Genomic DNA, 72,089 nt, shown 5'->3' with positions numbered 1-72,089 from the left:
TTCTATTTGTTGCAGACCGTGAACAAGCCAGACGAAAAAGAAAAAATGTGTAAGTTATCTCATCACTAAGTTGAATTGTCTCATTATCTCATCACTAAGTTGAATTGTCTCATTATCTCATCACTAAGTTGAATTGTCTCATTATCTCATCACTAAGTTGAATTGTTTCATTATCTCATCACTAAGTTGAATTGTCTCATTATCTCATCACTAAGTTGAATTGGCTCGTTGCGACCAATACTAAGTTGAATTGGCTCGTTGCGACCAACACTAAGTTGAATCTCAGAATATCACTGTCACAATCCAGGTCAATGCAACCCAGGTCAATGGTTCGGCTTGAATGATGTGTGTTGTGTGTTTCCAGCTCGACAGCCCTTTAGGTCACATGTTTAGTACGTACCAGGTCAACATCAGGCAGTCCTGTGACCTGTGTGGTTTCTACATCTGGGTTATGGAGAAGGCCTACATGTGCAGCGGTGAGTAGCTAGCTATCTGTTGTTCACCATTAAACATAGAATTAGAATATAGAAGAGAACATTTAAACGAGAATTAGAATATAGAAGAGAACATTAGAACTGAGAATTAGAATATAGAAGAGAACATTAGAACTGAGAATTAGAATATAGAAGAGAACATTTGAACATATGATTAGAATATAGAAGACAACATTAGAACTGAGAATTAGAATATAGAAGAGAACATTTGAACATATGATTAGAATATAGAAGACAACATTAGAACTGAGAATTAGAATATAGAAGAGAACATTTGAACATATGATTAGAATATAGAAGAGAACATTTGAACATATGATTAGAATATAGAAGAGAACATTTGAACATATGATTAGAATATAGAAGAGAACATTTGAACATATGATTAGAATATAGAAGAGAACGTTAGAACTGAGAATTAGAATATAGAAGACAACATTAGAACTGAGAATTAGAATATAGAAGAGAACATTTGAACATATGATTAGAATATAGAAGAGAACATTTGAACATATGATTAGAATATAGAAGAGAACGTTAGAACTGAGAATTAGAATATAGAAGAGAACATTAGAACTGAGAATTAGAATATAGAAGAGAACATTTGAACATATGATTAGAATATAGAAGAGAACGTTAGAACTGAGAATTAGAATATAGAAGAGAACATTTGAACATATGATTAGAATATAGAAGAGAACATATGAACATGTAATTAGAATATAGAAGACAACATTAGAACTGAGAATTAGAATATAGAAGAGAACATATGAACATATGATTAGAATATAGAAGAGAACATATGAACATATGATTAGAATATAGAAGAGAACATATGAACATATGATTAGAATATAGAAGACAACATTTGAACATGTAATTAGAATATAGAAGACAACATTAGAACTGAGAATTAGAATATAGAAGACAACATTAGAACTGAGAATTAGAATATAGAAGAGAACATTAGAACTGAGAATTAGAATATAGAAGAGAACATTTGAACATGTAATTAGAATATAGAAGAGAACATATGAACATATGATTAGAATATAGAAGAGAACATATGAACATATGATTAGAATATAGAAGAGAACATATGAACATATGATTAGAATATAGAAGACAACATTAGAACTGAGAATTAGAATATAGAAGAGAACATATGAACATATGATTAGAATATAGAAGACAACATTAGAACTGAGAATTAGAATATAGAAGACAACATTAGAACTGAGAATTAGAATATAGAAGATAACATTTGAACAGAGAATTAGAATATAGAAGAGAACATTTGAACAGAATTTAGACGAGATTTTATCATTGTGTTATTTTCTCCTCTCTTCTTTTGTTTAGCTTGCAAATTGATATGTCACAAGAAATGCCTTTCCAAAATCATCACTGACTGCTCAACTCGATGTGCCAGGCTGGTGAGCAGTTTGTCAAGTAATGTTTGTCAAGTTCACCAAGTTAAGTCTGACAAATAAAATGTTATTAGTCACATGCGCCGAATACAACAGGTGTAGGTAGACCTTACAATGAAATGCTTACTTACGAGTCCCTAACCAACAATACAGTTTAAAAGAATACGGATAAATATAAGAAATACCAGTAACAAGTAATTAAAGAGCAGCAGTAAAATAACAATAGCGAGACTATATACAGGGGGGGGTCAATGGGCAGGGGCACAGGTTAGTTGAGGTAATATGTACATGTGAGACGGGGGGGGGGGGGGGGGGGGGGGGGGGGGGGGGGGGGGGGTTTGCAATGCAAATAGTCTGGGTAGCCATTTGATTAGGTGTTCAGGAGTCTTATGGCTTGGGGGTAAAAGCTGTTTAGAAGCCTCTTGGACCTAGACTTGACGCTCCGGTACCGCTTGCCGTGTGGTAGCAGAGAAAACTGTTTATGACTAGGGTGGCTGGAGTCTTTGACAATTGCTAGGGCCTTCCTCTGACACCGCCTAGTATAGAGATCCTGGATGACAGGAAGCTTGGCCCCAGTGATGTACTGGGCCGTTCGCACTACCCACTGTAGTGCATTGCGGTCGGTGCAGTTGTCATACCAGGCAGTGATGCAACCAGTTAGGATGCTCTCGATGGTGCAGTTGTAGAACCTTTTGAGGATCTGAGGCCCCATGCTAAGTCTTTTCAGTCTCCTGAGGGGGAATAGGTTTTGTTGTACCCTCTTCACGACTGTCTTGGTGTGCTTGGACCATATTAGTTTGTTGGTGATGTGGGCACCAAGGAACTTGAAGCTCTCAACCTGCAGCCCCGTCGATGAGAATGGGGGTGCACTTGGTCCTCTTTTTCCTGTAGTCCACAATCATCTCCTTTGTCTTGATCACGTTGAGGGAGAGGTTGTTGTCCTGGCACCACACAGCCAGGTCTCTGACCTTCTCCCTATAGGCTGTCTGATCGTTGTCGGTGATCAGGCCTAACGCTGTTGTGTCATCGGCAAACTTAATGATGGTGTTGGAGTCATGGCTGGCCGTGCAGTCATGAAGGAACAAGGAGTACAGGAGGAGACTGAGCACGCACCCCTAAGGGGTCCCTGTGTTTAGGATCAGCATAGCGGATGTGTTGTTAACTACTCTTACCACCCGGGGGTGGTCTGTCAGGAAGTCCAGGATCCAGTTACAGAGGAAGATGTTTAGTCCCAGGGTCCTTAGCTTATTGATGAGCTTTGAGAGCACTATGGTGTTGAATGCTGAGCTGTAGTCAATGAATAGCATTCTCACATAGGTGTTCCTTTTGTCCTGGTGAGAAAGTGCAGTGTGGAGTGCAGTAGAGATTGCATCATCTGTGGATCTGTTGGGGTGGTATGCAAATTGGAGAGGGTCGAGGGTTTCTGGGATAATGGTGTTGATGTGAGCTATGACCAGCCTTTCAAAGCACTTCATTGCTACAGACGTGAGTGTGTCAGTAGTAATTTAGGCCGGTTACCTTAGTGTTCTTGGGCACAGGCATTATGGTGGTCTGCTTAAAACATGTTGATATTACAGACTTGGACAGGGAGAGGTTGATAATGTCAGTGAAGACACTTGCCAGTTGCTCAGTGCATGCTCACAGTACACGTCCTGGTAATCTGTCTGGCCCTGCGGCCTTGTGAATGTTGACCAGTTTAAAGGTCTTACTCACTTCGGCTGCAGAGAGCGTGATCACAGTCTTCCCGGAACAGCTCGTGCTCTCAAGCATGTTTCAGTGTTATTTGCCTCGAAGCGCATAGCATAGAAATTATTTAGCTCATCTGGTATGCTCGTGTCACTGGGCAGCTCTCGGCTGTGCTTCCCATTGTAGTCTGTAATGGTTTGCAAGCCCTGCCACATCCGACGAGCATCAGAGCCGGTGTAGTAGGATTCAATCTCAGTCCTGTATTGACGCTTTGCCTGTTTGATGGTTCGTCGAAGGGCATAGCAGGATTTCTTATAAGCTTCCCGGATTAGAGTCACGCTCCTTGAAAGCGGCAGCTCTACCCTTTAGCTCAGTGCGAATGTTGCCTGTAATCCATGGCTTCTGGTTGGGATATGTACGTACGGTCACTGTGGGGACGACGTCATCAATGCACTTATTGATGAAGCCAATGACTGGTGTGGTGTGCTCCTCAATGCCATCGGAGAAATCCCTGAACATATTCCAGTCTGTGCTGCAAAACAGTCCTGTAGCTTAGCATCTGCTTCATCTGAACACTTCTTTATAGACAGAGTCACTGGTGCTTCCTGCTTTCATTTTTGGTTGTAAGCAGGAATCAGGAGGATAGAATTATGGTCAGATTTGCCAAATGGAGGGCGAGGGAGAGCTTTAAGCGTCTCTGTGTGTGGAGTGAAGGTGGTCCAGAGTTGTTTTCCTTCCAATGGCACATTTAACATGCTGATTAGAAATTTGGTAAAACAGATTTAAGTTTCCCTGCATTAAAGTCTCTGGCTACTAGGAGCGCCGCCTCTGGGTGAGCGTTTTCTTGTTTGCTTATAGCGGAATACAGCTCATTCAATGCTGTCTTAGTGTCAGCCTCTGACTGTGGTGGTATGTAAACAGCTATGAAAAATACAAATAACTCTCTAGGTAGATAGTGTGGTCTACAGCTTATCATGAGACACTCTACCTCCGGTGAGCAATAGCTTGAGACTTCCTTAGATATCGTGCACCAGCTGTTATTTACAAAAATACATTGTCCGCATCTTATCAGACGCTGCTGTTCTATCCTGCCGGAGCAGCGTATAACCAGCCAGCTGTATGTTGATAGTGTCGTCGTTCAACCACGACTCCGTGAAGCATAAGATATTACAGTTTTGAATGTCCCGTTGGCAGTTTAATCTTGCGTGTAGGTCATCTATTTTATTCTCCATAGATTGTACGTTTGCTAGCAGAGTGGAAGGAAGTGAGGGTTTATTCGATTGCCTACGAATTCTCAGAAGGCAGCCCGCCCTCTAGACCCTTTTTCTCCACCTCCTCTTCACGCAAATCACGGGGATCTGGGCCTGTTCCCGAGAAAGCAGTATATTGTTCACGTCGGGCTCGTCAGACTCGTTAAAAGGAAAAAAAGGATTCTGCCAGTCCGTGTTGAGTATTCACAGTCCTGATGTCCAGAAGTCACTTTTGGTCACGAGAGACTAGCGGCAACATTATGTACAAAATAAGTTAAAAAAAATAAAAATAAACTAACAAAAAACACAATCTGTTGGGGACACGTAAATGTCTGCATTCTTTTCCGGCTCCATTTTTAACAAGTAAAGTTAAGTTAGTGAAGTAAAGTTTGTCAAGACTATTGATTAATCCTGTGTGTTAGGACGATGGAGAACCTGGCTGTCTGCACTTTGGGGTGCAGGTGTGTGTACTGACCAATAAGACCTACCCGATCCCCATGGTACTTCTGATGATGCTGGAGCATGTTGAGATGAATGGCCTGTACACAGAGGGCCTCTACCGTAAATCTGGTTCTGCCTCGCACGCCAGGGAATTACACCAACTGCTGGAGATAAGTAAGTTTATTTTTCCAGAAAACATTATTTTCCTATTGAATGTATTATATGAGAACCATCTGCCTAGACACTGGTGTCAGAACAGAGGACCTACCAGCTGCTATGAACAACATAGAACTATGTCATGACATCATCCGGCGCATTGCAAGTACCGGTAGGAACTACCGTAAAAAATATTTTGACTACCGTAAAATTAAGTGCAATCTCTTTTTTTGTTTGTTTTGTCAGACCCTGAGACGGCGACTCTGGAGAACTACTCCATCCACACGGTGACTGGCCTGGTGAAACGCTGGTTCAGAGAGCTGCCTGACCCCCTCCTGACGTACCGCCTCTACAAGGACTTCCTGCACGCCGTTGGTGAGTCTGTCTCATGCGTCCTGTTCAGAATGTCACAGCGTAGCAAAAATGTTTAAAAACCTATGTTTTGCATGTACAGAGTTGACAGTGAAATCCATTTAAAATACTTGCGTGCTTCATTTAGCCTGCCCACTTGGCTACAATTGACCCAATGGTATAGTCCCAAAAGTGCAAACTCTGCAGACCCCCGCCCACCCTGCACATCAGGCAGTCAAGCTAAATCAAGCAAACCTCAAGTACTTGAAATAACTACTGTATATTTGACATTGTGACATTTCATGTGCAGAGTTGCCAGAGCAATCTGAGCGGCTTCGTGCGGTCTACCAGAAACTGGACGAGCTTCCCTCCGCTAACTTCCAAACACTGGAGAGATTGGTCTTTCACCTGGTCAGGTAGGTTATACCCCCCTTTCACCTGGTCAGGTAGGTTATACCCCCCTTTCACCTGGTCAGGTAGGTTATACCCCCCTTTCACCTGGTCAGGTAGGTTATATAACCCCCCTTTTACCTGGTCAGGTAGGTTATACCCCCCTTTCACCTGGTCAGGTAGGTTATATAACCCCCCTTTTACCTGGTCAGGTATGTTATACCCCCCTTTCACCTGGTCAGGTAGGTTATAAACCCCCATTTTCACCTGGTCAGGTAGGTTATATAACTCCCTTTCATCTGGTCAGGTAGGTTATATACCCCCTTTCATCTGGTCAGGTAGATTATATAACCCCCCTTTTCACCTGTTCAGGTAGGTTATATAACCCCCCTTTCATCTGGTCAGGTAGGTTATAAACCCCCCTTTCATCTGGTCAGGTAGGTTATAAACCCCCTTTTCACCTGTTCAGATAGGTTATAACCCCCTTTCATCTGGTCAGGTAGGTTATAAACCCCCCTTTCATCTGGTCAGGTAGGTTATAAACCCCCCTTTCATCTGGTCAGGTAGGTTATAAACCCCCTTTTCACCTGTTCAGATAGGTTATAACCCCCTTTCATCTGGTCAGGTAGGTTATAAACCCCCCTTTCATCTGGTCAGGTAGGTTATAAACCCCCCTTTCACCTGTTCAGATAGGTTATATAACCCCCCTTTTCACCTGTTCAGATAGGTTATAAACCCCCCTTTCATCTGGTCAGGTAGGTTATAAACCCCCCTTTCACCTGTTCAGGTAGGTTATAAACCCCCCTTTCATCTGGTCAGGTAGGTTATAAACCCCCCTTTCACCTGTTCAGGTAGGTTATATAACCCCCCTTTCATCTGGTCAGGTAGGTTATAACCCCCCTTTCATCTGGTCAGGTAGGTTATAAACCCCCCTTTCATCTGGTCAGGTAGGTTATAAACCCCCCTTTCACCTGTTCAGGTAGGTTATAAACCCCCTTTCATCTGGTCAGGTAGGTTATATAACCCCCCTTTCATCTGGTCAGGTAGGTTATAACCCCCCTTTCATCTGGTCAGGTAGGTTATAAACCCCCCTTTCATCTGGTCAGGTAGGTTATAAACCCCCCTTTCACCTGTTCAGGTAGGTTATAAACCCCCTTTCATCTGGTCAGTTAGGTTATATAACCCCCCTTTCATCTGGTCAGGTAGGTTATATAACCCCCCTTTCATCTGGTCAGATAGGTTATAAACCCCCCTTTCATCTGGTCAGGTAGGTTATAAACCCCCCTTTCACCTGTTCAGGTAGGTTATAAACCCCCCTTTCATCTGGTCAGGTAGGTTATAAACCCCCCTTTCACCTGTTCAGGTAGGTTATAAACCCCCTTTCATCTGGTCAGGTAGGTTATATAACCCCCCTTTCATCTGGTCAGGTAGGTTATAAACCCCCCTTTCATCTGGTCAGGTAGGTTATATAACCCCCCTTTCATCTGGTCAGGTAGGTTATATAACCCCCTTTCATCTGGTCAGGTAGGTTATAAACCCCCCTTTCACCTGTTCAGGTAGGTTATAAACCCCCTTTCATCTGGTCAGGTAGGTTATAACCCCCCTTTCATCTGGTCAGGTAGGTTATAAACCCCCCTTTCATCTGGTCAGGTAGGTTATATAACCCCCCTTTCATCTGGTCAGGTAGGTTATAAACCCCCCTTTCACCTGTTCAGATAGGTTATAACCCCCTTTCTGTTTTTCACTCTTTTACACATATGTGTATTCATGTTGACTGATGTTTGTAAATCACCATCTATCGTACAAAGGCTTTCCCACTAGGCTTGAACTTAGGTCCCTGAGTTTTCCCTAACCACGTGACCTGACCAGGGAAAACTCTGGGGCCCCAGCTTTTGCCACAGGTCATTTATAACCATGTTGTGTATTAGGACGATAATAGACGTGCTGTGTCAGATCTTGATGGAGTTTTTTTTATTTTTTTACTTCCTCCAGAGTGGCAAAGGAGGAACAACACAACAGGATGTCAGCAAACTCCCTGGCCATAGTGTTTGCCCCCTGCATCCTGCGATCCCAAGACACCACTGACCCCTTCCTAGTCATGAAGGACGTCTCCAAGACAACCACGTGAGTCTACATAGGGAAAAGTTTACATACGCACATCCAATGTCTTTGAGAAGGTATTAGATATCACAAAAATAAGTTCAGCAAACGTTAAGAGAGACTACACAATGGCATACAGTATATGCTATTTCCCAGTTTAGGGTTAAATGTATGTACATACAATATCTCTCAAGGTAGGAAGCAGTCAGTCCTTAGTAAGCATTCTGTGATTAATTTTTGTTGTCAGAAGCCCTAACCCCTGACGTTTGCTCTCTCCCCCAGGTGTGTGGAGATCCTGATCTCCGAACAGTTCAGACGGTACACTGAGAAGATGAAGGATATCACCGAGCTGGAATACGCTGAGGCCTTGGCCGTCAACCAGCTCAAACTCAAGAGACGGAACACTGTAAGGACAGTGAGCTTACACCGTACTCCATACTGTTGTCACGAAGTTGGAAGCACAGAATCGTCTATAATGTAGTTCTTCCACACCGATCTTTACAAACCATTTCTGTATGGACCTCGCTTTGTGCATGGGGGCATTGTCATGCTGAAACAGGAAAGGGCCTTTCTCCAAACTGTTGCCACAAAGATGGAAGCACAGAATGGTCTATAATATCACTGTATGCTGTAGTGTTAAGATTTCCCTTGACTGGAACTAAGGGGCCTAGCCCGAACCATTAAAAACAGCCCCAGACCATTATTCCTCCTCCACCAAACTTGACAGTTAGTATTATACATTGGGGCAGGTAGCGTCCTCCTGGCATCCGCCAAACCCAGATTCGTCTGTCGCACTGCCAGATGGTGAAGCGTGATTCATCACTCCAGAGAACGCGTTTCACTGCTCCAGCGTTCCAATGGCGGCGAGCTTTACACCCCTCCAGCCGATGTTTGGCATTAAGCATGATGATCTTAGGCTTGTGTGCGGCTGCTCGGCCATGGAAGCCTATTTCGGGAAGCTTCCGACGAACAGTTCTTGTGCTGATGTTACTTCCAGAGGCAAATGGAACTCTGTAGTGAGCACCCAGTGGTCCCATTCTGTGAGCTTGTTGCGGCCTACCACTTTGCAGCTGAGCCGTTGTTGCTTCTAAACATTTCCACTTCACAATAACAGCACTTACAATTGACCGGGGCAGCTCTAGCAGGGCAGAAATTTGAAGAACTGACTTGTTGGAAAGGTGGCATCCTATGACAGTGCCACGTTGATGCCATGTCACTAAGCTCTTCAGTAAGGCCATTAAATGTATGTACATACAATATCTCTCAAGGTAGGAAGCAGTCAGTCCTTAGTAAGCATTCTGTGATTATTTTTTGCCAATGTTTTTCTGAGGAGATTGTATGGCTGTGTTCGATTTTACACGCCTGTCAGCAACGGATGTAGCTGAAATAGCCAAATACACTGATTTGAAAGGGTGTCCACATACATTCGGTAATGTAGTGTATCTATTCTGATCACCCTTTAATGCTCTACTGTGAATATAAACTTGATATACTGTGAATATCTGTGAATATCTGTGAATACGGATATGGATCACTGTGGGAAGTTCCGTCATTCCCTGGGAATGCCAGGTTCCCTAAAGCGGTTTGTGTTCCTGTCTCTGGTGTATTGACTCATCTCTACTGTACATCTACAGATCTCAGAGAAACCTTCATCGGAGCTGGACGCCCCTCACATGGACAACCTTGACCCGTTGGATATAGACATGGAATCAGAGAGGAACCTCATCGAAAGGATAAAATCCATCAAGCAGGAGAAGTGAGTGACGAGATGGAGACTCCTCTCGTTCTCTGTTGTCGGGGGGCAACGTGTCGTCTCGAACCTAGAACAACACATCTAACTGAACTAATCAGATGTGTAAAAGAGAAACACTGTCTCAGTTGGTACTGTAGAAGCTGTTTAGTTCTGTATGTTTCATGGTGTTAATGTGTTTGTAACGTGCTGGACTCTGTGAAATTATATGACTGTTATAGTTAGTATGTTACAGCTGACACCACGATACCATACAGCTGGGCTTAGTGTTTTGTCAAACCGTTCCTGGAAGGGTGTGTATGTGTTTTTCAGGGAGGAGCTGGCGTGCAGGTTGCCAGAGCTGGAACAGGAGAACTCCGACAACGACAACCTGGACTCTGAGTCATCAATCAGCTCAGAGAGCCTGGACTCAGAAGGTCAGTAGAGGGGTATGGTAGGCCTACACCATCCTGCTAGATGCAGGGGTGGACAACGCCAGTCCTCTGGGGCCTGATTGGTGTCTCCATTCATAGCAAACACAGCTGATTAATCAAATTGCGTTCTAAACTGAAGATCATGATTAGTTGATTAGTGGAGTCAGGTGTGTTAGGTGTCACAGTTTTGCCCCAGCTATCAGGCCCATGAGGACTGGAATTGTCCACCCCCGTTAGAGGATAGTGGGGAGCCTGGAGACTGAGAAGGTCCGTAGAGAGGTTGGGTAGGCCATAACCATCCTCTGCCTTCTTGCACTTCAACTCTTTTCAACTGTTTGTTTTCGCTAAGGCTTTATATTACAGCCCACTGTTACAGCCTATTCTTTATATTACAGCCCACTGTTACAGCCTATTCTTTATATTACAGCCCACTGTTACAGCTTATTCTTTATGTTACAGCCTATTCTTTATTTTACAGCCCATATAGAAACTTAGAAATGACTTATGAAAACAATAACTTAATAAGTGCGTTGTGATGGTACTACTATAAGATTCTTAAACCGGGCTGTAAAATAAAGTCTTGTTTTTCTTTTACTGGGACATTGGTTGACACAGTATTTGAATTATTTTTACCGATCTCCTGCTAGCCAACTCCTGGCTATATTACGGGAGAGATTTGAAGAAAGAAGTGGTGTATTCCCTGTTAAAGTGGGTCATAACCAGGTGAATGATTTACTGACAGCCTTACCAGTAACTTCGGTATTTCTGTGTTTTTTTGCGTAACCAGGCAACAGTAACTACGTTATTTCTGGGTTTTGTGTAACCACGCAACAGTAACTATGTTACATCTGGTTTTTGTGTAACCAGGTAACAGTAACTATGGTATTTCTTGGTGTCTTATTTCTGACTGAAGAACCTTTTTTTATTATTATCAGGAGCAGGCCGACTGTATCAGCCTGTTGTACGAGCCTGGTCCCAGATCGGTATGCGTGTGGTGTAGCTCAGTTGGTAGAGCATGGTGCTTGCAAGAGCCAGTATAGTGGATTTGATTCCCGGGACCACCTAAATGTCTAATATTATATTAACTCCTCTGATTCTCATTGTCATTCCCAGCACCTACAGATCTGGGACCAGCTGCTATTAGATTAATTCAGAGTGTCTCTACCAGGCCCTATTTTAACTAGCCAGCAGGTCCCAGATCAGTATGTGGTTTAGCCAACGCCTCTTAATAATCCAGACTTTCTCCACCAGGCAGAATGAACCTGTTGTGGAGGAGCCCGAGGCAGGAGTGCCCTCCTAAGCCACCTGACCTGGCGCAGAGAACTACTACAGCCACTGACCAGGCTAGATGGATAGAACCCCCAGCCCACAACAAAACTAGGAGCAGGAACTTCTCAGAGCTGGACATCCCTTTCATAGATGATGAAGAAGACTAGCCTGGGTGCCAGTCTGTTTTTGCTCCAAATGGAATTATCATGCCAAACATGGCTGCACAATGACAGCAATGGAGTTGGAAAGAGCACTAAACAGATCTGGGACCAGGCTAGAGGACATCTAGGATGGGGCCATATTGTCCTCCGACAGGTGGCGTCTTTAATACACGATGCTAATCCTTCGACTGATAGCATTGGAGCTGTGTTATGGCAACAAGAACCAAGCACATGATGTATATTTTCCTACATCCATTAGGGTGTGTGTGCGTGTGTGTGTGTGTGTGTGTGTGTGTGTGTGTGTGATGATCAAAGCTCAAATCAAATCTAATTTTGTTTGTCACATGCGCCGAAAACAACAGATGTCGACCTTACCTTAAAATGCTTAGTTTTTAAAAGGTAAGAAAAATGTGCTAACTTAATCTAGGGAAAATAGTAACACAATAACGGGGCTGTATACAAGGGGTACCTATACCAAGTCAATGTGAAGGGGTACGGGTTAGTCTAGGTAACCAAGGTAATATTTACAGGACCAGTCAAACGTTTGGACACACCTACTCATTCAAGAGTTTTTCTTCATTTGTACTATTTTCTACATTGTATTCTTCAAAGTAGCCACCCTTTGCCTTGATGGACAGCTTTGCACACTCTTGGCAACAGTCTTGAAGGAGTTCCCACATATGCTGAGCACTTGTTGGCTGCTTTTCCTTCACTCTGTGGTCCAACTCATCCCAAACCATCTCAATTGGGTTGAGGTCAGGTGATTGTGGAGGCAAGGTCATCTGATGCAGCACTCCGTCACACTCCTTGGTCAAATAGTGTGTTTTGGGTCATTGTCCTGTTGAAAAACAAATGATAGTCCCACTAAGCGTAAACCATATAATGACGTATCGCTGTGGTAGCCATGCTGGTTAAGTGTGCCTTGAATTCTAAATAAATCACTGACAGTGTAACCATCAAAGCACCCCCCCACTATCACACCACCTCCTCCGTGCTTCACAGTGGGAACCACTCATGAGGAGATCATCCGTTCACCTACTCTGCATCTCACAAAGACACGGCAGTTGGAACCAAAAATCTACAATTTGGACTCATCAGACCCAAGGACAGATTTCCACTGGTCAAATCAAATCAGTTTGTCACATGTGCCGAATACAACAGTGAAATGCTTACATTTAATGTCTAATGTCCATTGCTCGTGTTTCTTGGCCCAAGCTTGTCTCTTCTTATTATTGGTGTCGTTTAGTAGTGATTTCTTTATAGCAATTTGACCAAGAAGGCCTGATTCACGCAGTCTCCTCTGAACAGTTGATGTTGAGATGTGTATGTTACTTGAACTCTGTGAAGCATTTATTTGGGCTGCAATCTGAGGTGCAGTTAACTCTAATGAACTTGTCCTTTGCAGCAGAGGTAACTCTGGGTCTTTATTTCCTGTGGTGGTCCTCATGAGAACCAGTTTCATCATAGAGCTTGATGGTTTTTGCAACGGCACTTGAAAAGTTCTTGAAATTTTCAAGAATGACTGGCCTTCATGTCTTAAAATAATGATGGACTGTCATTTCTCTTTGCATATTTGAGCTGTTCTTGCCATAATATGGACTTGGTCTTTTACCAAATAGGGCTATCTTCTGTATACCACCCCTATCTTGTCACAACACAACTGATTGGCTCAAATGCATTAAAGAAGGAAAGAAATTCCACAAATGAACTTTTAACAAGGCACACCTGTTAATTGAAATGCATTCCAGGTGACTATCTCGTGAAGGTGGTTGAGAGAATGCCAAGAACGTGCAAAGCTGTCATCAAGGAAAAGGGTGGCTAATTTGAAGAATCTCAAATATAAAATATATTTTGATTTGTTTAACACTTTTTTGGGGGTTACTACATGATGCCATGTGTTATTTCATAGTTTTGATGTCTTCACTATTATTGTACAACATAGAAAATAGTAAGAAAGACCCTTGAATGAGTAGGTGTGTCCAAATGTTTGACTGGTACTGTACATGTAGGTAGGGGTAAAAGTGACTATGCATAGATAATAAACAGAGTAGCAGCAGCGTGTGTGAAGCGTGTGAATGTATGTATGTGTGTGTATTGGAGTTTTTGTGTAGTGTGTGTGGCTAGAGTCCAGTGAGGGTACATCGAGCCTGTGCAAGAAAGTCAGTACAATTTTTTTTGAATAACTAAGAGATGGCCACCCGGAATATGTCAATTGTCCGGGTGGCCATTTGATTAACTGTTCAGCAGTCTAATGGCTTGGGGGTAGAAGCTCTCAAGGAGCCTTTTGGTCCTAGACTTGGCGCTACGGTACCGCTTGCCATGCGGTAGCAGAGAGAACAGTCTGTCACTTTGATTTTTACATTTTAGTCATTTAGCAGATGCTCTTATTCAGAGCGACTTACAGTAGTGAGCGCATACATTTTTATATTTGTTCGTACTGGGCCACTGTGGGAATCGCACCCACAACCCTGGCAAGTGCCGTGCTCTACCAACTGATCTTCCTTTTGACACGGCCTGGTATAGAGATCCTGGATGGCAGGAAGCTCGGTCCCAGTGATGCACTGGGCCATACACACTGGTTATGCAACCAGTCAGAATGCTCTCGATGGTGCAGCTGTAGAACCTTTTGAGAATCTAAGGACCCATGCCAAATCTTTTCAGCCTCCTGAGGGGGGAATAGGTGTTGTCGTGCCCTCTTCACGACAGTCTTGGTGTGTTTGAACCATGATAGGTCCTTAGTGACATGAACACTAGGGAACATGAAGCTCTCGTTCTGCTCCACTACATCTCAGTCTATGTGAAGGGGGGTGCTTGGCCCTCCTCCTCCTGTAGTCCACGATGCTGCTGTTGACGTTGAGAGCCTCTTAAGAAAGCAGCTGTGGTTTTCTAATGATGTCATAATGGAATTACACAAGACACAGTGCAGTCTGTTGTACCAATGCACCTTTGATTTTAACCATGTACAATCTCATGTTATTGTAAAGCCAAGTATTTTGGATATTTCACCTGTGGACAGTAGTATAACGAGGACCAAATCATTTTAATCCATAATACAGGTTCCTTGTTTGCAATGGACTACTTCTATGCCACCTAGTTTGGTACGTTGTGAAATAAATGTCCTATTTTATTGATAATTAACCTCAAATGAAAACAATTGTTTTAAGGTTATCAGCATATTTGTGTTTTTCTGTTTTCTTTGAAATTGAGATGGATATTTTCACCTTGGTCCCCCTTTTTTTAACAATATATTTATTGACATATTTTCACATTTTCACCCCACCCCCCTCCCCCCAAAAAACATGACAATTAAAGGTTGACTCATCTAAATGATATAGACACGAGCAGCACTGAAGAGATTGCGATGAGCGAGACATTGCTCTTAAGACAGAATCTGCATGAGTTTGCTTCACAGAGTTACAATGTGAAGCGTACAGGATCAAAACAGCGGAGAAGTTTAACCTCACTTCAATGCTCTTAGTTGTTGCGTAACTTGACCGGCAATGCTATTTACTTTGAGCATCTACTTCATATATCTGAGTCTACCTTTTAAGATAATGCACCTTCTCTCTCCCTCATCATAGATTTAAATGACTGCCTGCTCACATCTGTCATGTTGTATATTACTTTTATCATGTCTGTGTATTATGAATGGGGTAATTCCCAAATTATACTGAGCAAAAATGTAAACGCAACAATTTCTAAGATTTTACTGAGTTATAAGAAAATCAAGTCAATTGAAATAAATAAATTAGGCCCTAATGTATGGATTTCACATGCCTGGGCAGTGGTGCAGCCATGGGTGGGCACAGGCCCACCCACTGTGGAGCCAGATCCAGCCAATCAGAATGAGTTTTTCCCACACAAAAGGGCTTTATGACAGACAGAAATACTCCTCGGGCACAACAAAAAATATAAACGCAACATGTAAAGTGTTGGTGCCATGTTTCATGAGCTGAAACTTAAAGATCCCAGAAATTTTCCATATGCACAAAAAGCTTATTTCTCTCCAATTTTGTTTACATCCTTGTTAGTGAGCATTTCTCCTTTGCCAAGATAATCCATCCACCTGGCAGGTGTGGCATATCCAGAAGCTGATTAAACAGCATGATTATTACACAGGTGCACCTTGTGCTGGGGACAATAAAAGGCCCCTGAAATGTGCAGTTTTGTAACATGACACAATGCCACAGATGTCTCAAGTTTTGAGGGAGTGTCCAATTGGCATACTGACTGCAGGAATGTCAGCCAGAGCTGTTACCAGAGGATTTAATGTTAATTTCTCTACCATAAACCGCATACAAGGTCATTTTAGAGAATTTGGCAGTACGTCCAACCGGCCTCACAACCAGTCCACGTGTATGGAGTCTGTGGGTGAGCGGTTTGCTGATGTCAACATTGTGAACATGGTGGCGGTGGGGTTATGGTATGGGCAGGCATAAGCTACAGACAACAATGATGGCAATTTGAATGCATAAAAATACCATATTGAGATCCTGAGGCCCACTTTTGTTAAGGTATCTGTGACCAACAGATGCATCTGTATTCCCAGTCATGTGAAATCCATAGATTAGGGCCTAATGAATGTATTTCAACTGACTGATTTCCTCCGGCTGTAACACCGTAAACTCAATGCAATTGTTGCATGTTGGGTTTTCACTTACGTATTTGATGAACATGTCTCTGTGCCAAACAACCAATACACGAAGACGAGGTGAAAAGGTAACTGTAGACTACTTGTTTTTTTTATGCCGCCTCCAATTAATTATAATATCAGAGCATGTGTTACTGTACTGTTCGAAATGATGTTCCTCTGTTCTGGCAAAACTTACAGATGATGTCGACAAAATACATTTTGTGATCGATAGTACAAACTTTTTTACTGAACCTATCAAATCCAGAGGTTCCTCTTCCGCCTCCTTAGCGCCTGCCAATCAGGGCTAAGTCTCGTACCGGAGGGGCGGTTTGTTTTTTTTACACAGGAAGATGGATCAAAATGAGGTGGGGAAATGTGCATTGGGTAATCACTTGCTATGTAGCCAGAGAAGGCGAAGTCAAATATTGATCATTTTCCAGAGCTTATTACTGAAGTTACCCCTCTGACATCAAGAATGGACATAAGTTAACAATGACGGGAGAAAAGAAGAAGAAAAAGCGGCTGAACCGCAGCGTTCTTCTGGCTAAGAAAATTATTATAAAAGATGGAGGCAGTGTGAGTAACGTTAGCTAACATATTTTGCTATTTTTCTTCGTTAGCCTAATGGCTATGTACATTGACATGTTTTGCATGATTTTATTTTGCTTGTTTTATCAAGTTTAGCTACCAGTTGTTTCCGGGCTGGGCAGTTTAACATGTCAGCTCACTAGTGTCATGTCAAACTAGCAGCTGTTGGCTAAGCTAATGTTTGCTAGGTGGTACAAGTTGTAACGTTACTGTTAAAGGTAACAAGACCACCGCGAGTTAGCAAGTCAGCTGTTAGCTTTGAGCCACGCTTCATCCGAGTTTGTTTGGTGTTGTGTTTGACGTAAGATGTTTTTTTTTTTAGATTCAAATTGTCTCGTGTGTGTGATCGCTAGTCACACTACTGTAGTATTCAAACAAAGCAAATCGAACACGTTTAACTCGTGTCAGTTGTTTGTAATGGTGTAGAAAACATTAGGAACACCTTGCAAATATTGAGTTGCACCCCCTTTTACCCTCAGAACAGCCTCAATTAGTCGGGGCATGGACTACAAGGTGTCAACAGCGTTCCACGGGGATGCTGGCCCATAGTTGACAAGGTTTGCCGGGTGTCCTTTGGGTGGTGGACCATTGATGCACAAGGGAAACTGTTGGGGGGGGCAGCAGCAGCGTTGCTGTTCTTGACACACAAACCGGTGTGCCTGGCAGCTAAGTTCAAAGGCACTTACATATTTTGTGTTGCCCATTCACCCTCTGAATGATACACAATCCATGTCTCAAGGCTTAAAAGTAATGATTTAACCCGTCTCTCCCTTAATCTACACTGATTTGAAGTGGATTCAATAAGGGATCATAGCTTTCACCTGGTCAGTCTGTCGTTGAAGGAGCAGGTGTTCCTAATGTTTGTACACTGAAAGTAGATTAAACATTAGATCGCTAATGCTGTGTATTGGCCAATGAGAGGCTTTGACGCAATAGGTCGGCCATATTGGCTCTCCCCAGAAGGAGTAGTCCTCCATCGGAATGAATGGAATTATATTGTATCTCAATTCATTTTTTTGAACTACTTCACCATCGGTTCAGTTATTTAAATTGCATTCGGTATTATTTTTTTCTCTGCACTCATTGCGCAGTTTCTCTGAAGCTAAATCCGATCAAGACCAAACTGCAATGTTGTAGGGTGTTGAATTTTCCATTCATATTTTTGTATCTTTTATGTTTAGCTCGCATAATATAATTTAAAACTATGCATTAAGGTGTCTGTAATATAATAAACATCGCAACAACAACAAAAAAATCATAAAATGCAATTCTATAGCTTCCAAAATAGTTCTTACAGTGGTGGGGGAGAGCCAAGATGGAGGCACGGTGGATTCAACACAATGGTGGGGTAGTATGAAGATGGATGTACAGTAGCATCAAAACGAGTCCTGCTAGTCATCTATGTTTACTATTTTCTACATTCTATAATAAAATAGTGAAGACCTCAACTATGAAATAAAACATATGGAATCATGTAGTAACCAAAAAGTGTTTAACAAATAAATCTTATTTGAGATTATTCAAAGTAGCCACCCTTTGCCTTGATGACAGCTTTGTACACTCTTGGCATTCTCTCAACCAGCTTCACAAGGAAGTCACCTGGAATGCATTTCAATTAAAAGGTCTGCCGTGTTAAGGTTCATTTCTGGAATTTCTTTCCTCAACGTGTTTGAGGCAATCACTTGTGTTACAAGGTAGGGGTGGTATACAGAAGACAACCCTGTTTGGTAAAAGACCAAGTCCGTATTATGGCATAAACAGCTCAAATAAGCAAAGAGAAACGACAGTCCATCATTACTGTAAGACAAGAAGGTCAGTCAATGTGGGAAATTTCAATAACTTTAAAAGTTTCTTCAAGTGCAGTCGCAAAAACCATCAAGCGCTATGATGAAACTGGCTCACATGAGGACTGCCACAGGAAAGGAAGACCCAGAGTTACCTCTGCTGCAGAGGATAAGTTCATTAGAGTTACCAGCCTCAGAAATTGCAGCCCAAATAAATGCTTAGTTCAAGTTAGACATCTCAAATTGCTTCAAAGAAACCACTACTAAAGGACACTAAGAGGAGGAAGAGACTTGCTTGGGCCAAGAATCACGAACAATGGGCATTAGACCGGTGGAAATCTGTCCTTTTAGTCTGAGTCCAAATTGGAGATTTTAGGTTCCAACCACCCTGTCTTTGTGAGATGCAGAGTAGGTGAATGGATGATCTCTACATGTGTGGTTCCCACTGACACATGGAGGTGTGGGAGTGCTTTGCTGGTGACACTATCAGTGATTTTAGAATTCAAAAAGCACCCTTAACCAGCATGGATACTACAGCGTTCTGCAGCAATACGCCGTCCCATTTGGTTTGCGCTTAGTGGGACTATCATTTGTTTTTCAACAGGATGACCCAACACACTTCCAGGCTGTGTAAGGGCTATTTGACCAAGACTGAGAGTGATTTAGTGCTGTGTCAGATGACCTTGCCTCCACAATCACCCGACCTCAACCCAATTGAGATGGTTTGGGATGAGTTGAACCGCAGAGTGCAGAAAAGGCAGCTAACAAGTGCTCAGCATATGTGGGAACTCCTTCAAGACTGTTGGAAAAGCATTCTTCACGAAGCTGGTTGAGAGACTGCCAAGAGTGTGCAAAGCTGTCACCAAGGCAAATGGTGGCTACTTTGTAGACTCTCAAATATAACATATATTTTGATTTTAACACTTTTTTGGTTACTACATGATTCCATATGTGTTATTTCATAGTTTTAATGTCTTCTATTATTCTACAATGTAGAAAATAGTACAAATAAAGAAAAACCCTTTAAGAAGGTGTTCTACAACCTTTGACCGGTAGTGTGTGTGTGTGTGTGTGTGTGTATATATATATATATATATATATATATATATATATATATATATATATATATATATATATATATATATATATATATATATATATATATATATATTTATTTATTTTATTTTAAATACCATACTTCCATATACAAACAACAACATACAGCCGGACACAAACATCGACAACATCACCCCTGCCCTGACCCACCGGCTCACACCCCCATCTCCACCGCCCCTATCACTCTCCTCCACATGGACTCAAACTGCACCAGGGGGCTGGTGGCACCGTAATTGGGGAAGAAGGGATCGTATTAATGTCTGGAATGGAATAAATTGAATGGTATTGAACTATTGACTGATACTGTGTGTATGTATATGTGTGATGCTCCGATATTACATTTTTGGCCGAATTTAAAATATCCAATATTTTCCTTAAAAACCAACACCGATTTGCTAAAAATGTTGGTGGTCTTTTTAAGCATTCTAATACAGTCAAGTAGATAACACACACACGGACGCAGCGGTCTAAGGCACTGCATCTCAGTGCAAGAGGCGTCACTACAGTCCCTGGTTCGATTCCAGGCTGTATTGCATTCGGCCCGTGATTGGGAGTCCCATAGGGCGGCACACAATTGGCCCAGCTTCGTCAGGGTTTGGCTTGGGTAGGACGTCATTGTAAATAAGAATTTGTTCTTAACTGACTTGCCTAGTTAAATAAAGGTTACACACACACACACACACCACACTGACAAAGTTATTTTGTTGGCATTTACTTATGTCCCCATTACCAGTAAAACATCAACCTATTTCTTTCACTTACTTGCTGTGCTTTTTCGATGTTGCATTCTCAACCAGGATTTCACATACTATGGAATGCCGTTTGGGTCTTTTTTCGTGTCAAATAACTTATTTGACACATAAAATAGTGTTGGATCAATCAGGATCCGAATATGACTGCACGTCACCTAATATTTTAACCCTTTGATGATAGAATTCTTTCTTATTTTTTTACCTAGTTTTACGCATTGATTACACACTCACTCGTATTTCATGTCACAGCGATTCTTCGATACGTATGCTACGATGCTTGTAAAGGTGTTGGTCATAAATAAAAAGCTAGCTAGCTAGCTCATGGATGGACAATGTTCTTCCCCAAAAACATAGTAAAACGACAGTTTTACAGTAGCTAGCTAACTATATAGCTAGGTGTCATATAAATGATGGTTATTTTATAAGACAGTTCTTATTGCTGTTCTGTGAATGGAGGCACGGTTGTACGAGATCTTCAGTTTCTTGGCAATTTCTCGCATGGAATAGCCTTCATTTCTCACAACAAGAATAGAGTGACGAGTTTCAGAAGAAAGTCCTTTTGCTTCTGGCCATTTTGAGCCTGTAATCGAATGCTGATGCTCCACAAAGATACTCAACTAGTCTAAAGGGGGCCAGTTTTATTGCTTCTTAATTAGAGCAACAGTTTTCAGCTGTGCTAACATAATTGTAAAAGGGTTTTCTAATGATCAATTAGCCTTTTTAAAATGATCAACTTGGATTAGCTAACACAACGTGCCATTGGAACCCAGGGGTGATGGTTGCTGATAATGGGCTGTTAGAGGAATTCTAAATTCTTATATGTTTTGTAGCCAAAAACCAAATTCACACTCTCTCTATTTCATAATAAGTTGTAAATTTATCATTTGCATGAAATAGCAAGAGACTTGTCTTTAAAAACAAGTTCAGCATTTATTCTTGATTACTGATCCAAAATACAAAGAACATTAAATTTTAAATAGAATATCAAAATGACGTCATCAGTTCTCACACTTTCTCCGATCCACACAATAGCGCAGTGTCTTCAGGTCTGGAGATTGTCTTCTACTCCCCTCATAAAACAAAACATTCCAATCTGTCTAAAAGATATACTCTTCTCCGCTAATGGAACATCAATGAAAATTCTTATCTGTCTAAAGAGATATACCCTCCTTCTCCCTTAAACCCGCAAGGTACAGACAATTCATTCGTTTTAACTACATTTTCAGTCCTAGTTTAACTAAAAACCCATACATTTCATACCACAACATAACAGTATTAAAATAAATGGTTATAATTTAAATGTATACATAATTAATCATTTCAACTATAATTTCCTCCAACATGGGCCTATATTCCATTTAAAAAAATCTGCTGTTTCCAGCTACAATAGTCATTTACAACATTAACAATGTCTACACTGTATTTCTGATCAATTTGATGTTATTTTAATGGACAACCTTCTTTTTTTTGCTTTACTTTCAGAAACAAGGACATTTCTAAGTGACAACTTTTGAATGCTAGTGTAGGTATGCAGGTCAGCTTTGACATCGATTTTGCACACTGCCGTTAAACTAGACATCGGGCCGATACCGATGTTGGCATTTTTAGCTAAATTCATCCGATTCCGATGTGTTTACAGAATTATTTTTATATATATATATATTTTTTAAATATATCGTACATACTCACTCACTCACTCACTCACTGGTTGAGTGTGTTGCTTTCCTAGGTAGCTAGCTGAAGCATGAGGTTGGTACAATGTCTGTAGGGATGTGATGGCTATAAAATGCATGATTTGTAAATGTCATCTGAAATCACTGACATTTTGTTGACAACATGAATTGTTGTCAGTTAATGACTTTGTCAGTTCACACTACTCCAAACAAAAAATGTTACCTAGCTGGCTGAAATACGCTGTGAGTTTGCTTGAGTTTTGTCCCTTCAATTCAGGCTTCAATAATAACCAAAAGGTCAATAATCTTGATTGAGTAATGTGGTCCTTTTGGAGCATGGTTTGGGTAGGTACTAGAATTGAGAGGGAGATGCCACGTGTTTATGTTGGCTATAGTCTTGAGCCAATGAGATCTCACGAGAACCATATGTTCTCAGCAGTAATACTTTGGAATAGCCTTTGACACGGTTTTGGTTACCTGCAGACTAGCTTGATCTAGGCGATGGCAGTCAGAATGAAACTAGCCGTTCTTGACATTGCATTGCGTGATTTGTGGTCTAGAACGAACACACCCAAGCCCTACTTTTAACAGCCAACATGGCTTTCCCACCTCTCACCTGTCAAGACTCCCATGTCCCTTCTTCCATCTCCAGGAAGTGGACGCGTCTGCATTCCTCCCTACACATGTAAAAGGATTGGATTGGTGTTGGCGTGGGTAGGGATTTCCATCATGTTTCACCAGTCTATTCCTTTTAAATCCATGAGCAGAAGTCAACATGTTAGTGGACACTTGGGGTTAGAAGGGCAGTCCCACTCACTATACTCAGCACCTGTTGCAGTTTACTGGCTGTTCACTCACACTGCACACACTATTTTTGAAACGAGTGTTGTCCGTTGGCTATTTCAATTAAAGTTTTGTGGATGTGCATACGGCATTTTGGAATTGTATGCCTGTCAGCTAATCTTTTTTTTTTCTTTTTTCTCCTCTCTCCCTCCTCCCTCCTTTTCTCTTATCTCTCTCTTTTCCATTCTTCTTCTCTCTCTCCATGCTGTAGCCCCAGGGGATGGGTGATCCAAGCGTCTATCATGCTGTGGTGGTGATCTTCCTGGAGTTCTTTGCCTGGGGGCTTCTTACCACGCCCATGTTAACGGTAGGTTAATCCCCCCCGCCATCAAACAAAGTCAGCAGCACACCACCCTGCATACCACTGCTGGCTTGCTTCTGAAGCTAAGCAGGGTTGGGCCTGGTCAGTCCCTGGATGGGAGACCAGATGCTGCTGGCTTGCTTCTGAAGCTAAGCAGGGTTGGGCCTGGTCAGTCCCTGGATGGGAGACCAGATGCTGCTGGCTTGCTTCTGAAGCTAAGCAGGGTTGGGCCTGGTCAGTCCCTGGATGGGAGACCAGATGCTGCTGGCTTGCTTCTGAAGCTAAGCAGGGTTGGGCCTGGTCGGTCCCTGGATGGGAGACCAGATGCTGCTGGCTTGCTTCTGAAGCTAAGCAGGGTTGGGCCTGGTCGGTCCCTGGATGGGAGACCAGATGCTGCTGGCTTGCTTCTGAAGCTAAGCAGGGTTGGGCCTGGTCAGTCCCTGGATGATAGACCAGATGCTGCTGGCTTGCTTCTGAAGCTAAGCAGGGTTGGGCCTGGTCGGTCCCTGGATGGGAGACCAGATGCTGCTGGCTTGCTTCTGAAGCTAAGCAGGGTTGGGCCTGGTCGGTCCCTGGATGGGAGACCAGATGCTGCTGGCTTGCTTCTGAAGCTAAGCAGGGTTGGGCCTGGTCGGTCCCTGGATGGGAGACCAGATGCTGCTGGCTTGCTTCTGAAGCTAAGCAGGGTTGGGCCTGGTCAGTCCCTGGATGGGAGACCAGATGCTGCTGGAAGTGGTGTTGGAGGGCCAGTAGTAGGCACTCTTTCCTCTGGTCTTAAAAAAAATATCCCAATGCCCCAGGATACTGCCCTGTGTAGGGTGCTGTCTTTCGGATGGGACGTTAAACGGGTGTCCTGACTCTTGAGGTCATTAAAGATCCCATGGCACTTATCGTAAGAGTAGGGGTGTTAACCCCGGTGTCCTGGCTAAATTCCCAATCTGGCCCTCAAACCATCACGGTCACCTAATAATCCCCAGTTTACAATTGGCTCATTCATCCCCCTCCTCTCCCCTGTAACTATTCCCCAGGTCGTTGCTGTAAATGAGAACGTGTTCTCAGTCAACTTACCTGGTAAAATATTGGATAAATGAACATAAAAATAAAAAACTGAGCATACCATACCCATGCTAACGGTAGGTTAATCCCCTGAGCCCACGGTCACATCCCTAGAGTGCACTACTGTTGACCAGGACCCATAGGGTTTATTCAGTGATCTGTACTGTAGAGCGTAGGACTACGTCACATAGGACTACTCACAGCTGAGCTCACCACGCCCATCCCCACAGTAGAAACTGTAAGTAGGTAAACCACCACACAGCTGTGCCCACCTGCTCCCCTCAACTATGGAGCCTACCTAGGATTACATACAGTAATGCTCACGGTAGCCCAAACCACCACCTGTTCTCTAGCTTACGTTGTTCTACGTGCGGTAGGGAACAGGAACGCAACGCCTGTGTCTGTTGCACAAATTTACCACTGGCTAAAGCCTTGGGCCTAACAACACTCATGCCAATATATCCTCCAAACCGGCTTCTCGGTCATTATCACATGAGTAAACCACCACCTGGTCTCAGGTGTGACTCACAAAATGTTTGTGCTTCTAGTTCCGACAATGCAGTAATAACCAACGAGTAATCTAACCTAACAATTTCACAACAACTACCTTATACACACAAGTGTAAAGGGATGAAGAATATGTGCATACAAATATGTGAATGAGTGATGGTACAGAACGGCATAGGCAAGATGCATTGGATGGTATCGAGTACAGTATATACATATGAGATGAGTAATGTTGGGTATGTAAACATATTAAGTGGCATTGTTTAAAGTGGCTAGTGATACATTTTTACATTAATTTTTCCATTATTAAAGTGGCTGGAGTCGAGTCAGTATGTTGGCAGCAGCCACTCAATGCTTTTTAACAGTCTGATGGCCTTGAGCTAGAAGCTGTTTTTCAGTCTCTCGGTCCCAGCTTTGAAGCACCTGTACTGACCTCACCTTCTGGATGATAGCAGGGTGAACAGGCAGTGGCTCGGGTGGTTGTTGTCCTTGATGATATTTTTGGCCTTCCTGTGACATCGTGTGGTGTAGGTGTCCTGGAGGGCAGGTAGTTTGCCCCCGGTGATGCGTTGTGCAGACCTCACTACCCTCTGGAGAGCCTTACGGTTGTGGGCGGAGCAGTTGCCGTATCAGGCGGTGATACAGCCCGACAGGATGCTCTCAATTGTGCATCTGTAGAAGTTTGTGTGCTTTTGGTGATGAGCCAAAATTCTTCAGCCTCCTGATGTTGAAGAGGCACTGCTGCGCCTTCTTCACGACGCTGTCTGTGTGGGTGGACCAATTCAGTTTGTCCGTGATGTGTACGCCGAGGAACTTTAAACCTACTACCCTCTCCACTACTGCCCTGTCGATGTGGATAGGGGGGTGCTCCCTCTGCTGTTTCCTGGAGTTTATTTCCTCAAGGTTATTTTCCTGACACCACACTCCGAGGGCCCTCACGTCCTCCCTGTAGGCCGTCTCGTTGTTGTTGGTAATCAAGCCTACCACTGTAGTGTCATCTGCAAACTTGATTGAGTTGGAGGCGTGCATGGCCACGCAGTCGTGGGTGAACAGGGAGTACAGGAGAGAGCTCAGAACGCACCCTTGTGGGGCCCCAGTGTTGAGGATCTGATTTGATTTTGTTATAACGTTTGTCACTCAAATAGCGTAAGCGATGGAAATCACATCTGTGGAGAATTGCAAGAAATTAGCTTTAAAACTGCTAAATTGTCACTGCGGCCAACGAGGGCCTCTAAAATGTCAAGTCGGGCGACTGCACCATTGGCCACCCTCGTGGCCATACCCCCGCCACGCCCACCACCTAAGCCCCATTTTGATCCAGGAAAACCCCTAATATTACAATGTTTTTCATCAATATCTCAGATCTCTATAGGTGTCTCTAAGCCACCACTGAGCACAACAACAGTCGCTCTGGATAAGAGTGTCTGCTAAATGACCAAAATGATAAGAACCCTCGTCCCCCAAAAGAACCGGATTGTATAAAGCATTCATAATGACTGTTTTATGTTGCATTCATTCCTCCCACCCATTCCTAATTATTTCCTAAGCACAACCAGGGAGTGACATTTCCCCACAATCAGCTGCACTATAACGGCTATGAATAATTGAATTGATAATTAAATGTTGAGTGAGCCTGATGACGCAGCCTGTTGTGTGGATGAGAGGTAGGAACTAATGTTGGTAGGAACTAATGGGCTGAATATGTAAAGGTACATCAAACACTGTATTATTTGAACGAGGTCCCTTTCACTTTTGAAAGGGCTTATCAGAAAGCAAGGGAGAGAGAAGTTCAGCGCACGGTTGTTGTTATAGGTCTGAGTCCCAAATGGCACCCTATTCCCTATATAGTGCACTACCTTTGAAAAGGGCCAATAGGGCTCTGGTCAAAAGTAGTGCACTATATAGTGTCGTGAAATATTCTAATCAAGTGAGAGACATTGTCATTTCTTCAAACAATCATCTTTATTTAATTATTTTAATAATGAGGCTGGTCAATACTCAGTCATGGTTGGTTCAACCCCTCCCATGCACACCAAGGAGCATCATAAGCCACTCTGGGTTCATCCTGCCATTATCTGCATGTGGGTTGTTGCCTTAACCCCACCCTGGATTAGTCTCCCAGATGCAAGGATGATTTTGAGAGACAGGTTTGTTCTAGTCCTAAACTATCCCTAGTTATTGTCTGTCATTTTTCTCTCACAATAGGGTGCTATTTGGGACGGGGCCTAGATGTAAACGTGACTCCCCTCAATGGAAGAACTACTGAAAGAACTAATCATATCAGACAAACTATATACAATGTTCAAAAATATAAACCTAACATGTAACAATATTTTGAGTTATAGTTAATATAAAGAAATCAGTCGATTTGAAATAATTTCATCTATGGATTTCCCATGACTGGGAATACAGGTATGCATCAGTTGGTCACAAACACCTTAAACGCCAAATGTCTCACGCAGCATGACACATCTCCGTTGCATAGAGTTGATTGTGGACTTTGGAATGTTGTCCCACTCATCAATGGCTGTGCAAAGTTGCTGGATATTGTTGGGAACTGGAACACGCTGTCATACTAATCGATCCAGAGCCTCCTAAACGTGCTCAATGGGTGACTTGTCTGAGTATGCAGGCCATGGAAGATATGGGACATTTTCAGCTTCCAGGAATTGTGTACCGATCCTTGCGACGTTAGGCCATGCATTGTCATTTAAAAACATGAGGTGATGGCGGTGACACGACAATGGTCCTCAGGATCTCATCCCGATATCTCTGTGCATTCAAATTTCTATGGATAAAATGCAATTGTGTTAATCTGTAGCTTATGCCTGCCCATACCATAACCTCACCGCCACAATGGGGCACTCTGTTTACAACATTGACATCAGCAAACCGCTCGCCCACACGACGCAATCTGCCCGGTACAGTTGACACCGGGATTAATCTGCGAAGAGCACACATCTCCAGCGTGCCAGGGGCCATCAAAGGTGAGCATTTGCCCACTGAAGTCTACGCCGTACTGCAGACCCTGGTGTGAACCTCCTGGGCTGGTGTGGTTACACGTGGTCTGTGGTTGTGAGGACAGTTGAACATACTGCTAAATTCGCAGAAATCAACATTTTAATTCTTTGGTAACAGCTCTGGTGGACATTCCTGCAGTCAGTATGCCAGTTGCACGCTCCCTGAACTTGAGACGTCTGGGGCATTGTGTTGTAATAAAACTGTCCATTTAGTGGCCTTTATTGTCCCCAGCACAAAGTGCACGTGTGTAATGTTTGTGCTTTTTTGATCAGCTTCTTGATATGACACACCTGTCAGGTGGATGGATTATCTTGGCAAAGGAGAAATGCTCACTAACAGGGATATAAACAAATGTGTGCACAATTTTGAGAAATAAGCTTCTTTTTTTTGTGAGATTGGAACATTTCTGCCATCTTTTATTTCAACTCATGAAACAAGGGGCCAACCCTTATTACACATTGTTTTTATATAATAGTGAATTTGAAAATACATTGTTTGTGTTGTTGTCCAGGAGATCGTTATTTTCATACACTGCCTTGCAATGGCACTGACATGTTTACTACGGCTCCAGTTACTGACCACAAATGATCTTTGAGCTACAATATTGACATGCATGCACACATGTTCATTACGGCACAAGGTAGCAAAACGTTTTGCAACGTAATGTGAAAGCAAGTGTTTTAACTTTTTGTTATTGACAAGTTCAGTAGAACCTCTCATTTTGGAGTGTTTTCAACCTTTAGTCTGCTCAGTCTGGGGCGGCAGGTAGCCTAGTGGTTAGAGCGTTGGACTAGTAACAAAGGTTGCTAGGTCGAATCCCTGAGCTGACAAGGTAAATCTGTCGTTCTGCCACTGGACAAGGCCGTTAACCCACTGTTCCTAGGCCGTCATTGAAAATAAGAATTTGTTCTTAACTGACTTGTCTGGTTAAAGAAAAATAAATATGTCTGGAGTGGAGTGTTAATGGAGCTTATCTTGACTCTGTTGTCCTGACTACATTTCAGAGAGGTCAACATTTTTTTGCATTTTGGGTTAATCAGAGGGCACTGGGGAGACTAGAGATTGGCATCAATGTTCCCAGCTCATTTAACTACCAACGTATATTAATCTACCGCTGTGAAGCAGGCAAGAAGTACATCTCAAATACTATTGACTTTTTAAAACCGCATGGCATTGACTTAGCATTTAGGATTTGGACTGCCATGCCTGACTTCCCTCAAATGCACAATGTGTTTCAGTGACCTTCCTTAGACCTCCCTTCAGTTAACAATGAAACCAAACGGTTTACTTTAAAAGATACCTAACTTTACACAGTGTGCTTCGACCTTTCCACCTCTGCTTTTAGTTCCTGTGACCTAACTAATTGTATTTGTTCTCTCAGTATCTCAGACGCAGAAAGGTCATGATCAAATAATGAAGTGGATACTGTGTAATGGGTATTTTCCTGTGCTGCTGTTTGACCTATGTGAACATGTTTAAATAGTTGTCATTTAGACTCTTTATCCATAACGATTTACAGTTTGTGCATTCGTCTTATGTGGTTGTCTCACCTGGCCATTTGATCACAGTCGTAGTAAAGTACATTTTTCTTCAAGGTACCCATCAGCCATGTCAAATGCATTCTTTTTTTTGAGGGGGGGGGGGGGGGTTCCTCTAGTGAATACCAGTCACCTTAGGTCATACGTCTGTTACACTGTACTAATAGACAAGTTATTTTTGTTTTCTCTTTTATTTTTATATTGAAGTTGATATTGTGAATGCATGAGTGTTAACCCACACAGTACAGTGTTACCTTACTGTAGGCTACTGTATGGACACAACGGTTGAGGTGTTATCTGTGTTTGTTTCCCCAGGTCTTACATCAAACATTCCCTCAACACACATTCCTGATGAATGGGCTTATTCACGGTGTCAAGGTAAGATAACGACAGTTTATACAGCGGCCTAGCTTGTTGGAGTCTAGCCTGTAGCTAGGACACTCATTAGGTAAACTCACCATGATCCATGTTTATGTAGTTGGGTGTGTAGATGCTGTTCATCTCTTGTTGACTATGTAGTGGAGAGTTTCAGTGACTTTCACCTCAGGTTGTCTGTGTAGATGTTAACCTCAAGTTGGGGATGTGTGTGTGTGTGTAGATGTTGGAAGGTGGGAGTGTGTATGCCTAGTATAGTAGGTTGTATCATGGGAAAGCATGGACTACTGGTCTAGAGCCACAAACGGTACGTGTGAAGGATTGTCCATGTTAGTTACTCATTATTTCAGTGCACAGATCACCAAGGTCTCCTCATTTCTCTCCCTCCCCTAGGGTATTTTGTCATTCCTGAGTGCTCCTCTGATTGGTGCGCTGTCAGATGTATGGGGTAGGAAGTCCTTCCTGCTGCTAACAGTCTTCTTCACCTGCGCCCCCATCCCCCTCATGAAGATCAGCCCATGGTGAGAACACACACACTACATCACTAATACATCTCTATGGGCTGTGATGGTGCAGAGCCAGATTAATAACATTTTTAAAAAAGCATGGTCAACTTCAAGTCTGTGAAGGTGTTTTAAAGACGCACTGTGTAGACATTGCCCCGCCATTTCCTGGTTGCTACAATTCTAATAGTTCTAATTTCAGTTTGTGACAAAAAAACAAGCAAGTATATAGTATAGGGCCTTCAAACTCCACCCAGGACATCGAAGCCAGTCCCACTGCATTTTTGTTCACTGTTTCCCTCTAACTAGGGACTGATTTGGACCTGGGACACCAGGTGAGTGTGCGATGAATGATCAGGTAGAACAGAAAACCATCAGCCTCCAGACCTGGTAGGGTAAGAGTTGAGTACCCCTGGTGTAGAGAATCATTGTACTGTCCAAAACCGCTGTGAAATATATTTTCACAACCAAAACAATTGTATTTTCAGCTGTTTTGAAGCTGGTGTACAAAACCGAAAGTAAAAGACGCACGAATGGGAAGCATAGAAACAGCGCACATAGAACAGAGCTACCACTTCTTAGACTTGCTTTCAATGTGACTAACATATCTACATATCTATAACACACACTTCTATGTGCATGGGGTCGGGTCATCCAAAAAGTTACATATTGCAGCTTTAAGTTCAAGAGTAGATTAAGCAACTGCCCCCGTATCGCTGTCCCCCCCCCCCCTATCGCTGTCCCCGTATCGGTCGTTTCCCTGTGGTTCAACAGGACCTCCACTGTAGTGGTATCCACAGTCGCAATAGAGCTATACAGACTTGCTAACATATCACCTTGACTCATCTCTTCATCTCTTCACCTCCCTCCTTCCCGTCCTCTCTTCAGGTGGTACTTTGCAGTCATTTCCATGTCTGGTGTGTTTGCCGTCACCTTCTCTGTGATCTTTGCGTACGTGGCGGACATCACGGCAGAACACGAGAGGAGCACAGCCTATGGTTTGGTGAGGAGGGGAAACTAAATAACAACCTAGATGGGCATCCTATTAGTGTTATTTTTGCTGTTTTGTATATATGCGACTCTGGGATGCTGCATCAGCCTCTTCACTGTTGACATTGAGACTGGTGTTTTATGGGTTCTATTTAATGAAGCTGACAGTTGAGGACTTGTGAGCTGTCTGTTTCTCAAACTAGAGACACTAATGCACTTGTCCTCTTGCTCAGTTGTGCACCGGGGCCTCCCACTCTTTCTATTCTGGTTAGAGCCAGTTTGCGCTGTTCTGTGAAGGGAGTAGTACACAGCGTTGTACGAGATCTTCAGTTTCTTGGCAATTTCCCGCATGGAATAGCCTTCATTTCTCACAACAAGAATAGAGTGATGAGTTTCAGAAGAAAGTCCTTTTGCTTCTGGCCATTTTGAGCCTGTAATCGAATGCTGATGCAAAGATACTCAACTAGTCTAAAGAAGGCCAGTTTTTTTTTTTTTTTTTTTTTTTTTTTTTTTTTTTGCTTCTTTAATTAGCACAACAGTTTTCAGCTGTGCTAACATAATTGCAAAAGGGTTTTCTAATGATCAATTAGTCTTTTTAAAATGATAAACTTGGATTAGCTAACACGACGTGCCATTGGAACACAGGAGTGATGGTTGCTGATAACGGCCCTCTGTACAACTATGTAGATATTTATTTGTATTTTTTTAATCAGCCGTTTCCAGCTACAATAGCCATTTACAACATTAACAATGTCTGCACTGGATTTCTGATCAATTTGATGTTATTTTAATGGACCATTTTCAAAAACAAGGACATTTCTAAGTGACCCCAAACTTTTGATATAAATAAATAAATAATCCTCCTGACTTTAGAATGACACCAATTCTCCTGTCCTCCCCTCTAACATTCTCTCTCCTCTCCCCTCTGTCTCCTTTATCTACTGCCCCACCACCCACCCTTCAGGTGTCCGCTACCTTTGCAGCCAGCCTAGTGACGAGCCCGGCCATTGGAGCGTACCTGTCGGAGACGTACGGTGACACCCTGGTAGTTATCCTGGCTACGGCCATCGCCATACTGGACATCATTTTCATCCTGGTGGTCGTCCCTGAGTCGTTGCCCGAGAAGATGAGACCAGCTTCCTGGGGAGCACCCATCTCCTGGGAGCAGGCTGACCCCTTCGCTGTGAGTACTATGCTATTATAGTACTGTAGTATGCTGCCACCTTTGCTGTGAGTACTATACTGTACTATATAGTAAAATATTATAGTACTTTAGTATATTACCTCCTAGGAGCAGTCTGACCCCTTCGCTGTGAGTACTACGCTATTATAGTACTGTAGTATGCTGACTCCTTCACTGTGAGTACTATACTGTATTATATAGTAAAATATTATAGTACTTTAGTATATTACCTCCTAGGAGCAGGCTGACCCCTCCACTGTGAGTACTATTCATGGCTGGCATCTCCGTCACTTGAATCACGTCGTTGCCATAGTGATCAACGTTCTACAGACGCCGCAACCGTATTGATGCTCAAAAGTAGAACGAGGGCTAATGACTTTGAATCGGAACTAATGACTGTGTCTAAATGTATACTGTAGGTGCTTGGGAATATCATGACATTGCTAAAGTAGGCACATAGTTTTCTATTAAATATTTACTTTAGACAGATGGCAATGTTGCAGTGGTAGAAAAAGTGCCCAACTGTCTTGAGTAACAGTAAAGAAGCCTAAATAGGAAATTACTCAAGTAAAAGTTAGTCACCCTGTTAAATATACTTAAGTTGTAATTGCTAAAAATGTACTTGCGTATAAATAATTTATAATTAGCCAGGGACACACTTCAAAATTCAGACGTCATTTACAAACTAAGAATTTGTGTTTCGTCAGTCTGCCAGATCAAAGGCAGTAGGGATGACATTTCCCTGTCCTGCTAAGCATTCAAAGTACTTTTGGGTGTCAGGGAAAATGTATGACGTAAAAAGTACATCTCTTTAGGAACGTAGTGAGTAAAAGTTGTCAAATATGAATGAAGTACAGATACACCCCCCCCCCCCCCCCCCCCCAAAAAAAAACTACTTAAGTAGTAGTACTTAAGTAGTTTTTTCACTTTGGTACAGTACACCACTGCAATGTTGTCATTAGCTAGCAAAGTTAGCATTGCTAGCTATTTTGGACTAACTTTAGCTATCTCAAATTTCTCCTCAATGTAAGCTAAATAGCCAGCGTTATACTGCATCTAAAGTCAATCTCACGACATCAAAATGATGACGAAATGTTTTCCTACTAAATCGGAATCGTCATCAGCACCTAATGAGGATGCATTGAGTAGACTGCTCAGTTGGGTGTCAGTCCTAAAAGGACCATTCAAAACAATATTGGTGTGATTTTGAATTATGTCATTTTTCTGAATACCATTCTGCCTGAGGGGAGCCTCTATCTCTAAGGAACAGGATAACCGATCTGTGTTTGACAACAAAATGTATCTGAATCTATGTCCCATCTCCAGTCTCTGCGGAAGGTGGGCCAGGATTCCACGGTGCTTCTCATCTGCATCACAGTGTTCCTGTCTTACCTGCCTGAGGCCGGACAATACTCCAGCTTCTTCCTCTATCTCAGACAGGTACTGACAACACCGAGACTCACCCCATCCAGGGTTCTCCAACTGGCGGCCCACAGGCCGAATTTGGCCCGCGTGTGATTTTTATTTGGCCCCAAGTTTTTTGAGCAATAAAAAAACGTTTACACAGAAAAGAAAACAAACTTGTACCACACAGACGGAGTCCTGGGAGTTAAGTAAAAATACCCTAAAAATAATATAAAAATGAGCAGTTGTAAAATAAGACAGCAGTAAGATTTATGTGGCATTTATGGTTTTCTACATATGACTATAATGGTGACCAAATCTTCCAGAATTTCTCAGTATTCTCATGCAGATCAAAAGTGAGGTTTTTTTTTTCTTTTTTTTTTTTTTTTTTTTTTTTTTTTCTGGGGCTCTAAATAGCAGGAGCCTGAAAGCCACATCCTCGCAGACACTATTTCAGCTGTGGACATCAACATCAAAATAAATATTTTAATAAAAATATACGAGAGTATTTAACAGATGTTCAGAAGAGTCAGGCTCAAATACAATGTTAGTCCAAATAAAGAAGTTATAGGTTTGGTGAAAGAGCGTATTGTCTTAAGATCTTCTGAATCCGTAAATGAACCTCCTGCCATTTTAAGACTGGATTCTGTTACAGTCCCAAAAATACACGTGCAATGGTGCCAGTATCTGGTTGACATTTTGAAACGAATGAAGGCAAACCGGTGTAAACTAGGTTCTATGAAATAATTTAACATTTTAGATATTGTATGCTTATAGAGTTGGATTTGGGGGAAGACCCTTTCACAGATAGCAGTCCAGTCCTCATCACCAAATGCACCAAATGTCTCTCTTCCAAAATATATCTCAATGTGTCAGATTAAATCCCTCCAGTAGAATTTGAAACTTTTTTTTTTTTCAACCACAGTAATTTGAAAACAGTTTACCCACTTTATCTAGGGAAGTCAGTTAAGAACAAATTCTTATTTACAATGATGGCCTAGGAACTGCCTTGTTCAGGGGCAGAGCGACAGTTTTTTTTTACCTTGTCAGATCAGGGATTTTGGTTACTAGTCCAACACTCTAACCACTATACCTGTACCTATACCTGTACCTATCTAATACACTATACCTCATACCTGCCACCCCGCCTGATTTAAGGGCAATCGGTGACCAGAGTGGCAAATTGCCTGGATTCTCTAAGTATCTCCTTTGCATTTCTTCAAACTGAGTGTATTACATACTATAAAATGGTTAGATGAGGCATTTTTGTCACAATTATTGATAAATGGTAAAGAACATAACACCCATGGATGACATGCTGTAGATTCCATCCCAACCCGAAGTGAGTCACGTCTGTCTAGGCACCAACAAGTGATTGATATGAACATGCCAATGATATAGTAGAGCCCTCTCAGGTCCTTAGGCTTAATTAGTTTGGTTAATTTCATTCCAGGTTTCTTATATATTTAGAGATACTGGCCTTTAAAAAAAATATATATTTAAAAAACACTTTTGGGAAGATTTGAGAGTTTTTTTCATCCATATCGGTTGAACCATTTAGACATTTCTGAACTTTTTGTACTTTCGGCCCACCCTATTTTAGGGGACAAATTAATTTGTGTATTAAAGTAGTCAAAAGTTCAGTATTTGGTCCCATATTCATAGCACGCAATGACTGCGTCAAGCTTGTGACGCTACATATTTGTTGGATGATGCATTTGCTGTGTTTGTTTTGGTGGTTTCAGATTATATTGTGCCCAATAGAAATGAATGGTAAATAATGTATTGTCATTTTGGAGTCATCTTAGAATACATTTCTAAACACTTCTACGTTAATGTGAATGCTACCATGATTACAGATAATCCTGATGAGTGAGAGAGAGTCAAAGATCATAACCCCAAGACATGTGAACCCTCACCAATACAATAAGAAGTTATCATATTTGTAGGGGTATGATATTTGTGAGCCTAACTTTCTCACTCATCATTATTCACGATTCATTTAGGATTATCTGTAATCATGGTAAGATCCGCATCAACCCAACTCCTACCCCCTAGCCTCGACCCCTATTTTGGTGGGTAGATACAGTGATGCATCAGCACATTTATAGTGAAGTCCATTCTTCCCACGCAGGAAAGTTCAGAGTACAAAAATAATACAATGTGGTCTGCTTCATATCTGTGACTGACTGTTCAGAAGCCTGCCATTGGAATTCCACAAACTCTGTAGAATGTGGCCAAGTAGGGCTACTGTTTTTAAAGTGTCAACAACATGGTCTGGTCTGTCCCCAGTTAACTACAGTTAGAGAACTAGTCAGCCAGCAGGGCTCAAAACTGCAACCCCCAAACTCTCGCATATGTCACACTGCCCTTTGACATGGCAGTGTGACACCAGTTTTATTTTATTTTATTGGTCGTAGGGTGCCAGTGAAATAAATGTAGCTGGTTGCGTTTAGTTTTTATTCACAATTTTACTTTTTTTTTATTTTTTTTATTCAAACAGAAATGGGTACGCAATCCAGGTATTCAAAAAGTTCGGTCCAAAGTCTCGGTTGAGTCTTTGATATTCCCAATCCAGTCGTGCTCTTTTGAATGAAATGAACATCCCCAAATAAATGTTGACTGCAAAGTAGGCCAACCTGGCAGAATTATATCGTGATCATTTATGAATCGGGTGGCATTTGTTTTTGCAAACTCTGCTATTACATGTGGCCTAATATTGTACAGTGCTGGCCAAACACAACGGTCATTTGCTAGGCGCACAATTGAGTTAAAGGGCAACCACACCATCTGTGTTGTATTGATCCCAGACCTGAAAGTAGTCTCCCGGTGTGGTTTAAGCATTGTTGTGAACTTAGAACTTCCATTTTTGTAATTCTTTTTTTTTCTTCTGTGAATACATAGGATGACTTTAAAGCCTGGAAAAAGGAGTTTACCAAAAGAGAACTGATTTTTATAGGGCCCGACAACTGTAGTGACTGTTCAAAATCACTAACAATAAAACCCTCTTTGAGATTGAGCAAAGGTTTTATTTTATTCCCTCCAAACAATCGAACAACATGTAAGGTGGCGCCGACAGACATGGCAGCTCTGCTTCTAGCTCCTAAGCAACGTTGCAGTATTTTGTTGTGTTACTTCTTACAAAAAACATTCTGGGCTAAAATAATGTGTTATTACATACAGCTGGAAATAACTTTTGGATATCAGAGTGGAGGTAACTCACCAGCATTACGACCAGGAATTCTCCCAATACCCCGACGGCCCTCAATGAACTACACTGGACTTCATACAAACCGGAAACCACATCTCCCGACGCCACATTGTAGCTGTCGATATTAATAAGGCAAATGAGGAAAAAGCTACAGAAGTTTTATCAACACATTGACTGTAGTACTCTCTTATGAAAAACACTAAACCACGACTACTCGCCTTTTTCGAGATGACTACAAGGCCTCACCCGCCCTCCCTTCGGCAAGTAAGATCACAACTCCATTTTGCTCCGCCCTTCCTATAGGCAGAAACTCAGCACAGGTACTTCCTGTTTAAGGACTATTCAACGCTGGTCTGACCAATCGGAATCCACGCTTCAAGATTGTTTTGATCACGCTGACTGGGATATGTTCCAGGTAGTCTCTGAAAATATCATTGACGTATACACGGCCTGAGTTCATCAGGAAGTGTATTGGGGATGTTGTTCCCACTGTGACTATTAAAACCTACCCAAACCAGAAACCGTGGCTAGATGGCAGCATTCGTGCAAAACTGAAAGCATTTAACCATGGCAAGGTAACTGGGAATATGGCAGAATACAAAACATTGTAGTTATTCATTCCGTAAGGCAATCAAACAGGCAAGATGTCCGTACAGAGACAGTGGAGTTGCAAATTAACGACTCCGACACGAGACGTATGTGGCGGGGTCTACAGACCATCACAGATTACAAAGGGAGAACGAGCTATGTCGCGGACACCGTCTTGCTCCCGGACAAGCTAAACCACTTCGCCCGCTTTGAGGATAACGCAGTGCCACCGATGCGGCCCGCTCTCGTTTTACGTGGCCGACGTGAATAAGACATTTAAACGCGTTAACCCTCGCATGACTGCCGGCCCAGATGGCATTCCTAGCCTCACACCAGCTGGCTGGAGTGTTGACATATTCAATCTCTCCCTATCGCAGTCTGCTGTCCCCACTTGCTTCAAGATATCCACCCAAGAAAGCAAAGGTAACTGAACTAGATGACTATCGCCCCATAGCACTCACTTCTGTCACCAACAAGTGCTTTGAGAGGCTAGTTAAGGATCATATCACCTCCACTTTACCTGACACCCTAGACCCACTTCCATTCCCAGTTCACCCATGACTGTGTGACCACGCACGTCTCCAACTCAATCATCAAGTTTGCAGACAACACGACAGTAGTAGGCCTGATTACCAACAATGATGAGACAGCCTACATGGAGGAGGTGAGGGTCCTGGTGGAGTGGTGCCAGGGAAATAACCTCTCCCTCAACGTCAACGAAATGAAGGAGCTGATCATGGACTTCAGGAAACAGCAGACGGGACCGCAGTGGAGAAGGTGGAAAGCTTCAAGTTTCTCGGCGTACACATCCCTGACAATCTGAAATGGTCCACCCACACAGACAGTGTGGCGTAGAAGGTGCAACTACGCCTCTTCAACCTCAGGAGGCTGAAGAAATTTGGATTGGCCCCTAAGACCCTCACAAACTTACAGAGCATTCTGTCGGGCTGTATCAACGCCTGGTACGGCAACTGCACCGCCCGCAACCGCAGGGCTCTCCAGAGTGTCGCGTCTCTTGACTGTGATTCAATTATGAGTTGCTATTTTATCAAATCGATTACCTAATGTTTAATTGATTACGTGATTTAATTAAACCATTAATAACCTGGGGCATCACAGAAGCATTAATTTGTATTGAGCGGTTATCTCCCGAATCCACTCTCTTAAAGATCTGAAATATCTTTATCAATAAGTCAATTATTAATCGTCACCTTATTCAGTCCCATTCTGATTGTCGTAAAGTACTTTATCTGCACAAATCCTGGCTAACAAGTTGAATCAGCAACACACAAATTGGCTTATTTATTTACTAAATACCTAAATCACACAATTACACATGTATGCATACGATAGATTATACATCGATTACTAATCATGTCATAAGTCCCTGGTGGGCTAATCCGATATGACGGCGAGTTACACAAAGGAAGGGGGTTGGGTTTGAATGAAAGAGCGGGAAGACTGAGGGACAAAGGGTTTGGGTCTCTATCGGACCATGAGAAGCTATGCTACCGTAAAGACAATCTTATGCATTCTAATAACCGCCCATTCGGAAAAGGAAAATGCAAGAGCTATATTTACTCTGAGCTGCTCTTCGATAAATGGATTGAATATGGAAGACTGGTTTACCCAGCAGAGATTGCCGTAATGTTGTAGAGCGGATACGTTAAAGTGCCCTGTTGATCTTAGGAGATTCTGTCCTTTCCTAGGCCACGTAGGTTTACAGCTTTAGCTGAGAACTCTACGTCTCGGATGTATCTCTTCTTTAGTGAATAATAGTTCTAAGTTCATACCAAGTTGCCGTAATCAGCTCGTGCTCTATTCTGGCTGCTCTATTCTAAATTAATCGTCACCTCCACGTGATCTGGTCTCATGTAAATTTCGTTAGAGTAGTTGTTGAACCATACACAACCACAGCTCACGCTGGGGTTTGCTTAGTCTAACGTGGATTGGGTCATGGGGGCTTTTGTACTGGGGAAGAGAAGGGTGTGTTTCATCCCTCTCCAACCAATGTCTGTTCACTTGGGCGTGGCCACTGAGTGAGCGTAAGTTTACTTATGACAACAATTCTCTCATTTTGAAGCTAAAATCACATTTCATCTTCTCACAAATAATTTCATATTTAAACATTTAATTTGCACAACAATTCCATGTGAATCTGATAACTAGAATGTGTAGACTTTCCAAGATACAATTTGTCATATCAGATATGTCCCAGACACCAACTGAAAGATTAGTGGAATCTGTGTGGGTAGCTTGACAGGTAGGATGACTGACAGTGAAGGTGAACAGGTGGTCACGTTTCAGGTGACAGAGGAATGGATGAGACTGAGGCAGGAATTCCTTTAACCATAAAGTGGTATATTTACTGAGTAGTCTGTGCTGCATAACATGTATCCAATCAAATTCATAATCAAAGATCAAATCAGATCATTCATTATTAACATAATTTATGGAGTTCAACCGTCCAGTTCATTAAGAAGTCGATCGTAATCATCCGTGAGTCATTTAGGCTCGTAACTAACTATTTATCATGAAAGAATACAAACAGTGATTGTTTATTCAATCTATAATCCCCATTAGTTTGGTATGAAAGTCGATCAGTTAGCAAACCAATGACGTTTCTCATTTCACCCTCAATTGTCTTCATGTGTACATATAATTAATTTCATTACATATTAACCATATCAATTGCATAATTGGCTTATGAGGATCCGTAGGGCCGTGATCATTTGACCATTCACATTACACTATGTTTGAAGCGTGCGCTCCAAGCCGCGCTCCGCGGTAATAACGATAAGCAATAACTGATGTACCGCTGTACTGTAACAGTCGGTGGATTCATGGACGCACAGAACTTCTGGATCAGACGGAGTTAAGGAAGAGAAAGCAGCGAGATCAGGCGATGGCAGTTTCCTCCTTTTATGGAGTTGAGATCTGTCGGACATTTCCACCTGACCTAATTAAAGCGCCCCTGGCCCAGCTGAGTAAATGGCAATGAATTAAAGGAGTATTCCACCAACTCCATGGGCCTTTTCTACACCAACTGACCTGACATATTCTTTAAGTACCAACGGACACTTTCAACTGGTTGAGAAAGGGAAATATTTGTCCATTCCCCAACCTTGTGATGTTTCCATAGGGCTTTCCAAGAGTCCATTCTGTAGAGTGGAGAGAAGGGGGGGGAAAAGTATTTATGGGGGGGGGGGGGGGTCATAAAACTCACCCAACAGGGAAATGTTATGACAAGAGGGTGGTGCGGTCTGCCCAACGCATCACCTGTCTGCCCTCCAGGACACCTACAGCACCCGATGTCAAAGGAAGGCCATAAAGCTCATCAAGGACATCAACCACCTGAGCCACTGCCTGTTCACCCCGCTATCATTCAGGCGAGGTCAATACAGGTGCATCAAAGCTGGGACCGAGAGACTGGAAAAACAGCTTCTATCTCAAGGCCATCAAACTGTTTATATAGCGATCACTAGCTGGCTACCACCCGGTTACTCAACTCTGCTCCTTCGATGCTGCTACCCTTTTGTACATAGACGTGGAAACACTAGTCACTTTAATAATGTTTACATACTGTTTCACTAATTTCATGTGTATATAATGTATTCTATTCTACTGTATTTTAATCAATGCCACTCTGACATGGCTCGTCCTAATATTAATATATTCTGTTCTTTTTACGTTCAGATTTGTTAATTGTTGTGAATTAGATACTAGCATTTCACTGCACCCGCAACAACATCTACTAAATGTATGTGACCAATAATATTTGATTTGTAAATATGATATTGTCAAGTTAAAATGTTATTTGTGTATGGAGTACAGGAGGCTGCTAAGGGGAGGACTGCTCATAACAATGGTTGCAATGATGTGAGTGGTATTGAGGTCACTTGTTTGATACCATCACATTAATTCCATTCCAGCCATTACTATGAGCCCGTCCTCCCCAATTAAGGGTCCACCAGCCACCTGTTGTATTGCTCAGTCCGTATATTTAAAGGTTACATTTAAATTATGCATCAGCCACTTTCCTGGATGATTTTTCATTCTGGCCAGTAGCTTTTCAGTTGGCGCTGGCCCAGTATGGTGCCTTTTTAAAAAAAAAATATATATATATATATATATATTACCCCTTTTTCTCCCCAGTTTCGTGATATCCAATTGGTAGTTAGTCTTGTCTCATCACTGCAACTCCCGTACGGACTCGGGAGAGGCGAAGGTCGAGAGCCGTGTGTCCTCCGAAACCCAACCAAGCCGCACTGCATCTTGACACAATGCCCACTTAACCCGGAAGCCAGCCGTACCAATGTGTCAAAGGAAACACTGTGCTCCTGGCAACCGGGTCAGGGTGCACTGCACCCGGCCCGCCACAGGAGTCACTAGTGCGCGATGGGAAAAGGACATCCCTGCCGGCCAAACCCTCCCCTAACCCGGACGACGCCCCATGAGTCTCCCCGGTCGCGTCCAGGCTGTGATGGAGCTTGGACTCGGACCCAGAATCTCTAGTGGCACAGCCAGCATTGTGAATTTACCAGTGTCAAGCCCTGCATATTTTTAAAGATGGCTAGTCATTTATTAGCCTGGTTCTGTATGGAATACAGGTACGTTATGGGACTGGTCAATATCATAACAAATCTGCCCAGCCAAATAATGTACTGGCGCAATCAACTGAAGTAGTTGGTAGCACCAGTGGAAAAAGTTAGTCTAGACCCCTAGGCCAGTCTGATTCTCTGTCTCTCTCACTGTGTCCCGAATAGCACCCAAATTATGGGCACTGGTCAAAAGTAGTGCGCTATGTAGGGAATTAGGGTGCCGTGTGGGACATAAACCACTGACTGACTGACAAATTAGATCCACTACCAGTAAACACTGAAAAGGCCCTTGTTGTGTTAATGAGGGACTACAGTAGTTAACAAAAGACCAGTCACAGCCCCTCTGGTGTGTTCCAGGTTGTGAGGAGGAGTGTGAAGAATGTGGAGAGAATTCCTCTGGAGAGACTTGCCATATAGTTAGTTATCTGTTGTTTGTCTGCTGAATGTGTTATGACAGTTGGAATTCAATTCTAGTCGTTGTTTGCAAACTAGTATCACTGCCCACAGAAATCTGTAGTATTGTGAAAACTGGAAGCATTTCCCAGTGAGGGTGGAGTTGTAGCCCTTTCCCTGAATTCAAAATCAACACTGCCTAGGAGGTAGGGTTTGATTTGGGATTCAGGGTCTGTGTATGTGAGCCTTTTGTCCGTCTACACTAACATGTACTATGTACATTACCTTCAGAGAGTATTCACACCCCTTCACCTATTCCTATTGTTGTGTTACAGCCTGAATTTAAAATAGTTTAAATTGAGATTTTTGTGTCACTGGCTTACAAACTACCCAATCATGTCAAATGTGGAATTATGTTTTTAGAAAGATTTCCAAAAATGAAAAGCTGAAACATCTGGAGTCAAGTCGGTTTTCAATTCAATAAGTATTCATCCCATTCCTTATGGCAAGCCTAAATAAATAAGTTCAGGAGTAAAACAAATATGCTTAACAAGTCACCGGTTGAATGTACTCACTGTGTGCAATAGTGTAGTGTTGAACATGATTCTTTGAAAGACTACCTTATCTCTGTACATATAAAATGATCTGTAAGGTCCCTCAGTCGAGCAGTGAATTTCAAACACAGAGACCAGGGAGGTTTTCAAGTGTCTCACAAGGAAGGAAACCATTTGGTAGATGGGTAAAAATTAAATAATATCCCTTTGAGCATGGTGAAGTTATTAATTATACTTTGGATGGTGTAACAATACACCCAGTCACTACAAAGATACTGGCATCCTTCCTAACTCAGTTGCTGGAGAGGAAGGAAGGAAACTGCTCAGGGATTTCACCGTGAGGCCAATGGTGACTTTAAAGCAGTTAGAGTTTAATGGCTGTGATAGGAGAAAACTGAGGATGGATCAACAACATTGTAGTTACTCCACAATACTAACCTAAATTAGAGTGAAAATAAGGAAGCTTGTAGAGTACAAATATTGCTAAAATATGTATCCTGTTTGCAATAAAGTAAAAGTGTAAGAAATGTGGCAAAAAAATAAACTGTCTTGAATACGAAGTGTTATGTTTGGGGCAATACAACACATCACTGAGTACCACTCTTCATGTTTTCAAGTTAGGGGTGGCTGCATCATGTTATGGGTATGCTTGTGATCTTTAAGGACTGGGGAGTTTTTTTAGGATAAAAAAGAAACAAAATAGAGAACCTGGTTCAGTCTGCTTTCCACCTGACACTGGGAGATGAATTCACCTTTCAGAAGGACAATAACCTAAAACACAAGGCCATATATATATATATATATATATTGTAATTTGTCTTATTTTGAATTAAATTATTCCAATTATTTATTTATTTATATATATATATATATATCACACACTGAAGTTGCTGACCAAGACTACATTGAATGTTCCTGAGTGGCCTAGTTATAGCTTTGACATAAATCGGCTTGAAAAATCTATGGCAAGAGTTAAATGACTGTCTAGCAATGATCAACAACCAACGTGACAAAGATTGAATCATTTTTAAAAGAATAATGTGCAAATATTGTACAATCCAGGTGTGCAAGGCTCTTGGTGTTTTCACACTTGGTCGTGCCCCCGAATCAAACTGAACTGAGACCATCTCGGTTCGCTTGTTTCCGGAACCTGATTCCCTTTTTTTTAGGGCAATGTGAACACAACGCTCCCCATGTTCTCTTGTCATTTTTTCCTGCACCACACACACGACTACTGCAACACCCTATTCCCCTGCCATAACCCCTCACATTGGTGCCACAGAACAGAGATGGTGTGAATGTCTGCAGAAAAAAAAGTGTGTTGTTTTTGAACATTGATTAGCGTTTGGATGCCATTACAAAATATCTGTACAGTTTTGTACTGACACAATGTTCAGATTATTTGTTTTCAATATGTGATCTATAGGCAAAGAGCTTCATACGATGTTTATTGATTGTGGGTTTGTATAATGTGAGAAGATTGTCACAACACAGGGTACAAAATCAACGTCAGCTCTTAAAGGGGCAGTAGTCTATATGTGTGGGAGGGGGGAAAAAATACTGCATTTCATCTTCAGTATTCTTCTGCTATTTATTCTATTACCAATAATATTTACATGTTAATATTATTCTGATTTTAATTGTCATCTTTCCAAGGTGCATTGTGCAGAAATCGCTCCGTCATTTCCTGGTTGCAAAACTTCTGTTTTGCCTAATTTCAGTTTGGCAAAACAAGGCAATATAGTGTAAACCGCTGTGAAATATATTTTCCATTGGACAATTTAAACAGCTGTGAAGTATTATTATCCATAACCAAAAATATAGTATTTTCAGCTGTTTTTGAAGCTGGTGTTCAAAACCGAATGTAAAAGACGCAAAAATGAAACGGAAGCATAGAAATGGCGCACATAGAACAGATCTACTGCTTCTTAGACTTGCATTCAGTGAGTGACTTATCTGTAACTCACATTTCTATGTGTATTTAGTAAGGTCACCCAAAAAGTTACACATTGCAGCTTTAGCTAAATGCAATCTATTAGCTTCTAAAATGTAGGTACAGTATCTAGCTGTCCGAAAACACGTTCTGATGGAATTGCTTGGCCTCACTTTGTTAAAACCCAGAGTGCATTGAGTGACTGTTCCTAAAGTAGCAATGTGATTGCATGGAGGACTCAGGCCAAAAAATAGTTGAAGTGAACTGGAAAAAGAGTTCAGTCCTCATTTGAAAGGGCAGTGTGACTACCAAGTTATTTTGCTTTTACCCCAGAGTTCTCTTTAAAGATGACTATATGTTAAAACACCCTTAGACTTACCCAGGAAGACTCCGTTGTAACTGCTGCTAAAGGTGATTCTAACATGTTGACTCAGAGGTGTGAATCATTTGTTGATTTGATTTCTGTATTTCATTTTCAATAAATGCCTAAACATGTTTTCACTTTGTCATTCTGAGGGTATTTTGTGAATTCAAGCTGTAAAATAACTAAATGTGAAATGGGTCCAAGGGTTATTAATACTTTCTCTCCCCCAGGTCTCTCGAACCTGTGTCTTCTCTCTCCCCCCAGGTCTCTCGAACCTGTGTCTTCTCTCTCCCCCCAGGTCTCTCGAACCTGTGTCTTCTCTCTCCCCCCAGGTCTCTCGAACCTGTGTCTTCTCTCTCCCCCCAGGTCTCTAACGCGTCTTCTCTCCCCCCAGGTCTCTCTAACCTGTGTCTTCTCTCTCCCCCCAGGTACAAAGGTTCAGTTCAGAGACAGTAGCTGCCTTCATAGCTGTGGTGGGCATCCTCTCCATTGTTGCTCAGGTTGGTGACTTTTGACACTCGTTGTGGTGTTTTTATACTTTTCGTATCAATATTCTGACTCACAATAGGTCCCAGAGACAGAGTTGACATATCTGTAATGAACGACTGATTGGCTGATTTTGTTGGACTACCTGCAATGTTCCCTTTGTCAGACGATGGTTCTGGGGATTCTGATGCGCTCCATAGGGAATAAGAACACTATTCTACTGGGCCTAGGCTTCCAGATACTACAGCTGGCCTGGTACGGCTTCGGATCTCAACCATGGTCAGTATCAGTACCTTTTAATATACTATCACTAACCCTAACATACTGGCCATAACTAACCCTGACCCTAACATACTGGTCATAACTAACCCTGACCTTCACCCTGACCCTAACATACTGGTCATAACTAACCCTGACCCTAACATACTGGCCACAACTAACCCTGACCCTAACATACTGGCCACAACTAACCCTGACCCTAACATACTGGCCACAACTAACCCTGACCCTAACATACTGGCCACAACTAACCCTGACCCTAACATACTGGCCACAACTAACCCTGGCCCTAACATACTGGCCACAACTAACCCTGGCCCTAACATACTGGCCACAACTAACCCTGACCCTAACATACTGGCCACAACTAACCCTGACCCTAACATACTGGCCACAACTAACCCTGACCCTAACATACTGGCCACAACTAACCCTGACCCTAACATACTGGCCACAACTAACCCTGACCCTAACATACTGGCCACAACTAACCCTGACCCTAACATACTGGGCACAACTAACCCTGACCCTAACATACTGGGCACAACTAACCCTGACCCTAACATACTGGCCACAACTAACCCTGACCCTAACATACTGGCCACAACTAACCCTGACCCTAACATACTGGCCACAACTAACCCTGACCCTAACATACTGGCCACAACTAACCCTGACCCTAACATACTGGCCACAACTAACCCTGACCCTAACATACTGGCCACAACTAACCCTGACCCTAACATACTGGCCACAACTAACCCTGACCCTAACATACTGGCCACAACTAACCCTGACCCTAACATACTGGCCACAACTAACCCTGACCCTAACATACTGGCCACAACTAACCCTGACCCTAACATACTGGCCACAACTAACCCTGACCCTAACATACTGGCCACAACTAACCCTGACCCTAACATACTGGCCACAACTAACCCTGACCCTAACATACTGGCCACAACTAACCCTGACCCTAACATACTGGCCACAACTAACCCTGACCCTAACATACTGGGGGATAGGGAAGAGAAAGTAGTCCTGATGCTCTGTGTTAGTGGTTAGGCCCCGGGAGAGAGAATAGTCCTGATGCTCTGTATTAGTGGTTAGGCCCCGGGAGAGAGAATAGTCCTGATGCTCTGTGTTAGTGGTTAGGCCCCGGGAGAGAGAATAGTCCTGATGCTCTGTGTTAGTGGTTAGGCCCCGGGAGAGAGAATAGTCCTGATGCTCTGTGTTAGTGGTTAGGCCCCGGGAGAGAGAATAGTCCTGATGCTCTGTGTTAGTGGTTAGGCCCCGGGAGAGAGAATAGTCCTGATGCTCTGTATTAGTGGTTAGGCCCCGGGAGAGAGAATAGTCCTGATGCTCTGTGTTAGTGGTTAGGCCCCGGGAGAGAGAATAGTCCTGATGCTCTGTATTAGTGGTTAGGCCCCGGGAGAGAGAATAGTCCTGATGCTCTGTGTTAGTGGTTAGGCCCCGGGAGAGAGAATAGTCCTGATGCTCTGTGTTAGTGGTTAGGCCCCGGGAGAGAGAATAGTCCTGATGCTCTGTGTTAGTGGTTAGGCCCCGGGAGAGAAAATAGTCCTGATGCTCTGTGTTAGTGGTTAGGCCCCGGGAGAGAAAATAGTCCTGATGCTCTGTGTTAGTGGTTAGGCCCCGGGAGAGAGAATAGTCCTGATGCTCTGTATTAGTGGTTAGGCCCCGGGAGAGAGAATAGTCCTGATGCTCTGTATTAGTGGTTAGGCCCCGGGAGAGAGAATAGTCCTGATGCTCTGTTTGTGTTGTCTTATGGTGGTTACTGTTAGGTGAGGCTGCAGTGAAGAGAAGTTGAATCCAGGCCAGTTTAGTCCTTGCTCTGATATCTCTGTGAGGAGGATTTCCCTGTTTCCGCCCCCTGACCAGTACACTGGTCTGTTGCATGCTTCCTCTCTGGAGTGTGAAAAGACTTTGTTAAAGATTCACCTCAAATGAAAAGTAACTTTTTCTATAGTGATGTTACGGTGTGAGCTGAGGGTTCAGGCGGTGCGGTGTGAGCTGAGGGTTCAGGCGGTGCGGTGTGAGCTGAGGGTTCAGGCGGTGCGGGGTGTGTGTGTGCGCGCACAGTTTCCTCTCTTGCCACGATTATGAAGATGGGTGGGGGGGGGGGGGGGGGGGTGTGCGCGCGTAGGGTGGTGGGTAGATTTTGTCATTGACAGGTAAGACTGTCTATTTCAGCAGCCCACATTGGCCGGTGGTCACACAGCGTTTTGGACAAGGAGAAAAAAGTTCACCCAAAAGTTTATCCACGTGTAGAAGTTGGTTTAATTGACAAGAAATGCTACCAAAGTGTGACTTTGTCCTCGTTTCTTTACCAGCTGCATCGTTTTGGTCACACGCTAAGTTGTTTTTCAATGTTACTTCGAGTTTGCTGCAATTTTCTGCCGCCGGGAAGACGCCTGTCAGATTTCTTTCATCGTAGACAAACGAGTGCCCAAGTTACCACGGTAATGGCCTTTCCCTTAAATTAAGAGTCAACCGTTTTGAATGTTATATTGTTTTTGTGCATCTCTGGTCGATGTTCTACTGATTTAATTTTTTTCCCCCGGGGTCATTTCATGTTTATCTGAGCTAGTGCTGTTCATGTTATGTGTATCTGTTCCAGCAGGAAGAAATTAGTCCGGTATGACGTTGCATTTCGAAAACGCCGCTCTCACTACACTGGAAGTTAATAGGAATACGACTTTTAGAATGCAGAAAAATGATCATGTCAGATTTCAATACTGGCCAAGTCATAATGCTGGAGGTTTTCTTCTCTCCAATGAGCCATTGATCATATTTTGTTTATATATTCCTACCTCGAATTTAAAAAAAAATATTAAACAGAGGGTCGAACACATTTCTCCTATTTGTCTGCCTCTTCAGTCCAGGGTGCATTGCATGGTAACCGTTGTAAATGTCAGACCCCACTCTGTGAGGCACATCGATCTGCAGGTTGAGCAAGTACATTAGTGTCTAATTTGAGAAACGGAAGCTTGAGGACTTGTGAGGTACAAGTCCTCAAGCTTTATTAAATAGAACCCGCAAAACACCCGTCTCAACGTCAACAGTGAAGAGGTGACACCAGGATGCTGGCCTTCTAGGCAGAGTTCCTCTGTCCAGTCTCAATGTCAACAGTGAAGGGGTGACACCAGGATGCTGGCCTTCTAGGCAGAGTTCCTCTGTCCAGTCTCAACATCAACAGTGAAGAGGTGACACCAGGATGCTGGCCTTCTAGGCAGAGTTCCTCTGTCCAGTGTCTGTTTTTTTTGGCCATCTTAATCTTTTATTTTTATTGGCCAGTCTGAGATATGGCTTTTTCTTTGCAACTCTGCCTAGAAGGCCAGCATCCCGAAGTTGCCTCTTCACTGTTGACGTTGAGACGGTGTTTTGTGGGTACTATTTAATGAAGCTGGCAGTTGAGGACTTGTGAGGTGTCTGTTTCTCAAACTAGACACTCTAATGTACTTGTCCTCTTGCTCAGTTGTGCACCTGCACCTGGGCCTCCCACTCCCACTCCTATTTCTATTCTGGTTAGAGACAGTTTGTGCTGTTATATGAAGGGAGTAGTACACAGCGTTGTACCAGATCTTTGTTTTCTTGGCAATTTCTCACATGGAATAGCCTTCATTTCTCAGATCAAGAATAGACTGAAGAGTTTCAGAAGAAAGGTCTTTTGTTTCTGGCCATATTGAGCCTGTAATCAAACCCACAAATGCTGATGCTCCAGATACTCAACTAGTCTAATGAAGGCCAGTTTCATTGCTTCTTTAATCAGAACAAACGTTTTCAGCTGCGCTAACGTAATTCCAAAATGGTTTTCTAATGATCAATTAGCCTTTTTAAAATGATAAACTTGTTTTAGCTAACACAACGTGCCATTGGAAGACAGGAGTGATGGCTGCTGATAACGGTCATTCGTTCTACTGTCTGAAAAGGTACAGAACTGATGCAGCAGTTTTTTTGTTTGTCTGAAGTTTTCTATCCTCTCTGGACCAGAGAGCTACTGTAGCTGTGTTCTATGCCTGTAAAGGGTTGCTGTAGATATTTAAGTTAACATCTTAGGTTGCTGGTCGTTCGGTTGCCAGACGTGACAGTCGTTCAGTCTTTTTGTTAGCTTGTGCCACTAGAGATTCTGGGTTCGAGTCCGGGCTCTGTCGCAGCCGGCCGCGAGCGGGAGACCCGTGGGCAGTGCACAATTGTCCCAGTGTCGTCCAGGTTAGGGGAGGGTTTGACCGACAGGGATGTCCTTGTCCCATCGTGCACTAGCAACTCCTGTGGCGGGCTGTGCGCAGTGCACTCTGACACGGTCGCCAGGTGTACGGCGTTTCCTCCGACACATTGGTGCGGCTGGTTTCCAGGTTAAGTGGGCATTGGTTGGGTTGTGTTTCGGGGGACGCACGGCTCGACTTTCGCCTCTCCCGAGTCCTCCGTACGGGAGTTGCAGCGACGAGACAAGACTGTAACGGCCAATTGGATACCACAACATTTTTGCGAAAAGGGGTAAAAAAAAAAATGTATCTACTCGTCAGCTTAGAGCTCTGAACTAGGGTAATATATTAGCCCTATCACTCATTTTGTGGCAGGGAAGGCACTGTGTTGATTAGTAATGTTCAGTTCTAGAACTGTTCATCTGTTTTTACTATTGTATCTAAATGATTTATTTTAACATGCATTGGTTAAAAGACGCAGGTCCCAAAATTAAATTAAGCATGTCCTTAAATTAAGCAATATACCCCATTACTTCATACTAGTAATACATGCTCATTCGTTATATTTTTGGGGGTGTAATAATGGCAAAAAATATTTTGGCAGATTTTTTAAAAACAATCCGTGGCTGGTCTCTTTTAAATGTACCTGGTGGACTGAAGTTAATTTCCCACCGTGTGTGTGATGACTGCTACCTGACCCAAGCCCGACGGACGCCAACATTATACATCTGGATTAGGGCTGGGTAGGGTCTGTTTTTCATCAATATCTAGGTTCCGGGTAGGGTCTGTTTTTCATCAATATCTAGGTTACGGGTAGGGCCTGTTTTCTCATCAATATCTAGGTTACGGGTAGGGCCTGTTTTCTCATCAATATCTAGGTTACGGTTAGGGCCAGTTTTCTCATCAATATCTAGGTTACGGTTAGGGCCAGTTTTCTCATCAATATCTAGGTTACGGTTAGGGCCAGTTTTCTCATCAATATCTAGGTTACGGGTAGGGCCAGTTTTCTCATCTATAACTAGGTTACGGGTAGGGCCTGTTTTCTCATCAATATCTAGGTTACGGGTAGGGCCTGTTTTCTCATCAATATCTAGGTTCCGGGTAGGGTCTGTTTCTCATCAATATCTAGGTTCCGGGTAGGGTCTGTTTCTCATCAATATCTAGGTTACGGGTAGGGCTCTGGTATCACCAAATTGATCACTAACGTTTTGAAGCTGAGCCATTTGCACGTGCTCTGCTGCACAGTGCATTCATATCTGACTAAGATCATAACATGGTGTCAGAAGTGTTTCAACCTTGTCAGATATAAAACCGGATAGATAATTTCACAGAAAATAATGTTCCTTGAGTTTTGTCAGAGTTTTGATTTAAAAAAATAGCTAACTGCTCATGTCTCGTCATTGAGCAGGCCAAGTGGGGCTGTTGCTCTGGCTACTCACAGACCCAGAGCTGCCATTAGCAGAGTGCATGCAGGGCGAGCTGCCTGTGCACAGGGAGCGAGTGACAGACTGAGAGGCCATCTAATGGATGTACTAACAGAGGAAGTGGTTTCGGGCAGGGCCGGACTTTAAATTTAGCAGAAACGATCAGGCCTGGGTATGGTAGAGCCTGAATGTCACGAGCATGGGTAGGGCTCGGTCTTTAAAATTCCACGCTTGTGTGACGAGGTGTGTGTTGTCTTGTCTTTGGCTATGCCGGATTAAGTGATATGACATGCTATTCTATAAAATAATTTATCCGTAATTAATATTACCTGATTGAACTAATCATGTAAATGTAATTAACTAGAGAGTCGGGGCACCACAAAATAATATTTATAGAGCTGTTATCTTCTGAATAAACTCTTAAAGACCTCGTAACATTTCACATCAATAGCAGTCAATATTAATCGTCATCTTAATTCAGTCTCATCTGAAAGTTGTAAATTCTTGGTTATCTTCACATACCCTGGCTAACAAGTTGGGTTTAATTATTTATTTACTAAATACCTAACTAATCACACAGAATTACACATACACATAATTAATCATAACTTGATTTACAAATGATGTCATAAAGGAAAACGTCCCTAGCGGGTGAAACAGATATGACAGCTTGTTACACAAAGGAAAAGGGGCTGGGTTTGAGTGAAAGAGCGGGAAGACTGAGGAACAAAGGGCAAAGCTGTGCTATCAGTTTTTTGTAAATACATTATTTTTATTTTTGTACCTTTTATTTAACTAGCCAAGTCAGTTAAGAACAAATTCTTTATTTTCAATGACGGCCTAGGAACAGTGGGTTAACTGCCTGTTCAGGGGCAGAACGACAGATTTGTCAGCTCGGGGATTTGAACTTGCAACCTAGTCCAATGCTCTAACCACTAGGCTACCCTGCCGCCACAGTATCTTATGCATTCTAAATTACCGCACATTTGGAAAGGATAATGCAATAAATACTCTGAGCTGCTCTTCGGTAGGTTGGTGGTAGATGGAAGGCCGTGTTGCCCAACCGAGTCCTTTGTCCTTTGAAGAATGTCACTGTGGATACTTTGTAGTAATGTCGTTGTGTGGTAGATGGGATACTCTGTCTGTTCCTTCCTAACCTGCTTTTGCAGCTGCTGTTGCTATCTTAACGGCTAGGAGGTATCACTTCTGTAGTGAATAAGAGTTCAAAGTTCATACCATTCACAACCAAAGCTCACGCTGATGTTGGCTTCGTTCTGTAGTTATTATCTGAACCATTCTGACATCGGACCGTCGTCCTCACTTCCTCGGAACAGGAGATTATATTGTCGTCAAGGCTTTATATAGGAAGGGAGAGGAGGGCGTGTTTGAAAAGTTTTATAGCCCATGTCCCTTCACAGGGGCGGGCCACTGATTGAGCAGAGCCCTACCTTATGAAAACCCAAATCTCACATTTTAGAAGCTAAAATCACATTTCATCCCATTACGAATAATTTCATATTCAAACATTTAAATTGAACAACAATTCCATGTGATTCCGATAACTCTGATGTGTAGACTTTCCACTGTAGAGTTTGTCATATTATTGATGAGAATGTCTGACAACCGAACTGACATCATATTCATTAAGTACCACCGCATATGTTCAATTGGTCAGATGACCAGAATATAGTTAATTTCCCTCCACATTCTGACGTTCCCAGAATCTTTGTTAACCATAGGTTTTGCAAATGTAACCTCAGTGGGGTAGAGAGAGGAAAAAGGGGGCAAGAGGTATTTATGACTGTCATAAACCTACCCCCCCAGGCCAACGTCATGACCGTGTGTAACGATGTGTGTGTTCTCTCTCCCATCAGGATGATGTGGGCAGCAGGAGCGGTAGCAGCCATGTCTAGCATCACGTTCCCAGCCGTCAGTGCCATCGTGTCCCGCAACGCAGACCCTGACCAGCAGGGTAAGCTAATGCTAGCAAAAACTGTATTAGCCTCAATATGAGACTGCCCAATCGTAAATTGAGATCTGAAATGTTATACCAGATCACGTACAATGCTTAGTCTCGTACACTTGCTCTCAAAATTGCAACCTAAATATTCATCATTATTCAAGACGATTGTAGTGAATATGTCAGTTATATGGGGAAACGCAGTAGCGGAAGGTTGGGCTGGGCGATATGCCCCAGATATCATATTGCAACATTTTTGACGATATTTTTATTTTTTTATTTTATAATAATAAAAGTTCTATGTTTTCTGAGTAGTTTGTGGAAACATATCGAATATCGGTGATTTCAACGAGGCTTGTTCTCTCCTGCTTTGTTTTATACTGTTCAATATTAAACTTCAACCAAATTTTCCATCATCAGAATAATTATTTTCCTCTAAACAGGTTTCTATCCAACTTTTTTTTTTAAAGCGGGTAAAGTACATGTCACGACAGGCCTGATGGAAACAGCAAATTTGTCTGTAAACTTTCCAAATGCTGACAAGACAAAAAAATACACGCTTGACAAAGTGGTATCTTTTTTTTTGTGTCGGTAAGATGTGTTATTGAGAGGTTGAAACACCTTTATCCACACATGTTGATATAATAACCATCATATCGAAGTAAACCTGGAGTGACACGATATGTTGTGTGGTTCTTCCTCAGCTTGGAAGATGTTCTGTTTATACCGTATACTTTTCAATACGTAACACAAATTAATGTCTGTTTTAGGGTGCTATGCCACTACTTGCAGGCAGTGGTGGAAAAAGTACCCAACAATCATACTTGCGTGAAAGTAAAGATACCTTAATGGAAAATGACTCAAGTAAAAGTTACCCAGTAAAGTTATCCAGCCCTCTTACTGCTGGTAGAAACAGACCCTCTTACTGCTGGTAGGAACAGACCCTCTTACTGCTGGTAGGAACAGACCCTCTTACTGCTGGTAGGAACAGACCCTCTTACTGCTGGTAGGAACAGACCCTCTTACTGCTGGTAGGAACAGACCCTCTTACTGCTGGTAGGAACAGACGATTACTTATCATTTGAGTTTGTTTACTCAGTTATTACATGTATTTTACATGTAACAATCCAAACATTGAAATAACGGTGTATATAGAGTAAAAACCCAAACTGTTCCATGCATCAGTACTGGTAATAAGTGAAATAGGGTTTACCACCCAGCCCTAACTGGAAGTGCATCTTGGCCTCCCGGGTGGCGCAGTGTTTTTAGGGCGCTGTACTGCAGCGCCAGCTGTGCTATCAGACACTCTGGGTTCGCGCACAGGCTCTGTCAAAAACGGCCGTGACCGGGAGGTCCGTGGGGCGACGCACAATTGGCCTAGCATCGCCCGGGTTAGGGAGGGGTTGGCCGGTAGGGATGTCCTTGTCTCATCGCGCACCAGCGACTCCTGTGGCGGGCCGGGCGCAGTGCGCGCTAACCAAGGTTGCCAGGTGCACGGTGTTTCCTCCGACACATTGGTGCGGCTGGCTTCCGGGTTGGATGCGCGCTGTGTTAAGAAGCAGTGCGGCTTGGTTGGGTTGTGTATCGGAGGACGCATGACTTTCAACCTTCGTCTCTCCCGAGCCCGTACGGGAGTTGTAGCGATGAGACAAGATAGTAGCTACTAAAAACAATTGGATACCACGAAATTGGGGAGAAAAGGGGGTAAAATAAAAAGAGAGAACAAAAAAAAGAAAGTGCATCTTGATTGAATGGCTTTGTATCCGTCTCCTAGGTGTCGTCCAGGGGGTGATAACAGGTATCCGTGGTCTGTGTAACGGGCTCGGCCCGGCCTTCTATGGCTTTATATTCTACCTGTTCCATGTGGAGCTGACTGATCTGGACGCTGTAGACAGCCCTGGCAAAGAACCCAAACCTAACATGGCCAACCCTGCTGATGAGGTGAGACTATGGAGGATAGAGGACACACACATACACACACACACACACACACACATGGCCAACCCTGCTGATGAGGTGAGACTATGGAGGATAGTGGACACACACACACGGCCAACCCCACTGACGAGGTGAGCCCGTGGAGGAGTGTATTGGACAGGACTGAGAGACAACGGTATAGGAGTATATATTCAGACAGTATTGATATCATGGCGTCACTCACCTATAAGAACATGGATGTCTCAGCCTTCAGACACTCCATTCATAATCTCCTACCTACTGTACATCTGACTGAAGGGACTGTTGTTGGGCACTTCGCTAAAACACACACATCCCCCTTTTTACAGAGACCCTCCCTATTAATCATCAGTTTCTCTGCCCCTCTCTCTCTTCCTCCAGAGTTCCATCATCCCTGGCCCTCCCTTCCTGTTCGGGGCGTGCTCCGTACTGCTGTCTCTGTTAGTAGCCCTGTTCATCCCAGAGCACAGTGGCCCGGGCGTCCGGCCGGGAGGCTACAAGAAACACAACAACGGGACCCAGAGCCACTCACACAGCCCTCCCAGTAGTGGGGCCGAGGGCAAGGAGCTGCTACTGGATGGCAGCTGTGTATAACACCAGCCTGGGGGCACAAACTCCACACTTGCTCCCCCTGAGCCCAAACAAGTGAACCATTACTTTCACACATGTACCCAGATGAGTGACCTCTTCTTCGGGCAGGGAAGATGCATGTGTGTGTGTCTGAATACCTAGTGGGCTGTGGTTTATCTGAAGCAGCTGAGTTGTGTGTGTGTGTGAGTGAGAGAGACTCTCTTGGTTGAGCTGATCTCTGCCCTGAGAGTCTTGACAAGCAGGAAGAGGATAAAGGAGGTGGGGATGTAGAGTTCGTGCCAGAGGACTATGCACACTCATCTGTCCCACATGGGCAGGGTCTGGTTGGAGTGAAGGTCCAAGGTTATCTGAACTGTTACTAAGCTCTGTGTGATGTATTTGTCCAAAATGGCACCCTAGTCCCTATATAGTGCACTTCTTTTGACCAGGGCCCACTAGGGAATAGGGTACCGTTTGTGATGCAACCAATGTAGCCAAGCAACCCACTCTGACAACAACTGTTCTTTCCCTTAGAGATTGAGTCAACAACACAGTTCTGCTGGCCAGTTTACAAGCTACCAAACTTCTGTTGTGACTGATTTTATTGTCTTAATATGGCAGATGAGAAAGCAGGTCTTCCTCTGTGTGTCCAAAGCAGGGAGAGAAGTTACTGTATGCCTCCAAAATGGCCCCTATTCCCTTTATAGTGCACTACCTTTGACCAGCCTCTGGTGCACTATAAAGGGAAATAGGGTGCAATTTGGGAGGCAAACACTGTAGAACTTGAGGAGAGCCTCTGAAGATCCATCTAAGAACCACTACCCATCCAGATGGGGACAGCACAATAGACATCAACCTTAATAATGATTTTTCCAGAGGTTCAAGTCCCTAACATTTGACTGACCAACCTCCCATTCCATTGAATATCACATTTAACTGAGTTGTGTGTAAACCACTTTTAGTTTTTCAATGTTTACCTTCCTGTCGTCTGTTCCGTTAGATTAGCAGACAGTACACGACCTTTTGGGTTGGATATGTTTCCTGTGTTCATCACACACTTAAGGCTAGTTGTGTTTGAAGTTTTTATTCCAGAGAAATGTTGCCTTGGAAGTGACTTTGTCTTCATATTAATATATTACAACAACCTGTATGAAGACTGTTGTCTGACTGTCTGAGGTGGGTCTGTAATTGTTGCTTTCGCTGCTATTGGAGCCTTGTTCTCTAATTCTACTCCTCACAACCCTCTTCGATGTGAGTCTAGGCACAACCGTAGTTAACACACAGACTGGCATGACTTTAGTTCTGTTAACAACTGTAGTTAAAACAGACTGGCATGACTTTAGTTCTGTTAACAACTGTAGTTAACACACACTGGCATGACTTTAGTTCTGTTAACAACTGTAGTTAACACACACTGGCATGACTTTAGTTCTGTTAACAACTGTAGTTAACACACAGACTGGCATGACTTTAGTTCTGTTAACAACTTTCCCATAGACGGTTTCTGGTTCTTTATTCACAAAGTGTCTTGAGTGCTGATCTAGGATCAGTGTTGCCTTTTGGATCATAGTGGATATGATTTATATGGTCGGGGGACATCCTGAGCCAAGATCAGCATTCCTACTGTAAGATACTTGGTGAATAAGTTTCCTGATCTGTAATGTTTATCAATGTGAGCACTGATATAGTTAATAAAACGGTCTGTAGTAATATTACGTTCAGTAAAAATGTATATCATTTGTTCTGCGGTAGGATAGTAGGTTTAAATATTGTGTGGCATTAGACAAGGCTGCAAATGTGGTTTTAGCTCCCGTGTCTGTCCGTCTTTGACTGCAAAGGTGTTGCAGATACTACTGTAAATCTTTGCTGTTGTACTTTTGAAACAATAGATTTGTTGTTGTTGTAAATGAGCCTCAAGTGCATTGAAATAACCAAATAGAACTGATTGATGTCAAAATGTTGGACATTTTCAGAATTTCTATTTAGTCAAATTATTAACTGTTTTGTGCCAATATTTAAAAATAATAAAAAACTCAAAGGGGTAATATTAAAGTATTAGAACATGAAGGACAAACAATACAGCATCAAGACACTATCAAACACTACAGCGTCAAGACACTATCAAACACTACAGCATCAAGACACTATCAAACACTACAGCATCAAGACACTATCAAACACTACAGCATCAAGACACTATCAAACACTACAGCATCAATACACTATCAAACACTACAGCATCAAGACACTATCAAACACTACAGCATCAAGACACTATCAAACACTACGGCATCAAGACACTATCAAACACTACAGCATCAAGACACTATCAAACATGTATCAGTCTTCCTGCAGCAGAGCCATCCTTATGTGTGAGGGTGCGTGTGCATGAGGGATATAAAATGTCAGTTTCCTTTTTCATGATCACAACGTTTGTTTTTGTTAATTTGTTTGACTATTTAAACTTTTTTTTTTGTTGTTGCAAAGTTTAAGTGCTATTTTTGAAGAGCTTTTAACACTTAGATGTTCCAATGTTTTTATTTGTGGTTTTCTTCAACATTTTGGGGATTTATTGAATCTTCAGCTTTGCATTTAAATACTTTTTAATTTCTCAACGGTCAGTTCGATTTAACAATAAGCTGTTCATTTTGGTGAATTTGTATCAATAGATGACATCACTAGCATAATTGAATGTTCTCAGCAATCCCTGTTGTTATGCCAACCAAACATACTATTTGTAATTTCAACTGGGTTAGCAGTGAGGCCATTAAACTTCTGCTCTACCTGTGTGTCCCGACTGGCACCTTATGGGCCCTGGTCAAAAGTAGTACACAACATAGGGAATAGATATGCCAATGCTCCAGAACATATTGAATTGGACCAACAAACACACTTAAGGACAGTACAGCCAATGACTAAGATCCTATCTTAATAATTACAATTGATTCTGTACCAGCCACAACACCATTTACAGCTCAAACATGTATTTCAGTCAATGTACAAACATTTGTTTACTTAACGCGCGTGTGTGCACAAAACCTGAGGAAAACCTTCCTCATATTGAGTTGGACCTCCTTTTGCCCTCAGAACAGCCTCATTTGGTCAGGGCATGGACTCTACAAGGTGTTGAGTGTTTCACAGGGATACTGACCCATGTTGACTCTAATGCTTTCCACAGTTGTCAAGTTGGCTGGATGTCCTTTGGGTGTTGGACCATTCTGATACACACGGGAGACTGAGTTTTTTTTTTTTTTAACAGCAGTGTTGCAGTTCTTGACACAAACCCGTGCGCCTGGTACCTACTACCATACCCTGTTCTAAGACGCTTAAATATTTGGTCTTGCCCATTCACCCCCTGAATGGCACACATACACAATGCATGTCTCAATGATCTCGAGGCTTAAAAATCCTTCTTTAACCTTTTTCCTCCCCTTCATCTACACTGATTGCAGTGAATATAAGAAGTGACATCAATAAGGGAGCATAGCTTTCACCTGGTCCCTCTGTCAAGGAAAGAGCAGGTGTTCCTAATGTTTTGTACACTCAGTGTATGTTAAACGGAGATGGGATCCTACTGGTCTGATTGCTACAGTCGTGTGGCGCAACTATACTGAACAAAAATATAAACGCAACTTGCAACAGTTTCATAGATTTTACTGAGTTGCAGATCATTTAAGGAACTCACTCAATTGAAATAAATTATGCCCTAATCTATGAATTTCAAATGACTGAGAATACAGATATGCATCTGTTGGTCACAGATACCTTTATCACGCTGAAACATGAGGTGGATGAATGGCTTGAACAATGGCCCTCAGGACCTCCTCACGGTATCTCTCTGTGCGTTCAAATTGCCATCGATTAAAAATCCAATTGTGTTCGTTGTCTGTAGTTTATGCCTGCTTATGCCATAACCCCACCACCACCACCATGGGACACTCTGTTCACAACGTTGACATATGTGGCCTGCATTTTGTGAGGCCAGTTGGAGCCGGCTTATGGTAGAGAAATCATGAGGAAAAAAAGAAGAAACCCACACACTGTTCTCGCTAGTATCACTACTCTTTGTTGAGCTTCACGTATCAGCCTCGAGGCCTTCATCAGAGCATTAGACAAATTAACATTCAGCTCTGGTGGACATTCCTGCAGTCAGCATGCCAATTGCATTCTCCCTCAACTTGAGACATCTGATGCTTGTGTTGTGTGACGACAAAAAAATTTGCACATTTTAGAGTGGCCTTTTATTGTCCCCCAGCACAAGGTGCACCTGTGTAAAGATCGTGCTGTTTAATCATATTCTTGATATGCCACACCTGTCAGGTGGATGGATTATCTTGGCAAAGGAGAAATGCTCACTAACAGGGATGTAAACACATTTGAGAGAAATTCGTTTTTTTTTTTGTGCATATGGAACATTTCTGGGATCTTTTATTTCAGCTCATGAAACATGGGACCAACCCTTTTACACATTGCAAACATTTTTGTTCTGTATATATTTCTCATACTGACCGTGGTTCTGTGGGTCGCTCCTGTTTTGTAGTCCGATGTGGCCCCTCCCCTCCCCTCTGTGACTGGACCGGTGGAGGATGATTATCATAATAGCATGTAAACATGGGAATCTAATGGCAAAGTATTTATTAAAGATTTATTGTACATTGAGTTTTGACTTTGTCTTTTGCCACATACAGTAAACTACATGTAAAAAAAAAAAAAAAACATGTACTGGAAACGTGGTCGTGTTTATTAGTGCACATCGTAGCAAAAGTTTTTGCAATGGAAAAAATATATTATTGAACTAAGATAGTACCTCCTGTATTCCGTTTCAGGCTTTATTTCATGTCATGCCCACTGAACACCACCCAGGCATCAGAGGACAGAACAAACACAGAACATTCTGTTCTTCATTAGTGTTAAATGATCTTACTATGGTAGTCATGTGAGGATGTTTCTTGTTTTCAAAGCACCTCCCTCCCATACGAGGTTATTCAGAAACCACTGATGGAGCCCTTTTCATCTAAGCGGTTAGTATGAAAGTTTAGTCTTGTAGCTAGCTTTCCTTCCAATTGGCCACTGATTTTCATGCGAATATTCAAAAATCCGCAGTAAAACAATATGCCGGTTTTCCCACCAGAGGATGTTTCCGTCAAATTGACTTATTGCGGATAAAAGGCTATGTGTGATGACACAGTGCATATAAAAATGACTTTTGCGATTTTAATTCCAGTGTGCCGAATGAACGACAAGTTAAATGGGTTTCCGTCGCATTTTAAACTCCACTGCTGGTAATGTCACAACAAATGTTGCGTTACATAGTAAGTGTGCCCACTCTGGTACTGGCATATGCCTGTGAGCTCTAGCCAACAGCTCGCAGATAGAGTGAGGGTATAGTCTACATCAGGGGTGGGCAACTATGATGCGGGTAGGAGCCACAAAAAATCTCAACTCGTCATGAGGGGCTGCAGTTGATAAACGGGTCTGCCTACCCCCCCCCCACCATCACATCCTATACACCACATACAATCTACTTAAAACAACTTTTCATGACGGTGTGTCATGTGACCTGACCAGAGAGAACTTGGGAGTGTGCACGCTCACCCAGTCTCTAGACGACGGCTGAACATTGGAAGAACAAACTGTGCCATGCAGTTCACCAGTCCCAATTTTAAATACATTTTGTAGCTGCATGAATAACATGAATCAGAATTCCCCTGTCCTGCCCTATCCTCTCCTGTCATGTACTGTCCTGTCCTGTATTAGTAATAAACAAGTCGTTGAGCCACAAGGTGGCAGCAGTGTGAGGTGGGGAAACTAACCTCTAACATTCTCTCATTGAGTCTATGAGAGGGAGAGAGAATCAACAAAAATGAAATAACAATAAGAACAGTTTCAAATGTTATATTGTCTAGTGTTGTAACAATGTGCAATTAGTTTAAGTATGAAAGGGGAAATAAATAAACAGAAATATGTGTCTGTAATAGTGTCACATTTTGCCAGGAGGTTAGGAAGTGCAGCTCAGTTTCCACCTCATTTTGTGGGCAGTGGGCGCACAGCCTTGTCTTCCCTCGACAGGCTATGGTCACCGAGTCTGTACATAGTCAAAGTTTTTCTTAATTTGGGGTCAGTCACAGTGGTCAGGCATAACCGCGGGGTGGGGGTTTAACTTGAGTTGAGGAAGCATGTTTTAGGTTTACCAGAGTTACTCCTATAATCTGACAATATAATCCTTATACAAAATATTACGATAGAAAAATTTATGAATTAGCATCCCAGATGCCTATATCTGTACGCAGTAGCCTATCGGGCAAGGATAAAGAAATGCATGTCAGTGTCGAACCATGCCGCCCGCATGTCTCCATGTTTCTCTCTCTCTCGCTAGGACTAAACTTCTCTTCCTTTGTGCATCTACATACATACAAATAAACAGTGCATTCAGAAAGTATTCAGACCCCTTGACTTTTTCCACATTTTGTTGCGTTACAGCCTTATTCAAGAAAATGGAGTAAAAAATATATATATCAGCAATCTACACACAATACCCCATAATGACAAAGCGATTTGCAAATGTATTAAAAATAAAAACATAAATACTTTATTTACATATGTATTCAGACCCGTTGCTATGAGACTTGAAATTGAGCTCCAGTGCATCCTGTTTCCATTGATCATCCTTGAGATGATTCGACAACTTGATTGTAGTCTACCTGTGGTAAATTCAATTGATTGGACATGATTTGGAAAGGCACACACCTATCTATATAAGCTCCCACAGTTGACAGTGCATGTCAGAGCAGAAACCAAGCCATGAGGTCAAAGGAATTGTTCGTAGAGCTCAGATCTGGGGAAGGGTACCAAAACATTTCTGCAGCATTGAAGATCTTCAAGAACACAGTGTCCTCCATCAATCTTAAATGGAGGAAGTTTGGAACCACCAAGACTCTTCCTAGAGCTGGCTGCCCGGCCAAACTGATCAATCGGGGGAGATGGGCCTTAGTCAGGGAGGTGACCAAGAACCCAATGGTCACTGACCGAGCTTGAGAGTTCCTCTGTGGAGATGGGAGAACCTTCCAGATGGGCAACCATCTCTGCAGAACTCCACCAATCAGGCCTTTATGGTAGAGTGGCCAGATAGAAGCCACTCCTCAGTAAAAGGCACATGACAGCCTGCTTGGAGTTTGCCAAAAAGCACCTGAAGATTCCCAGACCATGAAAAACAAGATTCTCTCATCTGATGAAAACCAAGATTGAACTCTTCGGCCTGAATACCAAGCGTCACCCCTGGAGGAAACCTGGCACCATCCCTACGGTGAAGCATGTTGACGGCAGCATCATGCTGTGGGGATGTTTTTCAGCGGCAGGGACTGGGAGACTAGTCAGGATTGTGGCAAAGATGAACAGAGCAAAGTACAGAGTGATCCTTGATGAAACCTGCTCCAGAGCACTCAGCCCCAGTCTGAGGTCCTAAGGTTAACCTTCCCTCAGGACAATGACCCTAAGCACACAGCCATTGACAATGCAGGAATGGCTTCGGGATAAGTCTCTAAATGTCCTTGAGTGGCCCAGCCAGAGCCCTGACTTGAACCCGATCAAACATCTCTGGAAAGACCTGAAAATAACTGTGCAGCAACGCTCCCCATCCATCCCGACAGGGCTTGAGAGGATCTGCAGAGAAGAATGGGAGAAACTCCCCAAATACAGGTGTGCTAAGTTTGTAGCATCATACCCAAGAAGACTCAAAGGCTGTAATCGCTACCAAAGGGTCTTTAACACCAACTGAGTAAAAGGTCTGAATAATAAAGTAAATGTGATATTTAATTTTTTAATTTTTAATACATTTGCAAAAATTCAACCTGTTTTTACTTTGTGTGTAGATTGAGGGAAAAAAACTATTTGATACATTTTAGTATAAGGCTGTAACAACAATATGTGGAAAAAGTGAAGGGGTCTGAATAGTTTCCGAAGGAACCGTATATGTATACCTACCTTGTCACAACGCAACTGATTGGCTCAAATGCATTAAGAAGGAAAGAAATTCCACAAATAAAATTTTTAAGAAGGCACGCCTGTTGAAATTTAAATGTATTCCAGGTGACTACCTTGTGAAGCTGGTTGAGAGAATACCAAGCGTGTTTAAAGCTGTCATCAAGGCAAAGGGTGGCTACTTTGAAGATTCTCAAATAGAAAATATATTTTGATTTGTTTAACACTTTTTTTGGTTACTACATGATTCCATATGTGTTATTTCATAGTTTTGATGTCTACAATGTAGAAAATAGTAAAAAGAAAAACTTGAATGGATAGGTGTGTCCAAAACTTTGACTAGTAGTATGTGTGTGTGTGTGTGTGTGTGTGTGTGTGTGTGTGTATATATATGCAGCTGAAGTCGGAAGTTTACATACACCTTAGCCAAATACATTTAAACTCAGTTTTTAACAATTCCTGACATTTAATCCTAGTAAACATTCCCTGTTTTAGGTCAGTTAGGATCACCACTTTTATTTTAAGAATGGATTCTATGGGTTTGAGGTCAGGGCTTTGTGATGGCCACTCCAATACCTTGACTTTGTTGTCCTTAAGCCATTTTGCCACAACTTTGGAAGTATGCTTGGGGTCATTGTCCATTTGGAAGACCCATTTGCGGCCAAGCTTTAACCTCCTGACTGGTGTCTTGTTGCTTCAATAAATCCACATAATTTTCCTCCCTCATGGTGCCATTTATTTTGTGAAGTGCACCAGTCCCTTCTGCAGCAAAGCACCCCCACAACATGATGCTGACACCCCCGTGCTTCACAGTTGGGATGGTGTTCTTCAGCTTGCAAGCCTCCCCCTTTTTCCTCCAAACATAACGATGGTCATTATGGCCAAACAGTTCTATTTTTGTTTCATCAGACCAGAGGATATTTCTCCAAAAAAGTAAGTGCAGTTGCTAACCGTAGTCTGTCTTTTTTTTTATGGCGGTTTTGGAGCAGTTGCTTCTTCCTTGCTGAATGGCCTTTCAGGTTATGTCGTTATAGAACTCGTTTTACTGTGTATATAGATACTTTTGTACCTGTTTCCTCCAGCATCTTCACAAGGTCCTTTGCTGTTGTTCTGGGATTGATTTGGACTTTTTGCACCAAAGTACGTTCATCTCTAGGAGACAGAACGTGTCTCCTTCCTGAGTGGTATGACGGCTGCGTGGTCCCATGGTGTTTATACTTGCTTACTATTGTTTGTACAGATGAACGTGGTACCTTCAGGCATTTGGAAATTGCTCCCATGGATGAACCAGACTTGTGGAGGTCTACAATTTTTTTTTCTGACGTCTTGTCTGATTTCTTTTGATTTTCCCATGATGTCAAGCAAAGAGGCACTGAGTTTGAAGGTAAGCCTTGAAAAACATCCACAGGGGGCCTCCCGGGTGGCGCAGTGGTTAAGGGCTGTGCCATCAGAGTCGCTGGGTTCGCGCCCAGGCTCTGTCGTAACCGGCCGCGACCGGGAGGTCCGTGGGCCTAGCGTCGCCCGGGTTAGGGAGGGCTTGGTCGGTAGGGGTGTCCTTGTCTCATCGCGCATTGGTGCGGCTGGCTTCCGGGGTGGATGTGCGCAGTGCGGCTTGGTTGGGTTGTGTATCGGAGGACGCATGACGCATGACACCTCCAATTGACTCAAATTATGTTAATTAGCCTATCAGCCAGAACAACAGCAAAGGACCATTTTCTGGAATTTTCCAAGCTGTTTGAAGTCAACATAAGTGAAATAATCGGTCTGTAAACAATTGTTCGAAAAATGACTTGTGTCATGCACAAAGTAGATGTCCTAACCGACTTGACAAAACTTTAGTTTGTTAACAAGAAATTTGTGGAGTGGTTGAAAAACGAGTTTTAATGACTCAAACCTAAGTGAACTTCCAACTTGAACTGTGTGTATGTGTATATATATATATATATATATATATATATATATATATATATATATATATATATATATATATATATATATATATATCACACAGTGGGTGCTCAAATCACAACAATTTTCTTGCTTTCTCATGATTTGGCTGGGTCTAATTGTATTACTGTCCTGGGGCTCTGTGGGGTCTGTTTGTGTTTGTAAACAGAGCCTCAGTACCAGCTGGTGAAGGGGACTCCTCTCCAGGTTCATCTGTCTATAGGTGATGGCTTTATTATGGAATGTTTGGGAGTCGCTTCCTTTTTGGTGGCTGTAGAATTTAACGTCTCTTTTCTGGATTTTGATCATTAGCGTGTATCACCCTAATTCTACTTTGAATGCATTGTAGAGTTTTACATTGTAGAGTTTTACATTGTAGAGTTTTACATTGTACCACGGGATGTTTTTGCAGAGTTCTACATAAATGAGTCTTAATTTGGTGTTTGTCCCATTTTGTGAATTCTTGGTTGGTGAGTGGACCCCAGACCTCACAACCATAGTGGCAATTGGTTATTTAACTGATTTTAAGTATTTTTTAGCCAGATCCTAATTGGGATGTCAAATGTTACGTTCCTTTTGATGGTGTAGAAGAAACTTCTTGCCTTGTCTCTCAGATTGTTCACAGCTTTGTGGAAGGTTTCTGTGGTGCTGATGTTTTGACCCAACGTAGGTATCGTTCTTTGTGCTCAAAGGCAACGGTGTCTAGATGGAAACTGGACATTTTTTGGAGCCCCATTATTTTTGTCTTACTATACTGAACAAAAACATAAACACAACATGCAACAATGTCAACGATTTCACTGTTACAGTTCATATAAGGAAATCAGTCAATTGTAATAAATACATTTGGTCCTAATTTATGGATTTCACGTGACTGAGAATACAGGTATGCATCTGTTGGTCACAGATACAGTACCATTAAAAAAATAAAAATATGGGCGTGGATCAGAAAACCAGTCTGGTGTTGACCACCATTTGCCTCATGCAGCGCGACACATCTCCTTCACATAGAGTTGATCAGGCTGTAGATTGTCGAATGTTGTCCCACTCATCTTCAATGGCGGTGCGAAGTTGCTGGATATTGGCGGGAACTGGAACACGCTGTCATACAAGTCGAGCGGGCTCAATGGGTGACATGTCTGGTGAGTATGCAGGCCATGGAAGAACTGGGACATTTTCAGCCTCCAGGAATTGTGTACCGATCCTTGCGACATGGGGCCCTGCATTATCACGCTGAAACATGAGGTGATGACGGTGGATGAATGGTATGACAATAGGCCTCAGGATCTCGTCACGGTATCACTGTGCATTCAAAATGCCATGGATAATATGTACACTGAACAAAAATATAAACCTAACATGTGAAGTGTGGGTCGGTCCCATGTTTCATGAACTAAAATAAAAGATCCCAGAAATGTTTCATAAGCACAAAAAGCTTATTTCGCTCTAATTTTGTGCACAAATATGTTTACATGCCTGTTAGTGAGCATTTCTCCTTTCCCAAGATAATCCATCCACCTGACAGGTGTGGTATATCAATAAAATGATTAAATAGCATGAGGGGAAATAGTACAACTAAATGCAAAAACACACATCAGACACTTTTACCGTTTACTACAGTACTAAGTGGTTTACTGAAAATGACAGTTGATGAAACAAACCCAAGCCTCCATGGGGTTGTTGAGGAGGGACAATCTGGGTTTAGAGTTTGTCACACCTGAGGTGACCAGGATCTCTGACTGGCATTTTATCCTCTACATGTTGAGGATTATTCTCTTCTGGTATACCAGGGTGTCTGGGGTGGTATGTCCACACACACACACACACCTAGCATATCAGTATGCAATGCCGACGTAGGCACGGCAGCCTGATAGGACTGTCTGCTATCTACAGCAGCAGGTTTAGGTATGTGGCAGTAACATAGACTTGAAGGGAGTCTCTGAGATGGATACTAGTAATAGTCTTAGCCTTAATCCTGTCATTGGCCTCATTTAGTCCTTCATACTCTATGAAGATGGACTGAGGTTGCATCATCCCAAACGGCACCCTATTCCCATCATAGTGCACTACGTTTGATCAGAGCCCTATGGGTAGTAGTGCACTACGTTTGATCAGAGCCCTATGGGTAGTAGTGCACTACGTTTGATCAGAGCCCTATGGGAAGTAGTGCACTACGTTTGATCAGAGCCCAATGGGTAGTAGTGCACTACGTTTGATCAGAGCCCTATGGGAAGTAGTGCACTACGTTTGATCAGAGCCCAATGGGTAGTAGTGCGCTACGTTTGATCAGAGCCCTATGGGTAGTAGTGCACTACGTTTGATCAGAGCCCTATGGGAAGTAGTGCACTACGTTTGATCAGAGCCCTATGGGTAGTAGTGCACTACGTTTGATCAGAGCCCTATGGGTAGTAGTGCACTACGTTTGATCAGAGCCCTATGGGTAGTAGTGCACTACGTTTGATCAGAGCCCTATGGGTAGTAGTGCACTACGTTTGATCAGAGCCCTATGGGAAGTAGTGCACTACGTTTGATCAGAGCCCTATGGGTAGTAGTGCACTACGTTTGATCAGAGCCCTATGGGTAGTAGTGCACTACGTTTGATCAGAGCCCTATGGGTAGTAGTGCACTACGTTTGATCAGAGCCCTATGGGTAGTAGTGCACTACGTTTGATCAGAGCCCTATGGGTAGTAGTGCACTACGTTTGATCAGAGCCCTATGGGAAGTAGTGCACTACGTTTGATCAGAGCCCTATGGGTAGTAGTGCACTACGTTTGATCAGAGCCCTATGGGTAGTAGTGCACTACGTTTGATCAGAGCCCTATGGGTAGTAGTGCACTACGTTTGATCAGAGCCCTATGGGTAGTAGTGCACTACGTTTGATCAGAGCCCTATGGGTAGTAGTGCACTACGTTTGATCAGAGCCCTATGGGTAGTAGTGCACTACGTTTGATCAGAGCCCTATGGGTAGTAGTGCACTACGTTTGATCAGAGCCCTATGGGAAGTAGTGCACTACGTTTGATCAGAGCCCTATGGGTAGTAGTGCACTACGTTTGATCAGAGCCCAATGGGTAGTAGTGCACTACGTTTGATCAGAGCCCTATGGGTAGTAGTGCACTACGTTTGATCAGAGCCCTATGGGTAGTAGTGCACTACGTTTGATCAGAGCCCTATGGGTAGTAGTGCACTACGTTTGATCAGAGCCCTATGGGTAGTAGTGCACTACGTTTGATCAGAGCCCTATGGGAAGTAGTGCACTACGTTTGATCAGAGCCCTATGGGTAGTAGTGCACTACGTTTGATCAGAGCCCTATGGGTAGTAGTGCACTACGTTTGATCAGAGCCCTATGGGTAGTAGTGCACTACGTTTGATCAGAGCCCTATGGGTAGTAGTGCACTACGTTTGATCAGAGCCCTATGGGTAGTAGTGCACTACGTTTGATCAGAGCCCTATGGGTAGTAGTGCACTACGTTTGATCAGAGCCCTATGGGTAGTAGTGCACTACGTTTGATCAGAGCCCTATGGGAAGTAGTGCACTACGTTTGATCAGAGCCCTATGGGTAGTAGTGCACTACGTTTGATCAGAGCCCAATGGGTAGTAGTGCACTACGTTTGATCAGAGCCCTATGGGTAGTAGTGCACTACGTTTGATCAGAGCCCTATGGGTAGTAGTGCACTACGTTTGATCAGAGCCCTATGGGTAGTAGTGCACTACGTTTGATCAGAGCCCTATGGGTAGTAGTGCACTACGTTTGATCAGAGCCCTATGGGTAGTAGTGCACTACGTTTGATCAGAGCCCTATGGGAAGTAGTGCACTACGTTTGATCAGAGCCCTATGGGTGCGCTGTCTAGGGAACAGGGTGCCATTTGGAAGGTAACCTGAGTCTGTTTCTGCATCTGGATAGGATATTGATTCATCAGCACAATGAGGTCTGAAATCATCTAATTAGTCGTCGGAATGGATGGACGGTTGGTGAGCTGAAAGACATTGGCACAGCACAGACAGTTGTCAAAGTTTACAGTTACTTCAAATTCTTTCAAAGGAAAATCTCCAGATATTATATTCTGGATCTCTTCCATGTGATTTTCAATATGAATAAATTGTGAATTTAATGACATTGGGTACAGATGTTGTCCGTCGATCCCGATATCGCAAATCAACACATCAGCAGAGTTCTCCGTTTGCCCTGAACTCTCGGTCACGCAACTCTCTGTTACAATGGAACTGATGATTGTCTGGCAAGGTTAAGAGACTAACATGTTTTAACATGTGCATCTTTAAAGAAGTGTTTATACTTCTAAGGCGCAAATGAAAAAGGATATATTTCTAACGTGCAAATAAAGTGCCTGTAAAAAAAAATAAAAAATAACGAGCATTATTTGTCCCTCTGTGTCAGGATGAAATAATCCATGTGACTGAGGAGACCTGCTGGAATGTATTGTGATGCAGAGACACTGTCAGAGCAGATTTAGCTTCCAGCTCCAGATTAAGGTGCCCGAGACTGGAAGAATGCTTGGCTCGGATCCACACACCGGACACACACACACCAGACACACACACACCAGATACACACACACACCGGACACACACACACACACACACGCACCGGACACACACACACCAGATACACACACACCGGACACACACACACCGGACACACACACACCTGACACACACACACTGGACACACACACACCGGGGACACACACACCGGACACACACACCGGACACACACACTCACCGGGCACACACACACACCGGACACACACACACACACCGGACACACACACACCGGACACACACACGGACACACACACTCACCGGGCACACACACACCGGACACACACTCACTGGACACACACACACACACTGGACACACACACACTGGACACACACTCACTGGACACACACACACACTGGACACACACACACCGGACACACACTCACTGGACACACACTCACTGGACACACACACACACCGGGGACACACATACACCGGACACACACTCACTGGACACACACACACACCGGACACACACACACACACACACACACACACACCGGACACACACACACACACAGTCAGATAATTCCATAGTAAATGAGTATGTCCATTATCCCCTCAAAGCCCCAGCATCCATCAGTCCAGAAGGAGGAACGCTAGAAAAGGGCAGCAGGAAGCCATCTTTCTTCCGGACGGTCCAGAGGGGAAGCCGGCCAGGTGGAAGAGCACGTCATACTCAGACAGAGGGTAGAGAGGATGGAGGGCATTACCTCTTCCTGACGGGGCAGTGCGGAACGCAGTGGCGCCCTGGCGGAGTCCTCGTATGAATCACTCTGTGAACTTTATTGTTGTTTCTGTCCGGCAGCTTGGTGTGAAAGGGTCTCTGTCTGTCCCCTCTGCTGTTCCCTTGTTCTATACCTAGACCTCCAGACTGGCTGCGCCCTTCCCTCCCGCCGGCC

General features: G+C 43.0%; 2 protein-coding genes across 3 annotated transcripts in view; both read left to right on the top strand.

Moving 5' to 3' along the window:
* Nucleotides 1-12,537, top strand: part of LOC110530783 (unconventional myosin-IXb) — an 86,206-nt gene extending 73,669 nt beyond the window's left edge. The window contains exons 31-42 of the mRNA XM_036986889.1: nucleotides 16-49; nucleotides 216-223; nucleotides 365-476; nucleotides 1,854-1,927; nucleotides 5,280-5,472; nucleotides 5,701-5,829; nucleotides 6,116-6,221; nucleotides 8,188-8,319; nucleotides 8,578-8,701; nucleotides 9,930-10,051; nucleotides 10,358-10,461; nucleotides 11,710-12,537. Coding sequence (XP_036842784.1) covers nucleotides 16-49; nucleotides 216-223; nucleotides 365-476; nucleotides 1,854-1,927; nucleotides 5,280-5,472; nucleotides 5,701-5,829; nucleotides 6,116-6,221; nucleotides 8,188-8,319; nucleotides 8,578-8,701; nucleotides 9,930-10,051; nucleotides 10,358-10,461; nucleotides 11,710-11,894 — 1,323 coding nt within the window. The 3' untranslated portion in view covers nucleotides 11,895-12,537. The remainder of the gene's footprint in view (nucleotides 1-15; nucleotides 50-215; nucleotides 224-364; nucleotides 477-1,853; nucleotides 1,928-5,279; nucleotides 5,473-5,700; nucleotides 5,830-6,115; nucleotides 6,222-8,187; nucleotides 8,320-8,577; nucleotides 8,702-9,929; nucleotides 10,052-10,357; nucleotides 10,462-11,709) is intronic.
* Nucleotides 12,538-16,855: 4,318 nt separating this feature from the next.
* mfsd14a2 (major facilitator superfamily domain containing 14A2) lies at nucleotides 16,856-58,743 on the top strand. Of its 2 annotated transcripts, XM_036986537.1 has the most exons (13): nucleotides 16,856-17,097; nucleotides 23,087-23,148; nucleotides 23,489-23,584; nucleotides 30,016-30,078; nucleotides 30,469-30,596; nucleotides 31,467-31,581; nucleotides 32,533-32,751; nucleotides 34,078-34,191; nucleotides 46,228-46,299; nucleotides 46,452-46,564; nucleotides 54,089-54,186; nucleotides 55,949-56,115; nucleotides 56,512-58,743. In XM_036986537.1, the coding sequence occupies exons 3-13, from the start codon at nucleotides 23,498-23,500 to the stop codon at nucleotides 56,722-56,724; spliced, it is 1,389 nt and encodes a 462-aa protein (XP_036842432.1). In that variant the 5' UTR covers nucleotides 16,856-17,097; nucleotides 23,087-23,148; nucleotides 23,489-23,497; the 3' UTR covers nucleotides 56,725-58,743. The 2 variants fall into 2 exon arrangements, with proteins under 2 accessions (XP_036842432.1, XP_036842431.1); XM_036986536.1 differs by lacking the exon at nucleotides 23,087-23,148.
* Nucleotides 58,744-72,089: the final 13,346 nt, after the last annotated feature.

This window comes from Oncorhynchus mykiss, chromosome 8 (genome assembly GCF_013265735.2).
Source record: "Oncorhynchus mykiss isolate Arlee chromosome 8, USDA_OmykA_1.1, whole genome shotgun sequence".
Classification (NCBI taxonomy): domain Eukaryota; kingdom Metazoa; phylum Chordata; class Actinopteri; order Salmoniformes; family Salmonidae; genus Oncorhynchus; species Oncorhynchus mykiss.
This window is presented reverse-complemented; position numbering and strand designations above follow the sequence as displayed.

Excerpts from the sequence above, each read along its gene's own strand:
- mfsd14a2 (XM_036986536.1), top strand. The coding sequence starts at position 17,014 with ATGACGGGAGAAAAGAAGAAGAAAAAGCGGCTGAACCGCAGCGTTCTT. Across the intron at positions 34,192-46,227 it reads TCTTCCTCTATCTCAGACAG|GTACAAAGGTTCAGTTCAGA; the intron begins GTACTGACAACA and ends CTCTCCCCCCAG. Across the intron at positions 46,300-46,451 it reads TCCTCTCCATTGTTGCTCAG|ACGATGGTTCTGGGGATTCT; the intron begins GTTGGTGACTTT and ends TCCCTTTGTCAG.